Source organism: Zootoca vivipara, chromosome 12 (assembly GCF_965207765.1).
Source record: "Zootoca vivipara chromosome 12, rZooViv2.hap1.1, whole genome shotgun sequence".
Lineage (NCBI taxonomy): Eukaryota > Metazoa > Chordata > Lepidosauria > Squamata > Lacertidae > Zootoca > Zootoca vivipara.
In genome coordinates, this window is record NC_142595.1 from 28,025,181 (window position 1) to 28,096,777 (window position 71,597).

At 41.5% G+C, this 71,597-nt stretch overlaps 9 protein-coding genes and 1 pseudogene across 10 annotated transcripts; 7 read left to right on the top strand and 3 right to left on the bottom strand.

The window, feature by feature from the left end:
- Positions 1-2,161: 2,161 nt before the first annotated feature.
- On the top strand, positions 2,162-3,094 carry LOC118094157 (olfactory receptor 5V1-like). Its single transcript, XM_035134208.3, has one exon. The coding sequence runs from the start codon at positions 2,162-2,164 to the stop codon at positions 3,092-3,094; it is 933 nt and encodes a 310-aa protein (XP_034990099.1).
- Positions 3,095-10,344: 7,250 nt separating this feature from the next.
- LOC132593121 (olfactory receptor 6F1-like) lies at positions 10,345-11,328 on the top strand. The gene has a single exon (XM_060282135.2). It carries the CDS (start codon positions 10,345-10,347, stop codon positions 11,326-11,328), a length of 984 nt encoding a protein of 327 aa, XP_060138118.2.
- Positions 11,329-12,757: 1,429 nt separating this feature from the next.
- LOC132593122 (olfactory receptor 6F1-like) lies at positions 12,758-13,720 on the top strand. Its single transcript, XM_088655058.1, has one exon. The coding sequence runs from the start codon at positions 12,758-12,760 to the stop codon at positions 13,718-13,720; it is 963 nt and encodes a 320-aa protein (XP_088511184.1).
- Positions 13,721-19,028: 5,308 nt separating this feature from the next.
- LOC118094527 (olfactory receptor 6F1-like) lies at positions 19,029-24,029 on the top strand. 2 transcript variants are annotated; one of them, XM_088655067.1, is made up of 2 exons: positions 19,029-19,048; positions 23,063-24,029. In XM_088655067.1, the coding sequence occupies exons 1-2, from the start codon at positions 19,029-19,031 to the stop codon at positions 24,027-24,029; spliced, it is 987 nt and encodes a 328-aa protein (XP_088511193.1). The 2 variants fall into 2 exon arrangements, with proteins under 2 accessions (XP_088511193.1, XP_034990934.1); XM_035135043.3 differs by lacking the exon at positions 19,029-19,048 and having other exon boundaries at positions 23,040-24,029.
- A 3,082-nt stretch (positions 24,030-27,111) lies between these two features.
- On the top strand, positions 27,112-28,053 carry LOC118094528 (olfactory receptor 2F1-like). Its single transcript, XM_088655059.1, has one exon. The coding sequence runs from the start codon at positions 27,112-27,114 to the stop codon at positions 28,051-28,053; it is 942 nt and encodes a 313-aa protein (XP_088511185.1).
- Positions 28,054-30,484: 2,431 nt separating this feature from the next.
- On the bottom strand, positions 30,485-31,414 carry LOC132593123 (olfactory receptor 2D2-like). Its single transcript, XM_060282137.2, has one exon. The coding sequence runs from the start codon at positions 31,412-31,414 to the stop codon at positions 30,485-30,487; it is 930 nt and encodes a 309-aa protein (XP_060138120.2).
- A 9,489-nt stretch (positions 31,415-40,903) lies between these two features.
- Positions 40,904-41,833, top strand: LOC132593124 (olfactory receptor 2D2-like). The gene has a single exon (XM_060282138.2). It carries the CDS (start codon positions 40,904-40,906, stop codon positions 41,831-41,833), a length of 930 nt encoding a protein of 309 aa, XP_060138121.2.
- Positions 41,834-45,966: 4,133 nt separating this feature from the next.
- LOC118094529 (olfactory receptor 10A7-like) lies at positions 45,967-46,900 on the top strand (annotated as a pseudogene).
- A 4,237-nt stretch (positions 46,901-51,137) lies between these two features.
- On the bottom strand, positions 51,138-51,935 carry LOC118094530 (olfactory receptor 10A7). The gene has a single exon (XM_035135045.3). The coding sequence runs from the start codon at positions 51,933-51,935 to the stop codon at positions 51,138-51,140; it is 798 nt and encodes a 265-aa protein (XP_034990936.3).
- Positions 51,936-57,461: 5,526 nt separating this feature from the next.
- LOC118094531 (olfactory receptor 6N1-like) lies at positions 57,462-58,406 on the bottom strand. The gene has a single exon (XM_035135046.3). It carries the CDS (start codon positions 58,401-58,403, stop codon positions 57,462-57,464), a length of 942 nt encoding a protein of 313 aa, XP_034990937.3. The 5' UTR covers positions 58,404-58,406.
- Between the last annotated feature and the right edge of the window lie 13,191 nt (positions 58,407-71,597).

Here is a 71,597-nt window from a genome sequence, read left to right on the forward strand (position 1 = left end):
GGGGATGCCTGTTTTAAACTCACCATAGAAACACATCTAAATGCAAAATTGTAACTCCCTGTTTATAAGTTACAAACTCCCCATTTGTAACTTCTGTCATCATCTTTGCAACATGAACAGAGTACGCGTTAGGTTAGTCTTCATTTGCAATTAAGGGAAGTATGGGCTGCCTCTCAATATTGCATCAGAAATTAATGGGGGAATATGTCTCATGTGGTCACTGAACATATACATGTGCTTGTGTGAGATACTGGGGGACATGTTCGATGCCTGCAGCTATTTACCGTCCAAAATGCAACTGAGTTAGCTGTTTGAAGTGCCCAACTTTTCCTTTAATATATCAATGAATGGTACTGGTAAGTACAAAACAACACTGTCATTTTCTTGGAAATGTATCTAACAACTGTGGAACTCAGTGTGCCTGCTTATACCACTAGTTGCAGCTTTGCTGACTTCTAATGACTGCCGTTTTTATTTCAAATATGCATTTGTATTGCGAGATCCACCAGAAGGGAATCTGATCCAGGATTTTGCAGTGTGCTTGCTCCTTGACATTTGATGTTACCTCTAATCAACTGAATTGTGACAGCTGTGTGTTTTAATAAAATGTGATCCTAGGTATGTTCTTAGTATCTGAAGGGCAAATGAATGATGTTTTATGGTTTATATGTTTCATTGTTTGTTTTCTTTCCTTTTGTTATATTTGCTTATATTTTTTTGAATTGTTAACACAAAAGTGCAATTTTATTAAGAAGTTCAGTTTTAAAACTGTAACTTAAAATCAAGAAGGGGACTTAGGGTTTCTATTCCAATATACAGGGTAAAAGGTATATGGGTATGTTTGTATTAGGAGAAATTCATTTCATTTCATTTATTACATTTCTATGCCACTGTTCACTCACATGAGTCACCAAGCGGCTTACATACAATAAATAACACAGTAGGACATCACAATTGCAGCATAAATTATATAAAATAATTCACATGTACATGCAGATGAATTTTCATAAGGATTTTAAAGAATTAAAATATAACTGTGTGGAAACGCAGAGAACTGAACTGAATGTAGGAAAACTGAAAAAACTGACAGAAATGAAAATTGCCAGATTTACCCATTTCTACCTCCTGTACCTGTAATACAATATACCATCCTTTTCTCTGTATAAGATGCCCCCATGTATAAGATTTTTGGGGGACTCCAATTTAAGACAATGGGGGGGGGGAGATGGCACAGAGTTGTTGAGCTTTCTTTTTTTGCGGAGAATTGCCCAGTGTTGTTGAATTTTTTGAGGGGGGAATTAACCAGGGTTGTTGAGCTTTTTTAGGGGGCATTGCCAAAAATCGATCACCCACACGTGTCCAAAAATCCACCTCACATCTGTCCCCTCACTGGTAGAAGCTGCCAATCGCCTGCCGAATTGCTGCAGCACCAGCCAATCAACACCAGCCATTGACACAGCAACCAATTACATCCCCAATAGCCACTGAGAGCCACGGCAACAACAAATCAAATGTCCACCCTATCTACTATACATGTATAAGATGATCCCCACTTTTTATCATAATTTTTAAAGAAAAAAAACCTAGTCTTATACATGGAAAGTATGGTATATAGCTGCATACTACATATTAAGCTAACATTTAGTTTGACCCTGAGGATGAACATCTTCTAGACATTGCATTAAATGATTCTATTTTACTTTCCACCCTGTTGCTTAGGCCCTATGTTGGGTGCCACTCAGATCCCAGATTTTATTTAACACATACACAGGTTAGGGTTTTTAATATAGTAGCACTTATAGTTTGACTATGATTCCACTGGAAATGCGAATGGTACTAATAATCTCTTCTTTTTAATGCATATCATTAAGTCTGTTTATTCTAAAAGGCTTTTCTAGGTCAGCATTCCTAGGTATTTTTCATGCTGTCTTTATGGATGGAACTAGTGCATTTTTATAAGTATAATATTCTGTTTTTTCCTCGTTTTTTGCACACTGACACAATATTTTTAAATGATGTACTGTTTCTTAAAAGGAAAGAAAAAAGTTTTGTGCATTTGCAGAATTTCTGATCAGTCTCTGTGCTTGGCTTCTTCTTATGGTGGCAGGACACTTATCAGTTGTTGTTGTTTTCTTATTCCCAAACAGAGAACACTAAAACAATGATCAATGAAACAGCACTGACCGAATTTCTCATCTTGGGCTTCTCTGGTCTTCAGGAGCTGCAGCTGTTGCTCTTCTCATTCTTTCTTATCACATACATCTGCACTCTGGTGGGGAACATCTCCATCATTACCATTGCCTGCCTGGACCCTCAGCTTCACACACCCATGTACTTCTTCCTAGGGAACCTCTCTTTTCTGGATATCTGTTATACCAGCACCAATGTCCCTCAGATGCTGGTCCACCTTCTCTCAGAGAAAAAAAGCATCCCATATGCCAGTTGTGTAACTCAGCTTTATTTCTTTGTCTCATTTGTGGGTACCGAGTGCATCCTGCTGGCTGCCATGGCCTATGACCGCTTTGTAGCTATATGCCACCCTTTGCACTATACAACCACCATGAAGAAAGGGTTTTGTCTCCAGTTGTCCGGTGCCTGTTGGGCAAGTGGTTTTCTCAACTCAGCTGTGCACACCTACTTTACCTTCCAACTACCATTCTGTGGGGTAAATCAGCTCAATTATTTCTTTTGTGATATCCCTCCTCTTCTGAAGATTTCTTGTGGAGACACTTCCCTCAATGAGATCATTCTTCTTGTCATTGGGGTCTTCATAGGATGGACCCCATTTGTTTGCATTGTTCTCTCTTATGTCTACATCATCTCCACTATCTTGAAGATACGCTCCACTGAAGGAAGGCTCAAAGCCTTCTCTACCTGTGCCTCACACCTGACCATTGTCCTCTTGTATTATGGGAGTGCCATCTTCACCTACGTCCGTCCAATTTCTACCTACTCTTTAGACAAAGATAGAATAATTTCTGTCATTTACAGCATTGTCACACCCATGCTGAACCCTTTAATCTATACCTTGAGAAACAAAGTTATTAAGGGTGCAGTGAAAAGTATATTTATGGGGAAGCTGTATTTAAAATGAAAGAATAGTTGGATGTTATCTTAGGTGGTAGTGGTGGTGGTGATTAACTTGTTCAGTTGGTTAGGGCATGGTGCTGAAAACACCAAGGTTGAAGGTTTCATCCCCATATGGGACAGCTGCATATTCCTGCATTGAACGGGTTGGACTCAATTAACCTACGGCTCCCTTCCATCTCTACTGTTCCATGATTATTTGATTCTATGAACATTCAATCTTCACCTATTTATTGCTTGGGATTAACATAAACAAAAATAAGATGGACAATGACTGAATTACCACAGTGGCATTTTAGTATCATGAAATTAAACTTGCTTTCATTTGTCTTTCTCTTTTTCTATCTGGTTTATGTGTATATGTGTGAGAGAAGGAGACATTTCATGAGAGAAAGACCTGAGTTTTAATTCTAATATTCTTTTATTTTTGAAACTCAACTGTAAGATCTTTAATACTCAAACCTGAATTGGTGCAACTAATTTATTTTTTGCCATATTCATATTTCTTCTAGTGTACAGATCTGGTTGGATTGGCTCACAGCACATTCACAAGTCCTGTGGTGTATGGCTTTTGCTTCACAATCTGCTTTCCTACAGGATCTTCTTGCCTAATAGATTCTACACAGATATTCCACCTTTTCAAAGGGAAGGTTTAGAAATGCTTTTTAAGAATTAGCCCTCTCCAGATTGTTTTGGGGACAGATGCATAGCTCGATGTGTGGCCCTTGAGATGGCTTGAGGCAAATAATACTGATTGGGGCCCCAGAACAAATTGGTGGTGTGTCCTTGCACAGCTCTAGTAAAAATGTGAATAATAGACAAATTGCATACAAAAAATGTGGATATTAGGAGAGATGTGCAGCAGAATGATGGCCAATTTTCCCAAAGACTTTTTTAAAACAAGGTGGGTGGGGCAGAAAGCCAATGTGAAGAAAGATGGCTTCTTGAGACTGTTGTTCCTGAGAAGCACCAGAATCCTATCTCCCTGAACTGGTAGCTATGATTCACAGTTCCCCTACAGTGATGTGACATTGTACAGAGGGAATGTCAGTGAACCTAAACTTAAACTGAATGACCTCTCCTGTTTATTTTTTTTCAAGCCATGGGAGAAGGATAGGTCTAATGAGGGCTTGCAATGAGACCAGGCCACACCAAGCATGGCTCCTACCTTGACAAACTCTGGTGAAGCTTTAAGGAACAGAGATCTTAATCTCAGGGACTTGTTCACTTCCCATACAAGGCATTGTTAAAGAAACAAGGGAATATATTATATATATGGCCCCAACATCTGGTGGATATTTCACAGAGACAGCTGGAAATGAGCCTTGAATGCAGTAAGCAAATTCATCATTTACAATGTGACAACATGGAGATCAGGGACAAACTGAAAGAGACTGAGACCTCTGAGTGCAGGCAGAAGCTTTACTTGTGTAGATTTCAAAAAGTGGTGAGGCCAGATCTAACTTTCTTCATTGTCACTTGGTTCAAGACACTAATTCCTGGCATTCACTTTAATTGTTTTTAATATTGTTTTAATGCTGTAACCCACAATGAGACCTTAGGGTGAAGGGCAATTAATAAATATAACAACTCCACAACTAACAGGATAGTACACATGACAACCAGACAGCCATGGTTCTAAGAAACCCTTAGAAAATGTCGTGATCTGAAACCATTTATGGAAAGTCTCAAGATGTGGGAATCCAATACCAGTGGGTTTTTCCCTTTCAGCTAGTTGTAATGGGAGGCCTGATGCAACTCAATATCACTAACAGATGTGAGGCTACTGATCTATTGACAGCAATACATCTTGAATTATGTCCAGAGGCAGTGCACAATGACCCATAAGTAGACGGAGAAGAAGATGCAGGAGAAATCGTAGACACCAGATGGGAAGAAGTTTCTGCTTCAAACACACACGGAGAGAGATTTAGATCCTCACCCCGCTCCTGCAAAAATAAGCAAAATAAAAGAAACAGTTACATTTCGGGGCCCCGCAGCATAAGTGGGGAGCACCTTCTAAACACCCTTTAAACACCCTGTCTGCCAACCTCTCTTCAATCCATACAAAAATGATGTACCCCAAAATATCCATAACTACCATAGAACTGAAGCTCTAAGGCCAGCAGGGAGCTAGAGGACATGTGGGAGAGTGGCTGTTTATTATACAGCGGAAAGGAGCAACGAAGAATACTAAGACTTTGACAAGGTGCCCCATGATATTCTTGTAAAGAGGCTGGTAAAATGCGGGCTAGACAATGCTACCATTCAGTGGATTTGTAACTGGCTGACTGACCGAACCCAAAGGGTGCTCATCAATGGCTCCTCTTCATCCTGGAGAGTAGTGACTAGTGGGGTGCCACAGGGTTCTGTCTTGGGCCCAGTCTTATTCAACATCTTTACCAATGACTTAAATGATGGGCTTGAGGGCATCCTGAGCAAGTTTGCAGATGACACCAAACTGGGAGGGGTGGCTAATACCCCAGAGGACAGGATCACACTTCAAAATGACCTTAATAGATTAGACAACTGGGCCAAAGCAAACAAGATGAATTTTAACAAGGAGAAATGTAAAGTATTACACTTGGGCAAACAAAAATGAAAGGCACAAATACAGGATGGGAGACACCTGGCTTGAGAGCAGTACATGTGAAAAGGATCTAGGAGTCCTGGTAGACCACAAACTTGACATGAGTCAACAGTGTGATGCAGCAGCTAAAAAAGCCAGTGCAATTCTGGGCTGCATCAATAGGAGTATAGCATCTAGATCAAGGGAAGTAATCGTACCACTGTATTCTGCTCTGGTCAGACCTCACCTGGAATACTGTGTCCAGTTCTGGGCACCACAGTTCAAGAAGGATACTGACAAGCTAGAACGTGAAATGGTCAAAGGCCTGGAAACAATGCTTTATGAGGAACGGCTTAGGGAGCTGGGTATGTTTAGCCTGGAGAAGAGAAGGTTAAGGGGTGATATGATAGCCATGTTCAAATATATAAAAGGATGTCATATAGAGGAGGGTGAAAGGTTGTTTTCTGCTGCTCCAGAGAAGCAGACACGGAGCAATGGATTCAAACTACAAGAAAGAAGATTCCACCTAAACATTAGGAAGAGCTTCCTGACAGTAAGAGCTGTTCAACAGTGGAATTTGCTGCCAAGAAGTGTGGTGGAGTCTCCTTCTTTGGAGGTCTTTAAGCAGAGGCTTGACAGCCATATGTCAAGAATGCTTTGATGGTGTATCCTGCTTGGCTGAGGGTTGAACTGGATGGTCCTTGTGGTCTCTTCCAACTCTATGATTCTATGATTCTATTCTATGATTCTATTCCTTGTGATTAAAGTAAGCAAGAATAAGAAAAACAGTGACTATGAATTATCACAGTGACATTTCATTAACATTGTTTAAACAGCCAAAATTTCTAGTTCTGCTTTCATTTATTATATTTTGTTGCAATGGCCATATTTTAATTCTAATGTTGTTTTTACTTTTGAAACTCAACTCCCAGATCTCACATGATCACGTTGATCAACCTTTATTGGTGCAACTAATCTGTTTATCCATTCTGAAGGAAATCAGCCCTGAGTGCTCACTGGAAGGACAGATCCTGAAGCTGAGGCTCCAATACTTTGGCCACCTCATGAGAAGAGAAGACTCCCTGGAAAAGACCCTGATGTTGGGAAAGATTGAGGGCGCTAGGAGAAGGGGACAACAGAGGACGAGATGGTTGGACAGTGTTCTCGAAGCTACGAACATGAGTTTGACCAAACTGTGGGAGGCAATGTAAGACAGGAGTGCCTGGCGTGCTCTGGTCCATGGGGTCATGAAGTGTTGGACACTACTAAACAACAACAATCTGTTTATTTATGCCATATTTTCCTTTCCTCTACCAAGCTCTAGACAGAATTCATGGCTCTTCACGCACAGAAATACAGTGTCATATACAAACAGTGCAACTAGTAACCAACGCTTCATTTGTCAATGATCCATAAATATTGCAAAATATATTTCTTATGTTAAAAATTTGACATCTTTGCTCTCCCATAAGTTGGCACCCCTGGTTCCTATACCAGAAATAATGGAAGCAATCAGCTCATTATATGAATGTGTGCCTAACAAACCATTTCCTGGGAACACATTGTGTTTGGAAAGCAGGTCCTGTGTGCATAATTATGTCTGAATTAACAAGCATAAGATTGTGCTGCATGATTAGTGTTTTAAAGTGAGTAAATGCAAACATTATTACATTATTATTATTACATAGTTAGGATCCCCATTAGTATACAACACTTTGGTTTTCTGGAACCTTGTTCAGAAGACACATAATTAATCACAGGAGACGTTCAGTTCTAGGATATATTTTCTTAGCTAAGCAAAAACAAGATGAAATATTGGGGGTGGGGGGAGGGATTGAGTTAATAAACAAATGCCTCATTGCTGAGATGTATATCGTATATGTAGGAAGTGGATATAGAACTTCTGTTGTGTGCTGAAAATTAAAAAGCCATAGTACAATACTTTGCTTTATGGGAAAGAAAAATCACAGAGAGAGATACAGGAAGGTGCAATACATCAAGCATAAAGAACAACAACTTTAAAAAACAGCAGATCCAGGTAGGCAGCAGTGTTGGTCTGTCGTAGTCATAATAAATAACAAGATGAAAGATAATAAATAAATAAATTATTAAAAGATGATCAAAAAAGAACTCCCTTAGCTTTAGCATGTAATATGGGACATGAAAAAAGGGGGGGGAGGAAAAAAAGCAAGGTAATGTCTCTGCTTTTTAAGATGCTGTCTAGGTTTGTCATTGCTTTTCTCCCAAGAAGCAGGCGTCTTTTAATTTCATGACTGCTGTCACCATCTGCAGTGATCAAGGAGCCCAAGAAAGTAAAATCTCTCACTGCGTCCATTTCTTCCCCTTCTATTTGCCAGGAGGTGATGGGACCAGTGGCCATGATCTTGGTTTTTTTTATGTTGAGCTTCAGACCATATTTTGCGCTCTCCTCTTTCACCCTTGTTAAAAGGTTCTTTAATTCCTCCTCACTTTCTGCCATCAAGGTTTTGTCATCTGCATATCTGAGGTTGTTGATATTTCTTCCGGCAATCTTAATTCCGGTTTAGGAATCATCTAGTCCAGCCTTTCGCATGATGAAAAAAAGCAGAGACATTACCTTGCCGACAAAGGTCCGTATAGTTAAAGCTATGGTTTTCCCAGTAGTGATGTATGGAAGTGAGAGCTGGACCATAAAGAAGGCTGATCACCGAAGAATTGATGCTTTTGAATTATGGTGCAGGAGGAGACTCTTGAGAGTCCCATGCAACAAACCTATCCATTCTGAAGGAAATCAGCCCTGAGTGCTCACTGGAAGGACAGATCATGAAGCTGAGGCTCCAATACTTTGGCCACCTCATGAGAAGAGAAGACTCCCTGGAAATGACCCTGATGTTGGGAAAGATTGAGGGCACTAGGAGAAGGGGACGTCAGAGGACAAGATGGTTGGACAGTGTTCTCGAAGCTACGAACATGAGTTTGACCAAACTGCGGGAGGCAGTGGAAGACAGGAGTGCCTGGCGTGCTATGGTCCATGGGATCACGAAGAGTCGGACACGACTAAACGACTAAACAACAACAACAATGGGACATGAATCCAATATCTTTATTCAGACCAGGTCTCTCCATAGTTTTTAGTTTGGTAATTAGTTGTACTGCAACTTCTCTTTCAAGTATATTTCTATTTATTTATTTTTTGCAATAGGACAGCTACTTTAAGATCTTGTATAGAATGTCCTGGAAGATTGAAATGTTCTCCTATTGGTTTCTCTGTTTTATGATTCTACATTACCAAAGTAAAAAAAAATGGATAGATGTGGTCTGAATAGAGATATTGGATTGATGTCCCATTATACATGCTAGGGTTAATTTTGGTCATCTATCTCTTTAAAAATCCCTTGCCCTTCCCTGTGGAACCAACTGCCATCATTAACAGTCATCAACAGTTATAAGGTTGTAGCAACCTCTGCTTCAGAGTATCTGAAGAAGTGTGTATACACACGAAAGCTCATACCTAGAAAGTTTATACTTAGTTGGTCTTTAAGGTGCTACTGGAATTTAAAAAACAAAACAAAAAAAAAACATTTTTTGAAAGATTCTTTTAATGATTGTCTTAAAACCAAAAGACTTGATTATCTTAAGGGAGTTCTTTTTATATATATATATATATATATATATATATATATATATATATATATATCATCTTGTTCTTCATTTCAAAAAAGCAGTTGATACTCCATATTTACCTGGCCATTCAACAAAACAATATATTGCTAAACCAGTGAGAAATGATTCTTGACAGGAATACATTAAGCTTTCAAATGAAACTAATAATGACAAAATTTCAAAAAAATACAGGGGCATGTTATTAATGTTAGGTGCAACATTAAAATTACATATTCTCTGGACCCTCCTCCTCCATGCAACAATGTTCAGCAGCAGAAAATGATTGTCCTGGAGTCATGGGGAGCTCTGGGTAAGGGCTGTCCTAGAAGAGCTACAAATGTAACGTTTGAAACTGTGGAGGGCAAAGCCTTCTTGGTAAGGATGGAACTCACTCCCCTAATGATACAATTCTCTTCCTCCCTCTCTCCTTTTAGATAGGCCCTGAAGAAAGGCCCTTATCTGTGTTTAACTAGGGATAATTGTTGGTACTGTAAGTTTTTCAGTGACTGTGAATTATATTTTTGATTGGGTTGATATTAAATGAATATCTGACTTTTCTCTTATTTAGAAGGAGGCGGAGAAGAAGAGGAGGAGGAGTTTGGATTTGATATCCCGCTTTATCACTACCCGAAGGAGTCTCAAAAAGGCTAACATTCTCCTTTCCCTTCCTCCCCCACAACAAACACTCTGTGAGGTGAGTGGGGCTGAGACACTTCAGATAAGTGTGACTAACCCAGGTCACCCAGCAGCTGCATGTGGAGGAGTGGAGACGCGAACCCGGTTCCCCAGATTACGAGTCTACCGCTCTTAACCACTACACCACACTATTATAGATTATAATAGTGACTTTTCGCCCTTGTCTCTTGGTTTTGAAAAATACATTCTATGTCACTTTGGGAAGATATTTTTATTAGGAAAGTTAACATGGAAATATCTTCCATAAAAATTAAAATAAAATGACACCACTGACATGTGCAGTGCTTGATGATGTCTAATAATTCACTAATTTGCATTAGGGTCTTTCCCCCCTTCTTCAGACATACAGTATGGAAAAAAAAGAGGGAAATAAAACCATCATCACAGAATTAATTCTGCAGGGATTTGGGGATTTTCAAGATCTACGGATTGTCATCTTCCTCTTGTTTCTAGCCATCTACATCCTTACAATGACTGGGAACATTCTCATTGTTGGATTAGTTGTGACAAACCACAACCTCCACACTCCCATGTACTTTTTCCTGGCAAACCTGTCTTGTTTGGAGACCTTCTACAGTTCAACCATCTTGCCCAAGGTCCTTGTCAGTTCCCTGACTGCAGACAGAGCCATTTCCATCCCTGGCTGCATTGCACAATTCTATTTCTTTACTGCTCTGGTAGTCACTGAATGTGGTCTCCTAGCTATGATGTCTTATGACAGGTATGTAGCAATATGTAAACCACTGCATTATGGAACTCATATGACGGCTGAGCGATGTCTTGCCATGGCAGCTGGATGTTGGATTACTGGGTTTTTGGCAATGTCAGTAATGATGTTTCTGATGACAAGGTTAACATTTTGTGGTCCCAATGAAATAGAACATTTCTTCTGTGACTTTACCCCTGTGGCAAAAATTGCTTGCAGTGAATCTCAGAAATTTGAACTAATGGGTTTCATATTCTCAACCATTTTCACTGTGCCTACATTTTTGTTGACTCTGACCTCATACACATTTATTGTAACCACTATCCTGAGAATCCCCTCTGCTACTGGAAGGAAAAAGGCCTTCTCTACATGCTCATCTCACCTTTTTGTGGTGACAATTTATTATGGCACCTTAATCATAGTCTATGTGCTGCCCAATAATGAAAATATGAGAAAGCTAAACAAAGTCTTCTCTGTTTTTTACACCATTCTAACTCCTCTGGTCAATCCGCTGATATACAGTCTGAGGAATAGGGAAGTGAAAGAGTGCCTTATGAAATCTGTTGGTAAACTGACTAATGGCATATGGTCAAAGGAAATTCAAGGAACTGTTTTTAGTATGGGATAGAATCCTAAACAGATCACCCTAGATTCATTTCCTTCACTTCAAATTGACTCCAATTTCCCAGTATTGCAATATTCTCAGCTCAGTTATCATGTTCATTTTGAAGCATAAGTAACAGTGAGATATGATGAAAACATCCATGGCTGATAGATATCTATTGGCAAGCTGACTTGGGGCATAATGCCCCAGAATCTAAAGAACTGTTTAAGTTTAGAGTAGAAATTAATGCTTACTGGTGGAGGATAGTGAAGTCTTTAAATATTGTCTAAATCTTTTTCTGGGACATCAGGCAAATTGGATCAGCAGTCAACTTGGAAATATACCCTTTCACCTGGAGGGTTTTCATATTCTTTACCACACAGAGAGACCCATCTGTTTTCCCTACTGGGAAAAAAACCATGCAAAAGCTGACATGAATTCTCCAGAAGAGTAGATAGCATTGGGACAGGGCTATTTGAGGAAAACAGATTAAGCGAGTTTTAAGCAGCATGGACAGGTGCCCCCCTCTACACACAACTTTCTGAATGTCATCGACACGACAAGCCACTGAAAAGGTGTGAGCATGAGTCATCACACATGTCCAAGCACTATTATGTTTGAATCTGTTTTAGTATAGATATAAATAAACTTGCCTGACAAGTTTAGATAGTCCACTGTACTAATTACCACACACCTGATTTCATTAACCCTTTTCACTTTGTTACATTGAGCAACAAGCAAACTTTTCCAGTTCCCGTCTTAGTCCTCTGATGCCTTTTCTAAAGACTTAACATGCTTAACGATCAAACCCAACTCTTCTTTAATGAAGGGATATTGGGAGGTAAATGTGCCAGAATTTCCTAGCAGACTGGGACAATTTTGTCAAATTTTAATGACCTAATCATCAACTTTACTTTTTAATATGACCCCAGGTGGTTTAGTTACTCATTTAAATGAGACATAAGAGACACACACCTCTAGGGGACATTACTTTAGACATTACATACACAAAAACAAGTAGAAGGTGTAGTTGACATTGGTCCTCAGAATATAATGTCTTCTTAGCATGAAATTTCATCTGTATAAATGAAATGGATGCAGAAGACAAACTTCTACCATCTATGCAATGAAGGCAGGAGAGGAACAGTGCAATAATTTACAGGAAAGCGAAAGCAAAGTGTCAGAACAAGACAGATAGATTATCAGATACAAGAATCATGATGATGAAGAAAAGGCTCTCCATATTCTGCATTTGAAGTTTATCACTCAACATAATAATATATAATTAAACTAAGAAATTATTGTCATGAAGGTGAGGAAAAGGATAATGCACAACAAATGCATGACTGAAGAAAGAAAGTGCATGACAATATAAGTCACTGATATTAAATGAAGGAAAGCTTTCATTGACTACTGAAAGGGAAAAAAGATCCACTGCTGCTAGGCACAAAGGATGACAACCAGAGAAGAGAGGAATCAAACCATCATCACAGAATTTATTCTGCAGGGATTTGGGGATTTTCAAGACCTACAGATTGTCCTCTTCATCTTGTTTCTAACAATATACATCCTTACAATGACTGGGAACATCCTCATTGTTGGATTAGTTGTGACAAACCACAACCTCCACACTCCCATGTACTTTTTCCTTGCAAACCTGTCTTGCTTGGAGATCTTCTACACTTCAACCATCTTGCCCAAGGTCCTTGTCAGTTCCCTGACTGCAGACAGAGCTATTTCCATCCCTGGCTGCATTGCACAATTCTATTTCTTTACTACTCTGATAGTTACTGAATGTGGTCTCCTAGCTATGATGTCTTATGACAGGTACGTAGCAATATGTAAACCACTGCATTATGGAACCCATATGACTGAGAAGCGATGCGTTCTCATGGCAGCTGGCTGTTGGATTACTGGGTTTTTATCGATGTCAGTAATGACGTATCTGATCACAAGGTTGACATTTTGTGGTCCCAATGAAATAGAACATTTCTTCTGTGACTTTACCCCCATAACAAGTATTGCTTGCAGTGAAACTCAAACATTAGAGATGATGAGCTTCATATTCTCAACCATTTTCACCTTGCCACCCTTCTCATTGACTGTGACCTCATACACATTTATCATTACCACCATCCTGAGAATCCCATCTGCCACTGGAAGGCGAAAAGCCTTCTCCACTTGCTCATCTCACCTTGTTGTAGTTACAATTTATTATGGGACCCTAATCTTAGTTTATGTGTTGCCCAAGTCGGAAAATATGAGAAAGCTGAACAAAGTCTTCTCTGTTTTTTACACCATCCTAACACCTCTGGTCAATCCCCTGATATACAGTCTCAGGAACAAGGAAGTGAAAGGGTCTCTTAGGAAATCTATTGGAAAGCTGCATAAGACCATAGGGAATCAAAGGCACTAATTTTGGATTAGGGGAGAAATTGGTGACTTCATCTTACAGATACTGAAGCCTTTATATCAGGGGTAGGCAACCTAAGGCCCAGGGGCTGGATGCGGCCCAATCGCCTTCTCAATCCAGCCCACGGACGGTCCGGGAATCAGCATGTTTTTACATGAGTATAATGTGTGCTTTTATTTAAAATGCATCTCTGGGTTATTTGTGGGGCCTGCCTGGTGTTTTTACATGAGTATAATGTGTGCTTTTATTTAAAATGCATCTCTGGGTTATTTGTGGGGCATAGGAATTCATTCATATTATTTTCCAAACTATAGTCCGCCCCACCACATGGTCTGAGGGACTGTGGACTGGCCCATGACTGAAAAATATGCTGACCCCTGCTTTATATACTGTCTAAATCTCTTTCTTTCTCTTGTCATACATATAGTGATGGGACAGAAGAAATTATACTATTCTTCTTGTGTCATTCATTATCACCATTCATGATCTGCTGAATGCTACCTGCTGTAGCTTGGAGCTAGGTGTGTACACTGTAGTTTATTGAGTGCTGAAAGGGACACGACTAAGGACCACCTGAAGAAGCCCCATGAACCTTTTTGCCTGCCAATAAAAGCAACCCCAGAACGAGTGCAGAATTCAGCTGGTTCCAAGGCTCTTTTTTGTTATGAAATCTTGGAGGCGTTCTGTGAGGTTTTGCGGCTCTAGGTGAAAGCTGGAAGTCTGTGGGTTGTTGAGTGGGGTGGTGTACCACAGGAGAATGAATTGATATTTGTTTGTATTTATTTGTAACTTGTGCTACTGATTTTATTTTGTGTTTTGAAAACATTTTTGTTGTTTATCTTTGCTTTATAGAACTTGTATATACATTATTATATAAAGTGGTGTATGTGTATATATATATATATATATATATATATATATATATATATATATATATATATATATGGTCTAAACAACAAATAAATGATAATAAATTCCAGATCAACCCTATTGAGTGGTGTCCAATAGCACCTTTCTACTGACAGAATGCGTTTTTAAAAGCAGAATGGGGAGGGAGGAGGTTTTCAGAGATTTACCTTTCACTGCACATTTCACCTCCTCTAAATCTGCTGCAAAGGGACCGTGCAAAGGGGAGGATGGAGGGGTGAAAATTACCTCCCCATCCCGCTGATTGATTCCTCTTTCTCAGAAAATTGCTAGCATTGGTTTTGTTGTTGTTGTTGGTAGTACCGTGTTTCTCACATTATAAAACATCCCTACAAAATAAGGCATGGCAGGATTTTTCTGAGGTGGCAAAATATAAGGCATACCTCGAAAATAAGCCATACCGCAGGTCTGTGGCAAAGAAGAGGAAAAGGAAGGGGGCTGCTCGGAACCGGATGCTGCTGCTGCGTTAACCCCCGGAACCCGGCTGCAGCCTTTGCGCGCGGTGCGCGAAGCCCCGGGTCCCGGCAGGACCCTCAGCGCACAGTGCGCGAAGCCCCGGGACCCGGCTACAGCCTTTGTGCGCGGCGCGCGAAGCCCCGGGACCCGGCTGCAGCCTTTGTGCGCGGCGCGCGAAGCCCCGGGACCCGGCTGCAGCCTTTGTGCGCGGCGCGCGAAGCCCCGGGACCCGGATGCAGCCTTTGTGCGCGGCGCGTGAAGCCCCGGGACCCGGCTGCAGCCTTTGTGCGCGGCGCGCGAAGCCCCGGGACCTGGCTGCAGCCTTTGTGCGCGGCGCGCGAAGCCCCGGGACCCGGCTGCAGTCTTTGCGCGCGGCGCGCGAAGCCCCGGGACCCGGCTGCAGCCTTTGCGCGCGCCGCGCGAAGCCCCGACACCCGGATGCAGTCTTTGCGCGCGCCGCGCGAAGCCCCGACACCCGGATGCAGCCTTTCCACGCGCCGCGCGAAGCCCCCGCTTGCAGACAGGCAAGCGCACGAACGAACGAGGGAGGTGAGGAAATGGCCAGGAGAGGTTTCCCACCCACCCCTCCTCCTCCCTCGGCCTTCACATATGGTAGCTGGGCAGCCAGTCACCGGCTCTAACTAAGGTATGGACTTTTTACCTCAGGCGGGGAAATGGGGTGGGGGTCGGTTGGCGGCGAGGGAGGGGCGGAAGGAATCTGAGGGGTTGCATTCTGACGCGCATCTTGCCCCCCGCCGCACAAAGCGGGTTGAGGATGTGCGCCCGGCTGAGGTGCAGGCATGGGGGGGGGGGGAGAGAGCAGCAAACGTTTCCTCAGGCGATCCGAAATAGCAGGGTGACTCCCTTGCCTGCCTGCCTGACTCAATCAACTCAGCAAAACCACCTCCGCTCCCCAGCTCACTGCCCGGTGTGGGAGCGAGAGGACACACACTCGCAACAGGACACACAAAACACGATAGCGGGGGAAGCTACTGCACTACCCATGTACTGTAATAAAAATAAGACATCCCTTGAAAATAAGCCATGGTGGGTTTTTTTGAGGAAAAAATAAATATAAGACATGTCTTATAATATGAGAAACACGGTACTTAGCATTGCAACACTTGCAGGCTTGCTGTTGCTTGTTTGTATTGCATCTGTTTCACATTGTGACCACTCTGATGCCCTTCATTTTCATGAAGTCAAGGGTGAATATTGGATATATTTCCTTTGCATCAGGAAACATACAATTTATTCTTTGGGACTATCATCACCTTCCAAATTTTCATAGGAATATTTATTTTACTGAAAGAAATATTCATTTGCAAGTTCTTCCCTAGGCCGAATAATTTGAGAATTACTACTGCCTCAGTAGAATTTGCATCTTGAAAGGTGGGGTGTTGGTAATTGCCATCACACCAGAAGGAAATTTTGAGACACACAATATTTTGTGCAAACATGTTATCTATATATATAAAAATGTAAAAAAACTTGAAATTGTCGGCTGCTATGTTCTCCGTAACTGCTTGAACGATCATCCTGAAATTTTGACACAACAATCCAGGCCTCTCCCCGAGGGTTGCAGGGGACAAGAAAAACCTCAAATCACACACCTCGGCAGGTTTAGACCTGCTTTTCCAACAAGTCAAACAGCGCCCTCAAGTGGAATTCCTCCCACAGTACACCCCCTCCCTTCCTGTGAAATCTAAGCCACACCCACAAATCAAATGACATCATCAGCCAAGTAACTGAAAGCACCAAGTCGGCCATTATCAAACCCCTAGGCCCTGCCAGGCTGCTAGGCCTCCACTAGGCCCAGGGGGGGTGGATAACCCACAGCAACGCACTTGGGGCCACGGCAAGGGGTTTTTACTTTTCAATTTAGCACCACTACCCCCCCAAAAAATCCCCCACCAAAATACAAATACCATCCTTCAAAAATAAATATCATCCTTCAAAACATCATGAGATAGGTATCTGAAGAAGTGTGCATGCACACGAAAGCTCATACCAAAATAAAAACTTAGTTGGTCTTTAAGGTGCTACTGAAGGAATTTTTTTACTTTACTTCGATCCAGACCAACACGGCTACCTACCTGTAATCATGAGATACGCCAGTCATGGGGGGGGGGCAAACAGAATAGATCATGGATCGGGATATGTGGGGCCAATCACAGGGATTAGGCAAAACAACGAGCCACACACACAAACTCCGCCTCCGCCACGAGATCCTGTAAAACAGGAGGCCTTGGCTCCATTTTACAGACTAGGCCTTAGCTCTACAGCCATTTAAATACTATCCCGAATGGAGCCCTGGGTGGGAGGTGGGGGGAGGAGAAGCCCAAATAGGTCATGGGCTGATGTAGGGTGTTGGGGGGGTAGATAACCCACAGGGGTTTTTACTTTACAATTTAGCACCACTAACCCCCCCAATCCCCCACCAAAATACAAATACCATCCTTCAAAAATAAATACCATCCTTCAAAACGTCATGAGGGGGAGGGGGACAAACAGAATAGATCATGGATTGGGACACGTGGGAGCAGTCACAGGGATTGACTGTGGGGTTTTCACTTTATAATTTAGTGGGCGTTGTGTCACATGCGAGGCTCCGGTGGCCATTTTAAGTAAGGGCAGTCATGCCCATTTTAACCTAGGCGTTACCATGTTTCTCCAAAAATAAGACACTGTCAAATATTTATTTTTCCTATAAAAAAACCCCACATTGGCTTATTTTCAGGGGATGTCTAATTTTTTATTATGCGTCCAGCCTTGCCTCTTCCTTGGGGCCCTGCAGAACTGCGCCTATCACTATGTCTTATTTTCGGGGTATGGCTTATATTGTGCAAATGCTTAGAAATCCTGCTATGGCTTAATTTAGGGGTATGTCTTATTTTAGGAGAAACAACTGGTTGTAAGCCTCTGTGTCTTTTTTTTATTTAAAAAAACAACAACCATGCACTTTCTCTCCCCAGTTTAAGTCCTCATATATTTGCAGTGTCCACCCCCCACCCCATTTACAATTCCCTACCTTCCCCTTGCCACTTCCTGGGTTTTTTATGGAACTGAACAACTCGGGTGCTTCAGAACGTGCCTTCTGTTGCCAGGCCCTTGCAGGGCCAGACAGAAGCCCGGGCCAGGTAGATAAGATAATGTGGCCCTGTTTTTAACCCTTTTGTTACTTTTTTCATTTTACTGATTGTGAATATGCAGACCGAGGCCCCCTTTAGATTCAGAGGCCCGCGCCAAGTGGCCCATATGACCCCGCTCCTTCTGTCTGGGCCTGTCTGTTGCTATGGGGCTATGGGGCTTCACTATTTGACCCCCCCCCCTCGGGATTTTTTTAAGTAGTTCTCTGCATCCCAGGGCACATCATCACCCCCCATCCTTAATCTAAATATATAGAAATGTTCACAATGTGTGCGCAGGGGTCAATGTATGGAGATACAGGGGGGAGGGGACAACAGAGGGCTCAGACAAAAGTAAATACTGGGAAATGCAACCCAGAAACTGACATTTCCTTCTCCAAGGCTGGGGGCCAATGTAGGAAGATACCGGGGGTAGGGGCCAACACTCCCCAGGGACAACAGAGGGCTCAGACAGAAGTGCATGCTGGGAAATAAAACCCAGAACCGAACAGTTCCTTCTCCAAGGGTGGGGGCCAAGGTATGGAGATACATGGGGGAGGGGCCAACACTCCCCAAGGACAACAAAGGAAAGGGTATCCTACCGAAACACAGGGATGAGCTGGGGTGGAGATAGGAGGGGCAGGATATGTCATGGATCGGGACAGGGTGGGGTGGGGATCACAGGAAAGAACCACAGCAATGTGTGGCCGGGTCAGCTAGTACTTAATAAAATATAGCAAACCAGAGGACCTGCATAACAAACTAATTAAACCAAAATACAGTTGAACCTCGGTTTTTTAATGTCTCCGTTGATGAAGGAGTTTGCTGCCAAGGAGTGTGGTGGAGTCTCCTTCTTTGGAGATCTTTAAGCGGAGGCTTGACAGCCATCTGTCAGGAATGCTTTGATGGTGTTTCCTGCTTGGCAGGGGATTGGACTGGATGGCTCTTGTGGGCTCTTCCAACTCTAGGATTCTATGATTCTATGAACATTTTGGTTTATGAACTCTGTAAACCCAGAAGTAAATGCTTTGGTTTTTGAACACACCTGAGAAGTCGAACATGCCATGTGGCTTCCGCTGAGTGCAAGATCCTGAGGCCTAGCTGTTGGCTGTTGAGTTTTTGGTTTTTGAACATTTCAGAACTTGAACAGTCTTCCGGAATGGTTTATGTTCCAAAACCAAGGTACCACTGTAACCAAATAAAACACACCTGGGCCAGTGAATTCTAATAAATTGGGGGGGGGGGTTCTATCCCTCTCATCACCAGGGCTGCACTCTGTGTTCATGAAGCTAGGTTTGTTTAGGTGTCTCCCTCTATGCTGTGGGCATCCTGGGTGTATGAACCTTATCTGCACACCACAGCCCTGTTGGGCAACATTATCCCCAGTTGTTCTGCCAGGCTGAATGGCACCCTCCAGCAGCATAGGGTGAGGGGGACCATAGGGGAGGTTGCCCCAGGTGCAAAATTATTAGAGGTGCAAAAATTTGACACTCACTGCTGCCTCAATACAGCTGTGTACTTTTGACATTGGGCTCCATTGAAAATAGCTTCTCCAAGACTTACCAGGGGTGGAGGAGTGGCAAATTAAAATGGTGGAATACATGAATCTGGCCAAAATGACGGCAGCAATCAGAAATGTACCTAGACAAAGGATCCAAAACGAATGGCAATTAGTGGAAGACTATTTTAAAAAAGAAGGTATTGAAACTGAGTTGGTGATTTGCTTAACTTAAAGAATGCATGAAGAGAGGGAATTACTAAAAATAAGGATAAGAGATATTATTCTTAGGGAATTAGGTGGAAACAAGTAAAGGAGGAATAGTATGAATAAGCGTTAAGTCGACAATCGGAAGTTTTTTATGGTTTAATTTTAAACGTTTTTGATTGGCTCTTACATCGCCTCCTTTTTTCTTTTGCGTCTTTTTTTTCTTTTCCCTCTTCTTTTTCCTTTTTCTATTTCTTTCTCTTTTTCCTTTTTGCTTTGTGTTAGGTTATATTATGTGAATGAGAATATTGGGGTATAATCTTTACATTATATTTTGATTATTATTTCATTATATGATTTATCTTCAATATTATTTCATTATATATGATTTTGTGCGTTATGATTTTGTTATTATTTATATAATTTATATTATTGTTTCGTTCGAGTATGTATGAATTTAAGAAAATGTATTTTAATATGAATTTCAATAAAGCTTATTTTTAAAAAAGAAAAAAAGAAAGAAAATAGCTTCTCCATGAGAACCAGGAAGTGACCTCTCCAGGTAATGGAATGACTCTTCTTTTCTAACCTTTGTGGATGTACCTAATCAAAAACATTGCATTCTGTGAAGGTGAAAAAATGAATTTGAATGTGACCCCAGGAGACTTAGTTCTTCCTTTAAATGAGACATAGGAGACACTTATCTCTAAGGGACATTAATTTAGATGGATACATGGAAACCAGTGGAAGTGGTATGGGGGTTGGTCCTCAGAACATAAGGTCTCCTTACTGTAAGGGCGGCTCATATGTACAGATGAAATCTATGCAGAACTCAAAGATGCAAATATCAGAACCAGAAAGAGAGATGAAGCATGAAAAAGAGACTGGGAGCATGAAGAAGAGCAGAAGGTCAATCTATGCTCCATATTCTGCACTTCAAGCATATCACTGAACAGAATGAGATAAAGGACTATACAGGTAAGAAACACTGCTCATGGGGGAGGGAAAACAAAACCAATGAGGAAAAGAGGCCAAGACTTCTGTATCTGAGTGATAGTCTTTCCCTAGAAGGTGGGAAGCCAGCAGTGTGACTAGCCTCCACATTCCTGGGGCTAATGGGGGCTATTTTCTATACAATTGCATGACAAGCTGATAAGTAACAGAACATGCTTATGGCTTAATGAGGGATTTGAACCGTGGTCTCCTAGTCTGACACTCTGACCACTACATCACCACCAGTTCTCACTGCAGGACCTTGTAAGGTTCCAAGGATACATGTCTGGCTTCCAGAGAATCTGTTTCTTGTTTTCAGGGGAGTAAGCTGATGGATCAAATGTTATCCCACATGTTTTCCTTTCACTTTCCTTATCTGATCTTTTGGTGATGTCGGTTTCTTGCACAATAACTCCCAATCAACTTTAATTGCCCAAACTAAATTTATCAGTATGCAACTAAACATCACCCAAAAACAGAGACCCAAAGCTTCTTCACCTGAGGATCCCAGAGGGTCATTAGTTGAATGGACATCAGTCAGGGATTCCCTAGCTGTGATTGCAGGGTGATCAATGCAATATGATCCTTGGAATGCTTTCCAACTCTATGATATTATGGTTCTATGGGTTGCCTCTGGCTCTCTTTAGATACGTTGGTTCACTTTTTATTGCCTACTTGTATTTACTCATTTATCTGGGCCATCTGATATCTGTCACAAGGGCATAACTAAAGAAAGATGAGATGTGGGAGATCAAATAATGGTGAGACTATAAACTAATACACTCACCACGTATATCCAATTAAGGACAGCTATCATTGACTGCTAGAAAGAAAAACAACTAAGATTAGTTTAACTCCTTGAATTAATACAGGTAGCTAGCCATGTTGATCTGGCATAGTCGAAACAAAATAAAAAAAATCTTTCCAGCAGCACCTTAGAGACCAACTAAGTTTGTCATAGGTATGAGCTTTTGTGTGCATGCACACTTCTTCAGATACACTGAAGCATAAGTCCCCAAACCCTTATATATAGTCAGATGGTGGGAGGGGGAGGCATTACTCAGAAGGGTGGAGGGAGTGGGTGATTGACAGACTGATAGCTGTTGATGACCGTTAACGACTGCAACTGTTAACGACTGGATTCTTATCTCATTATACATGATAAGCTGGAAGGAATTCTCACCCCTTGCTTTTTCCTGTAGACCATTTGCAGTCGTTAATGGTCATCAACAGCTATCAGTCTGTCAATCACCCACTCCATCCACCCTTCTGAGTAATACCTCCCCTCCCCACCATCTGACTATATACAGTATAAGCATCTGGGGACTTCTGCTTCAGTGTATCTGAAGAAGTGTGCATGCACACGAAAGCTCATACCTATGACAAACTTAGTTGGTCTCTAAGGTGCTGCTGCAAGGAATTTTTTTATTTCCTTGAATTAAATTTCTGAACTTCACCAGAACTACCGGTACATCAACTACAATGCAATCCTCTAAACACCTACTAAGAAGTAAGATCTATTGAGTTCAAAAAGGCTTACTCTTAGATAAATGCATGTAGGATTGTGGCCTTAAGCTGAAGAGACTGCACATGCAGTTGTACAGATATCTTCCTTTCTATCCCCTTCCCACTCTTCTATTTTTGTATCAACGTTTTTATTGATTCATTCAAGTTGGAATACAAAACTAAGGTACTTGTTCTTTGCATTTATTAACACTGACAACAAACAATGTTCCTACTCAATAATCATGGAATGATGTGGGATGTAGAAATGCAAGTTATTCTCATACACTTGTTTTTTGCATTGGTCCATATAGGAAAACCACCATTAATGGAAGTTAACCTTGCACTTTAATAATGAACACATGTATATCCATTACAAAAGCATACACTGACTTTTGACTTAAGAGTAATGCTATTGTGAAATGTGTAACACTAAACCTTCAGATCAATGTGTCTCAAAAAATACACATAAGATATGGAAAGATCTGGCAAAAGAGAATCACCTATGTACTCCCTAGCAAAGCCGTACTTAATAGTGATTGTACTGTATGCAGCAGTTAACAATGGTTAATAATTCAGTGAATTTTATTACATTTCCCCCTAGATTCAAAGGATGACAATGGCAGAATGGAGAAATCAAACCATCATCACAGAATTGATTCTGCAGGGATTTGGGGATTTTCAAGACCTACAGATTGTCCTCTTCATCTTGTTTCTAACTATATACATCCTTACAATGACAGGGAACATCCTCATTGTTGGATTAGTTGTGACAAACCACAACCTCCATACTCCTATGTACTTTTTCCTGGCAAACCTGTCTTGCTTGGAGACCTTCTACACTTCAACCATCTTGCCCAAGGTCCTTGTCAGTTCCCTGACTGCAGATAGAGCTATTTCCATCCCTGGCTGCATCACACAATTCTATTTCTTTAGTTCTCTGATAGTTACTGAATGCAGTCTCCTAGCTATGATGTCTTACGACAGATACATAGCAATATGTAAGCCCCTGCATTATGCAACCCTAATGAACAACAGGCTCTGCCTTCTCATGGCAGCTGGGTCTTGGATTAATGGGTTTCTAGCAATGTCAATAATGATGTACCCAATGACAAGGTTGACGTTCTGTGGCCCCAATGAAATTGAACATTTCTTTTGTGACTTTACCCCAGTAGCAAGAATTGCTTGCACTGAAGCACAAAAATTTGAATTGATGGGTTTCATATTTTCAGTCATTTACATCCTTCCTCCTTTTCTATTGACTTTGACATCATATATGTTCATCATCACCACTATTTTGAGAATCCCATCTGCGACTGGAAGGAAAAAGGCCTTCTCCACATGCTCATCTCACCTAGCCGTGGTTACAATTTATTATGGCACCCTAATCATAGTCTACGTGCTGCCCAATACAGAAAATATGAGAAAGCTAAACAAAGTCTTCTCTGCTTTTTATACCATTCTGACCCCTCTGGTCAATCCACTGATATACAGTCTCAGGAACAGAGAAGTGAAGGAGTCTTTTAGGAAGTCTGTTGGCAGACTGACTCGTAGCTTAATGCCCCAGAAAATCCAAAACAATGTTTTTAAAATAGGGTGAAAACTTGAGCATCCTTCTGGAGGATTCTGATGTGTGTGTTTTTCTCTTGCTTTTCTAAATCCTTTCTCTTGTCATATGTACTGTGGTGCATTATATATTTCTTATATAATTTAAATCTATTTCAGTATTGTAACTTCTATATGTTTTAAAGTATAGCTGTAATTTTTCTCTTTTTTCCTTTTGTAGAATGTTTTGAGGGTTAGTTTGTTTGTTTTTACAATCAAGCAGTCTATAAATTTTATGAAATGAATAAATAAATATTATTACCTGAATCACAACTATCACTGCTTCGGGTGCTTGCAGGACCTTCCATGAGGGAGACTGGATAACTGAAAAGTCATATCCAGTCTGCACACACACACACACAATAAAATCCAAGCTCTTTTATAGAAACATAATTAAAGCAATACGTCAAAAAGTATAGAAAAAGTATATAATGCAATACTTATGATCCTCATACAACACAATTATCTCTATCTATCTATCTATCTATCTATCTATCTATCTATCTATCTATCTATCTATCTTCACCTCAATCTTCCATACACATACCAAGAGTTTAATTCCCCCATTTCCTACCTGGAAGGTTTTCCCTGTTCCTCAGGTTCACACCCTAAGAAACCCACTCTGATCTGCCTCTCTCCCTCCCCTCCCCAAGCCCCTTCCTTTTCTAGCCCTCAATTCTTTCTTTATTTTGAATTGAACCAAAATAGTATTCTTGAGTCCATTGATGTCAATGGGTTTACTTTGAGCCTGACTTAGTTGAGGATCACCTGGTTACATCATATATTGCAAGTGATCCTATGAACTGATGGACTGGTACAGCCTCAAATTATTTTCAAAGGCTTTGGATGCTGAAAGCTCTAACCTCAAAACTTTAAAAAAGTGTTGTCTTGATTAATTGCCCAATGGGGATTTGGAACTGTAGGCTGAACCTGAACTCAATAATTGTCTACAGTGTCTTCTTGGAAAATCCATGTTTCTTATAAGACTTCCATTTGCTGGAGCAATACACACCAGATGAGGTAAGCAGTGGGGGCAGAGATGGGGGTTATCCAATGAAACTTTATTCTTAATAATTAATAACAATAGTTCCTGTTCCACATCTAGGTTTATGTGCACCTATATGCTTAGTAGTTCCTCAACCCTCTTTTATTGTCCATTCCGGGTCACCCAACCACTGCCCCAGTGTCCTTTCTCCTGGCAGATCAAGATGAGCAGGTGACAGCAAAGGTTGCAAGATTTTTAGATGGGGCAATCAGAATAAGATCCACTATTTGTCTATTGATTCAAAACCCTAAAATGTATTTTATATGATTGACTTTTTATTTTTATTCTTTGTATATCATATTGTTGTTTTATTGCTATAGCCAATGGCTGATGCAAATAAAGATTCATTTATTCATTCATAGTTCCTGTTCCACACCTAGGTTTGTGTGCACCTATATGCTTAGTAGTTCCTCACAGGAGCAATTGCAGGAATAAAGGTTTTTTCCTCCTTTATTGCTCTTTTTGCCAATTCAGAAGGAGGTAACCTGAGGTGTCTGACAGCATTGGCAAGTAAAGAACATTATTCCTAAAATGGCCACACACAGTAATGCTCCTCCACACACTCACACACACTTCATTTAGCTTGGCTGAATCATCTGTTGGCATTGGTTTAGTTTTCATGGATGTATCCATTATTGGTTGAACCAATCTCCTATGTCATAAGCCTTTGTGGACTACAGTTAATTTCGTTTGTGTGTTTGTTTTTGCTGAATTGATCCTTTGATATTTACACCCACCTTCCCTCATCCTTGTCCATTCTACTGTTACACTCAACCCCAGGCTCTGATAGGTGAGAGACTCCAAGGGTCCACATTCTTTGGAATGAGGAACAGCAAAGGCTGTGATGTTTTAATAATAATAATAATAATAATAATAATAATAATAATAATAATGCCCTGCCCATCTGGCCGGGTTTCCCCAGCCACTCTGGGTGGCTTACTGCACATACAAAAATGTAAAAATTGGTGATTCACAACCATTGTCTAGACTCATTGCTGATGAATCAGGTGGTTAAATGGCAAGCTATGACCATTACCTTACAATTGCCAAGTTAGTAATGGAATCTCCCATCAGCTTTTAACCCGTACTGGGAACAGGACCCAGCAAATGGGAAAGGACTCAGGAATCACATCCCCCCCCCCTTGTCATATAACACTAATCATTATATAGATGCATCATTCTCTCTCTCTTTCTTGTTACTTTTTAAAGAATCCTTACTGTGTTGCTTATAGCTATTTCATCTGTATTTTGTATTTGTATTTTGATTATTGGTCTAAAATTTGCATGTTTGTAAACACCCTAATAAGACTGGAGAAACTTGCTGGGCTGTCCGTTTAGCAGCATATGAAAGCACATGGTCCCTCCTACAATTTGTAACTCTTCGCCAGGCTTGATCAAATCTATTGATCTGAATGTCTAATTTTCTCAATATGAAATTAAACTCACTACATTTCCATAATAGTTTCCATTTCTTTTGGGGGGGTTGAGGGTGGGAAGTTCCCACAAAACATAACATTTATGTACAAATTTCTCCTAAAATTGGCATTTTGTCTAATATAAACATTTCAGAAGCACTTTTCTCTGTTATGGTCTTTTGTGTTATTTGCTTTAAATTATGCATGGTTTTCCCTGACATATACACTATTTTTTGTTTTGTTTTTAAAGTAGAATGTAGAACTACATTACAAAATTCAGGGATGTGATTGAAGGATAGTTGTGTTTCTTTTTACAAGTTGTCTTGGGAACTGTAAATTAGATGAGTTCAACTGTTTTCATTAAGATGTGCACTAAATTGAACCAAAATGAATTTCTCCCCCATTCCTACACTCTCCTGGTACTGTTGCAAGCATTTCATCACAGTGACAATACTTTCCAAATACCTAGACTGCTCCTAAAATGTTATGTCTGTGTCCATCATTAATGTTTAGAAGAGGAGCAAAGGGGCTGTGACACCTCAAACCACAAAGTGTAAGTCATGCTTCCCACTTCCTCTGATTTTTTTCCCCTTCAGCAGAGATACATTGTCTGCATAATGGAACAACGCAACCGGACCAGTATCAAAGAGTTCATATTTGTGGGATTCTCCAGTGATCGAGGCACCAATTTGTGCCTCTTTGCAGTGGTTCTCTCCATGTACTTCATCACCCTGACAGGTAACACACTCATCATTGTGGCCATCCGTATCGACTCACGGCTCAGCACACCAATGTACTTCTTCCTGACCAATCTCTCTTTCCTGGACATCTGCTACACAACGAGTGTGGTGCCTCAACTACTGATTCATTTCCTGACTAGTCCAAAGACCATCTCCTTCAACAGATGCATGGCCCAGCTCTGTATCTCTTTGACCTTGGGCAGCATTGAGTTTATCCTGTTGGCAGCCATGGCTTATGACAGATATGTGGCTGTTTGCTATCCCTTGCATTATAAAGTCATCATGAATAGGAGAGTGTGTATTCAGTTGGCAATAGCTTCCTGGATTGGTGGCTTCCTCAATGCTCTAGTGCAAACTGGGTTCACCATGCGCCTTCACTTCTGCACTTTCAACATCATCAACCACTTTGCTTGTGAAGTCCTGGGTGTTATCAAGTTAGCTTGCTCAGATACCTTTATCAATGAGATCATGCTTATGGTGGCAGGGGTCATTGTGCTACTCATCCCCTGCATCTTGATAATGCTTTCTTATGTGTATATAATCCGTGCTATCCTACGCATCCACTCTTCAGAAGGTCGGCACAGAGCTTTCTCCACATGTTCCTCTCACCTGACTGTCGTCACCTTCTGCTATGGAACAGCTGCATTTGCCTATATGAACCCCAAAACAAACACTTCACCCAACCAAGACAAGATGTTGGCTTTCGTCTATGCCGTGGTCACTCCAATGCTTAACCCTATCATCTATAGTTTAAGGAACAAGGAAGTCAAAGGAGCCTTGGCTAAAGCAGTAAGGAAAAACATCCCCATAGATAGCTAAAGAACCATTTGTAAGAATTTATATAGCAGCATTAAAAGATGTTTAATGGTAATCAGATATTTAACTGATGCAAGTTCAAAGTCAAATATAAGCTCTATCTGCTCTTGCCTTTGGGAGGCTGGAGGCTGATTAACATATCATGCACAACTCTTAATGAGTCCACACAATGACTGGCAATTCAATGTTAACATCTGAACCCATTGGAAAGCATGATGTTGATATAATGCAGTCATAGAATTGTATAGTTGCAAGGAAGCACAAGGGTCATGTAGTCCAACTCCCTGAAATACAGGCAGGAATCTTTCACCCAAAATGGGACTTGATATAAGCAATGTGTGGTGTGAGATTCCAGGGATTCCAGGGACATACCCAGGGTTCATGTTTCCTTCAGGAATGAGGCACAGTGGAGAATGTATTTAATATATGCGGTTTATTTACACATATATACATTCTGAGCCTATGGCAGAGGGGTTCACAGCATCACCACTCCGAAAGGGGTGTTGTTTCTCCCATAGCCACAGCCTTGGTTTCAAACAGACATCAGGCATTGCTCTTGCCTCTGTCTTCTCCCAACTTGCTGCTTTATATTTGGTTCAAATCACTGCAACTTTCAACTGACTCTTTCTTTCTAACTATTCATGTGTTGCCATTTCCCACAGAGGCATTGCTGGTGGGAAAAGATGGGAGTTGTAGTTCAATCAAAACAATGTATCTCTGCCGGCAGGTGACAACATAGTATCCTAAGTACTCAGTAGCCATCAATATTAAGGGGAAGATGGTTGGATTGCACTGTGGATTACACACTGCCTTGTTCTAATTATCTTGACTTTCCTGAAATATTGTGCAAACTGTATTTTAGTGAAGTGCTGAGAATTATGTTACAGGTCCAAATAACCCATAATTTCCTAGCCAGATCTAAAGTTAGCAGAGTTACCAAGGAGAGAGTGACTAATTTTATATAAAATATTTTTTTATTAATCTTCAATTAATAACATTCCAATTGATAACAACTCAAATCAAATCTTGCCACATCATAATACAAACAATAAAGCAGTTATGCATTCCAAATTAAATTTTTAAAGAGGGCTCCCCATGTTCTGGCTGTTGGGAGAAAGTTTCTTTCACTTGTTCCTCCTTCCTTCTCTGTCTCTCCCCCCCCCCCCCGGTTTCATAATTTGGATCTTAACCCATTGTCTTATCATCACAATCACTGGTGTATGACTTTCCATCTGTTTAATGAATCTATATGTCTAAGAGGCATTTTATTTTGTGTTGTTATCCGTCAATTGATTTTCAGTACAGCCCCCCCCCCCCGAGGCCCCCTCTTTCATTCCACAGTCTCATCTCCAAGGGTCTGGGCTCTCTTCCAGCTCTCCTTCATTTAATAAGATTTATGGCGCAGCAATTTTCAGGTCTTTTAACAAGCTGATGTTCCAAATATGAGTCTTCTGTAGAAAAACAGTGCCATATGGTATATTTCACAATCAGTAATTATTGGGTTCCTCTAGAAGTCAAGCTTGTCCCCCCCCCCCTCCCCAGGCTCTAGGGGAAGCTCGCAAAGATAAAAAATTCACCCCCCTTTCACATTAATCCATATATAACAATAATCTATGCAGGAAAATGCAGTTTCGTGTGTGAAATATTCCCCAATTATAATCCATCAATTGTCTTCAGCCCCCCGTGAGGGGAGGTTGTTTCTTTTTCTCCTGCACCACAGCCTGTGCCATTTTCTCAACCCGAGCCACATACATACGGTATCTGATCTTGTTTTTGCCAGTTCTAATTGGGGCTCTCCACAGAGGACCGCGCGGCCAAGCATTAAATTCTCTAGTTTTACTGTTTCTCCTGCATTCCATTTAGATAATGGATTCTTTCTTAGTGAGGTTTGCCAAATCATGAAGTAGCAAATGTAGAAATGTAGAAAAAGAAACAGCCGCTCACCGCACTTAAATTGAAGTACAACAATGAAAGTCCCTTTCAGATCAAAGCCTTGGCACCCAGTGATTGGTTTATTTAGCAGGTCTTTTTTTATCCCCTTCTTTCCAGAACACACCTGTTTCTTAGTCCAAATTTTAATAATTTTTTGAAGAAGAGGGATCCTCCTGCTCATTATTATGACTCTGGAGTGTTTCCAATTCGTGCAGTGCTCATCACCCAGCGTCCCTGCCCCTGCATTCTGTAGCGAGTGGCAGTTATTGGACGATCCATGACTGACAAAGGAGAGGGTGACTAATAATCACTATAATAAGTATGCAGTATAGACCTGCAGACTAAAACAGAGTTTGAAGAAATAAGCACAGATGATACCTGTTAAAGATTTTGTGGTTTACTGGGAGAGGATCAAATGGACTAAATTCCAGGAGTATTTGGATTAAGGGGTTTTGTACACGGAATGCACAATCTCTCTTCCAAGTTGCAATATGGGAGACACTCAGCTGACTTTCCCCATTGCTTTGGCCAAAGCTCCCTTAACGTCCTTATTTCTCAGACTATAAATGATAGGGTTCAGCATGGGAGAGACCAGAGCGTAGAAAACTGAGGCTCTCTTTTCTTGGTCAGCCACACGGTTGGACCGGGGCTGCAAGTAAGTGAAGCCAATGGTGCTGTAGAACAATGTGACAACAGTGAGGTGGGTAGCACAGGTGGAGAAAGCTCGTTGCCGTCCCTTTGCTGAATGCATGCTGATCACCACCCTGGCAATGTGGATGTAGGAGATCACTATGAAGGTGAAAGGCAACATGAGCACAATTACACTGAGGGCAAATATTACGACCTCTGCCAAATAGGTGTCCATGCAGGCCAACTGAAGCATGGCCGGCAACTCACAATAGAAATGATTGATCTGGTTGGGTCCACAGAAAGGAAAGCTTACTGTGATGGCTGTCAGTGCTGCAGCATTGATGAAGGCACTGACCCAGCAGATCCCTGCCATCTTCATGCACATTTGCATTCTCATGATAGTGAGGTATCTCAAAGGGCGACATATGGCTACATAGCGGTCATATGCCATGAAAGCCAGGATGAAGCACTCAGTCATCCCACAGGACAGAGTCAGGTTGAGTTGGGCCATGCATCTGTTGAAGGTAATGATATTTATCCCAGAGACCAGGTGGACAAGCATCTGAGGGACAGTAATCACTGTGAAGAGCATGTCCAGAAAAGAGAGGTTACCAATGAAAAAGTACATGGCTGTGTGTAGGCGTGAGTCAACCCACACCAAATAGATGATGAGGCTGTTTCCAAACATGGTAGCCAGAGCTACAGCCAAGCAGAGCACCAAGAGGACTTGCTGCAATGTGGGGTGAGTGGTGAAGCCAAGAAGAATGAATTCATTCACTGATGTCCAATTCTGTCTCCGCATCTTTCTCATCAGATACCACCTGCAATGATAAAAGTAACTGTGATGACAGGAAATGCTATTTTCAATGCAACACACCTAACTAAGTTGATATCACACAACACATATTTCTTGAGAGGTTGTGGTCCGACTGGCCCAAGTCATTTCTTTTTCACTGCTTCTGGTTCCTACTCTATATTTCGAAACAATTTGTGGTGGCTTCTAATGGTCCTGGCTGTCATCTTTACTCATCATACTACAAGCTCATGTATAACTTAGTCAGCTCTATACTTTATCAATCTATGGGTATTGAATAGAATTTTGTTTTTTTAATAGATCACAGTTCCAAATAGCTCAGGACGACCTCTCCCCACTCCTAAGACTCTGCGATCATAACCAGAGGCCCTTCCTCATGTGCCTCTTCCATGAGAAGAACATGAGACTGGGCCTCTTCTGTGGTGGCTCCCCATTTGTAGAAAGTTCTCCCCTGGGATGCTTGCCTGGCACCATCATTATATATCTTAGACATCACACAAAAACTTTCCACTCTAAAAAGGCCTTTAGCCTTTAACTATCTGTGTCCTTTTAGAAGTGGGTTGGATGTATGTCTTTTTTCTCTTGTTTGTTTTTAAAAATATACCTATGTGGACCTATTTCTCTGTCTGTTTGTTTGCTTGGTTGGATATAAGTCACTTTGGATTGCCCTAAACAAAATAAAACAACTAATCAATTCAATTAACAATAACAAGAATATGTTTCTATTTAATAATATAATTTAATAAGTACAATTTATAGCAGCAGCAGCAACAACAACTCTCTCTAATGCACTTTTGCAACAGTAACATTTAGTAACCTTGTGTTTTCCAATCTCTCTCCCCCCCCCCTTTTTGGGCAAGTTTATACCTGCTAAAATGTCTTATTTAAAATAAAGTAGGGACAGGACTTCCTGCAGGGACTGTAGCTCTATTTGGGTATTCAATCTCCTCACACGTAAACAAGAAAATGAGGAAGATTAGGGATATGCTACCAAGTCTACACAGTTTAAAGACTTTCACAAATATGAGGGTAAAGCCTCATCAAAGCTTCCCATGATTTTGCTTGGTATTTTGCAGATGTATTTTAAAGCTATCATCTATTTCACTAAAATATCTGACTGCTTCTTTTCCTCTTTGGTGCAGCAGAAAGGTTCATCAGTGCACCAACATTTACATCCTTAGAAAAGCCAGTTGGTGCTTGGTGCCCATAGAAATGAAATGTATTAGCTACAACAATCAGCATCTTACTTCTAGTCCTATTTTTGATCCTATTGGTCCTATTTTTGGTCCTTTTGGTCCTATTTCAGCTACAAATCCTTGTATAATATTAGTAGCATTGACTCAAAATTGTCTGGTGACTTACAGTCATTGTGCTGCACTAGTGTGAGGCAGCTCCCTGGTCCCATAGGAAAATATTTGGGCTGCAATGGTGCTTAATTTTACTGCAAGCCCAATCATTCCCTAAACACACCCAACTCTTCTCACATCTGACCTGCCTAGTAAATTGTGTTTTATTGCTCTTAAGCCACAGAAGGATATAAAGATAGATCTATTCAACAGACTTTTCAAAATTCATCTTCACATTTCTAAATATTCACAATTCTCCTAACAAATGAGTAGTTATGATTCAAACTCACAATACAATCTCTGTATAATCTCTATAAAACTTGTTTTGTATTAGTTTTTCTTTGTGGAACTCTTCTTTTTGCCCCTGCTCAGCAGAGAAAATAAGGGTTGCCACCGGGGTTAGTTCTATACAAAGTAAACCCATTGGAATAATGGACATGAATTTCTAAACCCTCTGTTTAGAAATAGGTGTCTTTAAAAAGAGAAAATACATTTAAATAACATGGAAATGCATTTGTGTATATGTATTTTTAAATATCTCAGATGAAATAGATAATTATGCAGAATTAACATTGGCGAACACATAAACATGCCATACAGTGTAGATATCCCTAAGCCAAATCATATTAAGGGCTTTTATATATTGGCATGGTGACAAAAGGCATTTGAGAAGTGTCTTATACAAACAAATAAATGCTTGGTAGTCGGTCACGACTGGACCTAATGGTCAGGGGTCCCTTTACCTTTACCTTTACCTTACACATTGCCTACATGAGTTCAATGTCATTGGGGAAAAACATACAGTATTCGAGTATGAGAAAGATATACCTTTCCACAATTGCACCAACCTGCCTTTTGGGTGATCAGTATGGAACTCAACAGAATTAAGTAGCACAAATGCTGGTCCCTATCCAATAATCTGTGGAAGCTCTGACATATTTGTACTTGTGTAGCCTTCCCCATCTCTTTTAGTGTTGAGGCTGAATATCCATATGTAACAGGGGTGCAGCAGATACCCTACAGAGACAAAGAAGCCATTTCTATCAGACCACTGTGAACATATTCCATGCTGATGCTGCTGTCTCTACCACCACTACCAGTATTAGTAATAATGCATTTTTAAAATAAGAGCAGAGCAAATAGAAGTAGATATATTCACAAGATTAAAGCTGGATTCCTACCTAGGGTTAAGTTTCATAGACATCAGTAGGATTCATGACATGTATAAGATTGTGATGTTAGACATCGTACTGACTAATGGTTACTAATAAATTTTGGGGATTTTCGTTTCTATTGTGGGGAAGATTTTATTATTATTTTAATTATTGGCAATTTAATACACCAATCTGCACACTGGCATGGCTTTATCATAGTCATTGCAACGCCAAAGGGATTGTCCAACATTAATCTGCCATCAATGTTTGAGATGACTCAAGGAAGGTAGAGCATCTGTTTTGCAGAAAGAAGGTACCGGCTTCAGTCTCCAGAATCTGCACGTTGGTCTGGGAACATCCCCTGTCTGAAACTCCAGGAAACCATTGCCTGTCACTGCATGCAATACTGAGCTAGATGGAACAATCCTATACAGTATTCCTAAGAGCCACAGGATATAAGTGAGGGTTTTTTTGCCTTTGAAAACCTACCCTGGAACAATTAAACTACCCAGTAGACACAATAGTGCTCTGCATGGTTTCTTCTTTAATCCATTTATCAATCCATCACATGTTGAATACCCATTTTTAATAATAATAATAATAATAATTTATTTATACCCCACCCATCTGGCTGGGTTTCCCCAGCCACTCTGGGCAGCTTCCAACAAAATATCAAATGCAACAGTCTATTAACATATTAAATGCTTCCCTATATAAGGGGAGTTATAAGAAGAATGACCGCTTCCCCAACATAAAGGGGAGGCGCATTTTGCGCAGTCGCGCGCAGCCCCCCTTGGGAACCCTAGGACAGATCTGGAAGTTTGGAGGCTGGCACAGCCTACCTGAGGCTGGAGGCTGGAGTCACCGCCCACTCCATCAACCGACCAATCCGGCCGAAGGGGGCGTGCCAGGGGGATAGGCCAGGTAGGATCAGGTAGGCTTACCTGCACACAAAGAAGAGGGGCCATTCCTGGGAAGCAGCCAACGGATTCAGAGCTTTCCCACCCTCCACTCCCTAAACTTTTGCTTGCTTTACAGGTCCATAGAAGAATAAAATAAATAAATAAATAAATAAATAAATGAAAAATATTTACTTCCACAGGTTTCTTCCACAGGCTTCTTGCTTTTCAGGTTTTTCTCCCACAGGCGTACACGCACGCAGGCGCTGCTACGACCGGTCGCTGTTAAAGGGCTGGAAAGGACTTTCCCTGCATTGGCAGGTTTCGCCTTTCCCGTAGCAATTCGTCACAACTTTGTCGGATGCAGGCCTTGGGCGGAATCCTTTAGTCATTTACACAAAGGGGAGGGGCGTGGGGGCGGTGACCCCCCGCCCTATTGCGGCGGCGATAGCAGGGTTCCCGTAAACGGGCATCAAGGGGGGGCATTTGGCGATGCCACTTGGCTGGTTATTGCCCTCCCCCTCCAGCGGCGGCGATCCGGGGGGCGGGCTATCTGCTTGAACATATGTTCTCCAGAGTTAGCCCAACCCCCACTCATGCTGGACAACCCTGAAGATCACCCCACCCCCTGCGGGGGGCTGGGAGGGATATACGCCCAATGCCTGCGCCAAGGTCTTCCTACATCTGAATTTTAATAAAGTTGTGGCCAATTTTTAATCCCATAAATACGTAGTCCTGTGTCATTATTCCACTCGGGGCTGCCCTGGGGGGCTGGGGGGACTCCGCCTGACTGCGCAAAAAGTTCATTCAAATGCCTTAGGAAAGGAGATTGAGGTCCTAGCTTTACATCAACAATAAGACAAAATAAGATGATGAGTAACATTTAGCAATATTTACATGCCTCTAACATTTATATTCTTTCTGCTTCTTAGATATTTGTCAGCACCCTGCTTTCAGTCTCATTATGAAAGGGCTATTTTTAGTGATTTTTCCCTAGAAATACAAGCCTAAATTATGACAAAGAACTCAATAGAAGAGATGAAGCTCATTTTCAAATTATACCACTTCAGACAACAGGTGGGGCCCCATACAGTGGAATTTATTCATTCAACAGTTTTCGAAGCTGATTTTTAAGAAAAAAGTTCTCCGCAAAACAGTTTATTAAAGTACACCAAACAAAATCAACAAAGCAGACTTTTAAAAACACTTAAATATTCCCTTTCATAATCCACAATACTTTCTTTAAAGTAAGCACAGAACCAACAGGAATGTTTTTCTGGGACGGAACATTTACATGTTGGGATGAAGCCTAAGCTTCAATTGACATCTTCCCCTGACATCTAGTTCTGTCCATTGAAAAATGGAAACATGTTCAGGCTACCATGCTACACACGGTTACCTAGGGGTGGACCCTGTTGAACCTTCTGGGTAGTAGCACCCACTCTGTGGAATGCCCTCCCATCAGATGTCAAGGAGATAAGTAACTATACAACTTTTAGAAGACATCTGAAGGCAGCACTGTATAGGGGAGTTTAAAACACTTAATGTTTGATTATGATTTGGATACGCCGGGAGCTGCTCAGAGTGGTTGGGGCAGCCCAATCTGATGGGTGGGGCACTACTACTACTGCTAAATTATTTCAGAATCATCGGTTTTAAAAGTACACCCCTGAAATCTGTAGTTATATATTAAGAAGCAACGTCCTTTGGGAAGATGAAATTCTTCAATGCCTATTCAAATTGTTCACTGCAAAGAAAGCCCAATTATGAATTCCTTGAATGCATTGTATATGGGATCCTCCTTAATGAGGGTCCTGGTTGCATGCAGGCCCCTAAGGCACCCACACTAGGAGAGTTGTTGCCGAGTATGGCCCAAGCCTTAACCGTTGGGCCCCAGGATCGTGCCAGGCTGTATGGGCCAATTGGGGCAGTTGGCATGATTCCTGGGGCCTACAAAAGCAGCAGTGCACCATAACTGGGGGCACTTGCTTCGCGCTGCCGAATGCCCACCCTTCCTCCCTAATTTTAGGACATGCTACTTTGGCCTTGCTTTGGATTGGGTCACCGGCTTTGGAACAGGGGCCAGGTAGGAATTTTTCCGTTTGACAAATTGGGAGTGGCCACTTGGTCTTCGCCTACCCCCTTAGCAATCATCACAACTTGGTAAGGTTTGGCAGTTAGGCATTGGCTTAATGAAGTGTGTGGGAGGGGAGGTGTGGCATCACCTGCCCCTCCATGAATAAGGGTATTCTGGTAAAGGAATCTGGGGGCCTGGATTTCACCCAAAGTCCACTTGAGGGGTTTTCCAGTGCGACGGGCGGGCGGGCTGAGCGCGCAGTGCGGCTCAGGCCCGTCCTAGCCATAGAGGTTAGTGGCGCGGAGAACCACGGCGCTGGGCACTGGAGGGCGCTGGAAGGGCGCCAAGTGAGCGCAGGGTTCCGGCGATGTGGCCAGGACTGCGCTCCACGAGCTGAGAGGCGGCGCCGCGTCTCTCTCCTTCTCTGAGGACTCCGCGCTGCGCCTCCTTCTCGTTTCCCCAGCGCTGGGTTCCGCTCAGTCGAGCTTCGCCACCAGTGCGCGCACAGTGCCCTAGCAGCTCTTGCTGGTCCCGTGGTGCGCGCACTGGTGGCGACGCTTGACTGAGCGGAACCCAGCGCTGGGGAAACGAGAAGGAGGCGCAGCGTGGAGTCCTTGGAGGTGACCTCCCACTGCTGCCGCGGTCCGCTTGGCACTCCCGGGTCCTTGGAGAGGCTCTGGAGGGGGGCACTGGAGGGACGTTAGCGCCAGGGTGCTGGATGGGCTTAAGGAGGTGCAGCTGCCGAGGGCTTAGCACGCAGCGCTGTTGCCGAGGGCGCTGCTGCGCAGCAGAGCAGCCGGCGCCCCCCCCCTGACGGGCCGGCGTCGTGGCGTCCTGCGCCACCCAGCCTGGCCATAGGGCCGGCCTTGCCTAAAGTGAGAAGTTCCATTATGGGTGGAGGTGGACAACTAGTGTTTTTTCAGCTTCAGTGAATTGAACTACCTGATGGCTCATCACAGGAGACCTGAGTGAGAGCAGGAGAGGAAACTTGAGAAGTCAGAGATGGCTAGTAGTAGCAGCAGTTGCAGTGAGATGCTGGAATGATAAACAAGCTTCAGATCTTTATCAGTTTACAGTGGTACCTCTGGTTAAGAACTTAATTTGTTCCGGAGTTCCGTTCTTAACCTGAAACTGTTCTTAACCTGAAGCACCACTTTAGCTAATGGGAACCTCCTGCTGCTGCCGCGCCGCAAGAATATGATTTCTGTTCTCATTCTGAAGCAAATTTCTTAACCTGAGGTACTATTTCTGGGTTAGCGGAGTTTGTAACCTGAAGCGTTTGTAACCTGAAGCGTTTGTAACCCGAGGTACCACTGTACAAAACTGCCTAACTGCTTGTTTACAATGCTTGTTTACAATGTATTGCTTTGTTAACTTTGTTCATGTCATGTTTACATTTAACTTGTATTTAAGACAATTCTGCAGTAAAGTTTTAGAACTCATTCTTGGGGTAGAAAGGCCCAGATCAGGGATTCTGCTGAACAACTCTATCACCATGTACCACAACCATGAACGATGTACACAATTTTCCAATTTGCATTTTATGACTTCTCTTTTTAAGCTGTCCAGTTTGCACAAAAACAGATGCCACATAGAGGCATGCTGATCCATCAACATTTGCCCTCTTCAGCAAAGTTTATATTTTGAAAACTTAACTTCATTTCCCTGCTGCTTATCCCTAAGGAACATATATATCAACAAGGTGAGAACTCCACAGAGAGTTTAGCCTCTCTTGATTGTACTACAGAAGATACTGTATTGTCTGTGCTATTGAGCTATAAAGATGCATTTTAAGTCGTATATGTTTCTCTGCAGAAAGTTTTTATTTCAGATTGTGCAAAGGATAGTAGATCACCTAATATTTCCTAACCATCCTGCATTCAGTTTTCTTGCAGGATTTTTTGTGACTTTTCGTTGCTCTTCATAAAGGTATTGTGCTATTTTTACTTTTGATATTTTTTAGTGGAACAACTATTTTCTTTTTTCAGAATTTTTGTGTGGATTTTTTTATATGTACCAAGAAAAGACTAGGGATATTATTTGTGCTTTATATGTGACTGTGGATACTAAGTTCTGCACAGAGGAGCAGCAGTTGAAGAAACAGACAGTGGCTGGAATGGATCTTACATAAATGGCAGGTAAATCCCATAGGTGGCTTTGCATGGTCAAATTTTCACCATATTTACAAATGGACAATGTCTAAAAGTAGACGGTGTCCATTTGGCCAAGGTCTCACAATGGGCAGATAAAATGGTTAATTAAACCATATAACAGCAGTATAACTACAGATTTCAGGGGTGTACTTTTAAAACCGATGACTCTGAAATAATTTAGCAGTAGTAGTAGTGCCCCACCCATCAGATTGGGCTGCCCCAACCACTCTGAGCAGCTCCCGGCGTATCCAAATCATAATCAAACATTAAGTGTTTTAACCCCCCCCCCCTATGCAGTGCTGCCTTCAGATGTCTTCTAAAAGTTGTATAGTTACTTATCTCCTTGACATCTGATGGGAGGGCATTCCACAGAGTGGGTGCTACTACCCAGAAGGTTCAATAGGACGCACTCCTAGGTAACTGTGTATAGCATGGTAGCCTGAAACGTGTTTCCATTTTTCTATGGACAGAATTAGATGTCAGGGGAAGATGTCAATTGAAGCTTAGGCTTCACCCCAACATGTAAATGTTCCGTCCCAGAAAAACATTCCTGTTGGTTCTGTGCTTACTTTAAAGAAAGTATTGTGGATTATGAAAGGGAATATTTAAGTGTTTTTAAAAGTCTGCTTTGTTGATTTTGTTTGGTGTACTTTAATAAACTGTTTTGCGGAGAACTTTTTTCTTAAAAATCAGCTTTGAAAACTGTTGAATAAATAAATTCCACTGTATGGGGCCCCACCTGTTGTCTGAAGTGGTATAATTTGAAAATGAGCTTCATCTCTTCTATTGAGTTCTTTGTCATAATTTAGGCTTGTATTTCTAGGGGAAAATCACTAAAAATAGCCCTTTCATAATGAGACTGAAAGCAGGGTGCTGACAAATATCTAAGAAGCAGAAAGAATATAAATGTTAGAGGCATGTAAATATTGCTAAATGTTACTCATAATCTTATTTCGTCCAGTGAAAGGAAATCATTGAGTTGATCTATAGCTAGGACCTCAATCTCTTTTCCTAAGGCAATTGAATGAACTTCTGCTCCTTATAATTCCCCTTATTTACCCAAAATGGGTATGCAATAATAAATGGATGAAAGAAGAAACCATACAGAGCACTATTGTTTCTACTGGATATATTAATTGTTCCAGGGTAGGTTTTCAACGGCAAAAAAACCTCACTTATATCCTGTGGATCCTAGGAATACTGTATAGGATTGTTCTATCTAGCTCAGTATTGTATGTTTTCCTGGAGTTTCAAACAGGAGATGTTTCCAGACCAACATACAGATCCTGAGGACTGAAGCCAGTACCTTCTTTGTGCAAAACAGATGCTCTACCTTCCTTGAGTCATCTTAAACATTGATGGCAGATTAATGTTCAGCAATCTCTTTAGCGTTGCAATGAATATGATAAAGCCATACCAGTGAGCAGATTGGTGTATTAAATTGCCAATAATTAAAATAATAATAAAATAGTGTGAGTTTTGAATCATAACTACTCATTTTTCAGGGGTATTGTGAATATTTAGAAATGTGAAGATTAATTTTAAAAGTTTGTTGAATATATTTGTCTTTATATCCTTCTGTGGCTTAAGAACAATAAAACACAACTTACTAGACAGGTCAGATATGAGAAAAGTTGGGTGTGTTTAGGGATTGATTGGGATAGCAGTAAAACTAAGCACTATTGCAATTGCAGCCCAATATTTTCCTATGGGACCAAGGAGCTGCCTCACACTAGTGCAGCACAATGTGTTGTGTGATATCAGCCTTGTTAGGTGTATTGCATTGAAATCAGCATTTGCTGTAATCACAGTTACTTTTATCATTGCAGATGGTATCTGATGAGAAAGATGTGGAGACAGAATTGGACATCAGTGAATGAATTCATTCTTCTTGGCTTCACCACTCACCCCACATTGCAGCAAGTCCTCTTAGTGCTCTGCCTGGCTGTAACTCTAGCTACCATTTTTGGGAACAGCCTAATCATCTACTTGGTGTGGGTTGACTCACGACTCCACACAGCCATGTACTTTTTCATTGGTAACCTCTCTTTTCTGGACATGCTCTTCACAGTGATTACTGTCCCTCAGATGCTTGTCCACCTGGCCTCTGGTATAAATATCATTACCTTCAACAGATGCATGGCCCAACTCAACCTGACTCTGTCCTGTGGGATGACTGAGTGCTTCATCCTGGCTCTCATGGCATATGACCGCTATGTGGCCATATGTCAACCACTGCGGTACCCAACCATCATGCGGATGCAAGTGTGTGTCCAGATGGCAGGAGCATGTTGGCTAGGAGGCTTCTTCAATGCTGCAACACTGACAGTTGTCACCATAAATTTCCCCTTCTGTGGACCCAACCAAATCAACCATTTCTTTTGCGAGGAGCCTGCCGTGTTGCAGCTGGCTTGCATGGACACCTATATAGTAAAAGTTCTTATATTTGCCTTGAGTGTCATTGTGCTCATGTTGCCTTTCACTTTTATAGTGATCTCCTACATCCACATTGCCAGGGTGGTGCTCAACATGCACTCAGCAAAGGGACGGCAACGAGCTTTCTCCACCTGTGCTACCCACCTCACTGTTGTCACATTGTTCTACAGCACCATTGGCTTCACTTACTTGCAGCCCCAGTCCAGCCGTGTGGCTGACCAGGAAAAGAGAGCCTCAGTTTTCTATGCTCTGGTCTCCCCCATGCTGAACCCGATCATTTATAGTCTGAGGAATAAGGACGTTAAGGGAGCTTTGGCCAAAGCAATGGGGAAAGTCAGCTGAGTCTCTTCCATATTGCAACTTGGAAGAGAGATTGTGCATTCCGTGTACAAAACCCCTTAATCCAAATACTCCTGGAATTTATTCCATTTGATTCTCTCCCAGTAAACCACAAAATCTTTAAAAAATGTCTTCTATGCTCACTTCTTCAGACTTGGTTTTAGCATGCAGTTCTATACTACATACTTATTACAGTGATTATTAGTCACTCTCTCCTTGGTAACTCTGCTAACTTTAGCTCTGGTAGGGGAATTTTTGGGTCATTTGGATCTGTAACATAATTCTCAGGACTTCAGTAATCTACAGCTTATACAATATTTCGGGAAAGTAAAGACAATTAGAACAAGGTGAAAAAAGGTAAAGGACCCTTGAAAGTTAAGTCCAGTCGCAGATGACTCTGGGGTTGCGGCGTTCATCTCGCTTTGCAGGCCGAACTCACTCACCCACTGTGCAATCCAACCATCTTCCCCTTAATATTGATGCCTACTGTGCACTTAGGATACTATGTTGCCCCCTGTCAGCAGAGAGGCATTCTTCTGATTGAACTACACCTCCCATCCACTGCCACCAGCAATACCTCTGTGGGAAATGGCAACGTGAATAGTTAGAAAGACAGAGTCAATGTTTACAGTTGAAAGTTGCAGTCATATGAACCAAATATAAAGCATCAAGTAGGGAGAAGACAGAGGCAAGAACACTGCCTGATGTCTGTTTGAAACCAAGGCTGTGGCTATGGGAGAAACATCACCTTTTTGGAGTGGTGATGCTGTGAACCCCTCTGCCATAGACTCAGAATGTATATATGTGTAAATAAACCACATATATTAAAGACATTCTCCACTGTGCCTCATTCCTGAAGGAAACATGAACCCTGGGTATGTCCCTGGAATCCCTGGAATCTCACACCACACATTGCTTATATCAAGTCCCATTTTGGGTGAAAGATTCCTGCCTGTATTTCAGGTGGTTGGACTACATGGCCCTTGTGCTTCCTTCCAACTATACAATTCTATGATTGTATTATATCGACATCATGCTTTCCAATGGGTTCAGATGTTAACATTCAATTGCCAGTCATTGTGTGGACTCATTAAGAGTTGTGCATGTATATGATCAGTCCCCAACCTCCCAAAGGCAAGACCAGATAGAGCTTATATCCTTCAACCACATCCCTGAATTTTGTAATGTAGTTCGACATTCTACTTTTTAAAAAATAAGATGTATATTTTAAAGCAAATAACAAAAAAGACCATGACAGAGAAAAGTGCTTCTGAAATGTTTATATTAGACAAAATACCAATTTTAGAAGAATTTTGTAAAAAAAAAAAAGGTTATGTTTTGTGGGAACTTCCCACCCTCACCCCCCCCCTAAAAAAGGCAACTATTATGGAAATGTGGTGAATTAAATTTAATATTGAGAAAATTAGACATTCAGATTGATAGATTTGGTCCTGCCTGGTGAAGAGTTACTAATTGTAGGAGGGACCATATGCACTATTTTCTCCTCCCTCTGTGATAAATTATTATTATTGACAGTCCAAAAGTGTCCACCTCATATTGTGACCGCTTCAATTCTGCTCGAAACAATTTGTTCAAAGGTTCTTGCATCATCAAACACATTGCTTCAAATTCTGCCCCTTCCCCCAACACACACCCCTTTTCTGATCTCTAATGGTGTGAATGAACAAATGAGATAATATAGATTTGGAACTGGTACATACCAGTTTGTTCTGTTTATTCTACTAGGACACAAACGTATCCCCAAATGATACACTTACCTTTGGGGACCAAGGTGATATAGCATTCTGCTCCTCTAAAAATATATAGCACATTTCTAATTAAAAATCAAGGTGAGGACAGCGTCCATCCTTAACTCCTGCTGAGAAATGTGAAGTATAGCTACCATAAGAAATAATTTCCGAAGTTTATATGTCAGTAAGGGATCAATTATCCTATTCACTAGCAGTTAAAAGGAACCATGGAAATTCAAAAGTATGAACAAGACTTATAACTCTAAAAATAATGCAAATCAAGGCCAGCAGGGACTTTTTAATAGTGTTGTCTTTATATTCTCAAGTGAAAAATGGCTTGGAAATTATGCTCCAAATAATCACAGTAGCTGAGGTGACCAAGCAAGCTTGCTTTGCTAGAATAGAACTTTCTTCCACATTTAAGAGGTAGCTGTGGAATTTCTTGACTCTGATAGGTATCATAAACCTTACTGTATTAAGTATGAAACAGAAGTGCCAACTTGAAGAAGATATTGTGGGGCTCTGGTAAGTCCTGCCCCACATAATTGATGGCATGACGCAGTGCTCACACACCATATGAATGGGAATGCCTATCAGCTTTGTGGGGGTCTGGCCACCTCCAATCTTTTATTGTGGGGACCAAAGCCCCCACGGCCCCTAGGACCTGGCTCCTATGGTATTAAAGGAGAAGTATAGGTGGACAAACAATTTAGATCCTCTTATTGCATATTTTCAGGTTTTAGTTCTCTCACTTGGGACTGTATTGTCTTCACTTACAAATGTGTAGCAGCCCCGTTTCCACTGGATGCAAAGTTTGTAAGTCCCCTTCAGCACAACAATTGGTCTTATCTCTGAGTACAGGTAGGTGGCCGTGTAGGTCTGGCATAGTTGAGATAAAAATTAAAATTAAAAAATTGTCTAGTAGCACCTTATAGACCAACTAAGTTTGTTGTGGCATAAGCTGTGCATGCACACTTCTTCAGATATACTTCTTCAGATTCGTCTCCAGATTATTATTATTATTATTATTATTATTATTATTATTATTATTATCATCATCATCATCATCATCATCATCTTTGAGTAAACATGGATTGAATTGTAATGTTAATAGAATTATCACAAGGATGGGGAACCTGTGGCTCACCACATATTGGTCTTTGACACATATCGGATCGGCCTTGACCAATGGCCATGCTGTCTTGTGCTGAAGGCAGTTGAAGTCACACCTGAAGGGGTGCCTGTTCATCATCCAGAAATGATCTTATAGCAACGTGGCTGATTTGTGATTGGGTGTACTGATGAATATAAACACTCTGAAAGAGTAGTTAGGGTGACCAGATGCAAAACAATACAGCAATACTGATCTTATCTTATTCTAGCAAAAAAAATGCATGACTATGAAAGATACAGGAACTCTACCCTCCTTTGCAATAAGTTGAACTATTAATTTAAGCAATACTTTAGTTGGTCCTAGAGAAGATGATGATGGAAGCCTCTGTGTCTCATCTCTCACTTTGAAGCATCCAGATGGGATGACTGCTGCTAGAGGCTGATGGAGAGGCAGACAGATGAGCAGTATCACCTCTTCCTTGGCTGGAACCACATGAAATAGGGCCATGATTTGGGACATGTACTTTAGAAACCAGTAGTAGTAGTAGTAGTAGTAGTAGTAGTACTAGTTGTAGTAGTAGTAATATACTCAAATGTGCTAAAATTTGTCTTTTTACAGGAGGGTGTGTATATTCTGTCCTTTCAGTTAAGACATTTTGTTGTACAAAAGTAAATACACCTAAGGATTAATGGAAAATGATTTGTTTTTGTACAAAAGTAAATACACCTAAGGATTAATGGAAATTGATTTGTTTTTTAAACTATTTGCCTAAAATAAAAATCAACTTAAAGGTATTTATCTTCTTCTTTTTAATAGAAATGTTCAATGAAATTCAGTCTTGCTAAAAATGAAAAGGTAAAAGAAGCGATATAACATGTAGAATATTAAACATTTTTGGAAAAGCCAGCTCCCTGCTAGTGCTGTATAAATGTTAGGCTTTAGAATAAACTTTGAATTGTAACTTTAAATTAAGACAAGCAAATGTAAAATACTAAGGCAACATGATGTAAATTAAAGCATACGGATGAAGTTTGAAGTTTGTATAATGAAAATTTGAAGAAAGATTTGACTGAGGGAAGTGGGACATTGAAAAGTTGTTATCTGGTCACCTCCACATTATGCTAATCCACTCCAGCAAAACAGATCACAGGGTTGGGGTTGCACTGTAAATCAATTTAATAGATCCAGTGCAAAATGTATTAAATAGCTGTTAATCTCTTTGTTTGTTGCTTTACCTTCAGTATATAATCCAATCCAATAATCTTGGAGAAATGAAGTGGGAAAACCAAACTGTGACAGAATTTATCCTCATTGGTTTTTCAACCATGCCAAATATAGAGCTGTTTTTTGTTTCCCCTAGTCTTGATGATATACATTGTGACAGTAACTGGGAATGTCCTCATCATTGTGATTGTCATGATAGATCCAGCTCTTCAATCGCCAATGTACTTCTTCCTGAGGAACTTTTCCTTCCTTGAGATCTGCTACACTTTGGTCACAATCCCTAAAATGCTAGTCAACCTTCTGCTGAAGCATAAAAGTATTTCTTATGTGGGCTGTGCCATTCAGATGTCTTGATTCTTCTAATTGGGAAGTGCAGAGTGTTTCCTTTTAGCTGTCATGTCCTATGACCGCTATGTTGCTATTTGTAACCCCTTGCACTATGCCACTGTCATGAACAGGAATTTCTGCCACAAGTTGGTGGGTGGGGTGTGGGTCATTGGCATTCCTGTATCACTATTGCAGGCAGCCTGGATCTTTAGTCTCCCCTTTTGTGGACCCAAAGAGGTCAATCACTTTTTCTGTGATACACCACCAGTACTGAAGTTAGTTTGTGCTGATACTTACTTATTTGAAATGCAAGCCCTTGCCTCTACGCTCTTGTTCATCATGTTTCCTTTTGTACTCATCCTGATCTCCTACATACGCATCATTACCACCATCCTCAGAATATCTTCAGCAGAGGGCAGTCACAAAGCCTTCTCTACTTGCTCGTCTCATCTCATTGTGGTGACATTGTTCTATGGAAGTGGGAGCATTGTCTATCTGAGACCCAACTCCAACTATTCCCCAGAAGTAAAAAAAATGCTTGCTCTATTTTATGCAGTCCTCACACCAATGCTAAACACCATTATCTACACTCTGAGGAACCATGAAGTGAAGGAAGCCATGAAGAGAATTCTTGGGCAGAAAATCTTCTCATAGATTACAAAGATGTATTACATGGAGATTTCCTAATGTCAGTTTAGGGACACGCACACAAAAAAAATCCTTCCAGCAGCACCTTAGAGACAAACTCAATTTGTCATTGTATGAGCTTTCGTGTGCATGCCCTCTGAAGAAGTGTAGATGCACACGAAAGTTCATACCAATGACAAACTTAGTTGGTCTCTAATGTGCTGCTGGAGGGAATTTTTTTATTTTGTTTGGACTATGTCAGACCAACCTAGCTACCTGCTTGTTAGTTGAGGAACAGATATTGATATACAGGGTCGTCTTAAGCGCCCCTGGCGTCGTGGTGCGCCGGATCCTTCTGGCGCCCTCCCGCCCCGTTTCCCAGCGCGGTGGGCGGGTGGGCGCCGTGGGGTGGGCGGGCAGGCAGGCACAGCATGGTTGCCGTGCACGGTGGACCGGCTGGCCAGTGGGTGGGCGCAGCTTGCGGCGCCCTCCTGGCAGGCCGGCACCATGGTGCCCTGCGCCACCCAGCCTGGCTGTAGGGCTGGCCCTGTTGATATAGCTCTGGCTGTTAGACAAAGAAATATCCAGGCAGTTCCTTTAGACAACAGACAGGAACAGTTCTGGAAGCAGTTGCAGCTTCTACTGTCTAGCACCATCAAAACTGTTTCTGACATCACTAAGTGTCACAAAGGGTTGTGCACCATCAGATACAATGACTCTGTTAACTTCTTTTTCTTTTTCTCTTTAATGCTGCTTTCTTTTTAACAAATATGCCATGGTGGCAACTGGTCTGAGGCCACAGAGCCAGAGCGCCAGAGCTGGCAGTGAGGGGATGAAGACTGGACAGCAGTGGGCGGCATGTCACAATGGCGGTGAAGGGGGATGGCAATGGCAGGGGGGGCCGGTCACCCAGAGCAACATTTTGTGGGTGCCCTGCCCCCCAGGGCCCACTGGAGTTGGCACAAGTGCCAGGCTCTGATGAGGGAGCCTGTTGCAGGGGCATCTGGTGATGCCCCCTCAAAAATGTGTGCAGAGTCACAGCCCCCACAACCTTCATGGGGAGGTTCCACTCAGCATGACCTGCTGCTCCCTGCCACCCTTTTCCTGAGCTTCCAGTATCTCCTAGCAACCAGGGAGTGCCCTGCCTTGGCACGACTACCCATCTCCATGGTGACTGGGATGCATGAGCCTGGCAGGGTTCTAGCACTGATGGTCCATACAGTACTTCATGGTTGTGGAAGCATTTCACAACCTAAAGAGCCACTAGCAGCAGGGCACAGCTTCTCCTCCTCCCTGCTGGCTTCCTTTGGGGAACATATAATGCTCTATATGTGACTTCATTTTTCTCCTCTCATGTTCCCCACACAATTCTCCACCACCCATGACCAACTACTTTATGGACAGCCCCTGCAGGTGAGGAAGGCTCCTCGCTGCCCTGAAGGATACACATTACTCTCATGTAAGTCATGTGACTTGCATGGGGAGTGAAGCCCCAAAAGACGTGCATTCCAATTTCCCTCTGCATGATGTTAGAGGGCATGTCAGAGAGCAGTGGTGTGGGTACATGTGCCGTCGCCCCACCAGGGCTGTAGCTTCTGTGCCAGGGGTGGGGGAGGAGGAGGAGAGGAGGGCTCGCACGCGCTGTCCAAAGCCTGCGGCACCAGGGCCTGGTGAGCAAGAGAGTGAGGGGCTGAGCAGGCATTGACTTTTGATGCACCAGGGCCTCCCACCAGTCTGTTTTTCCTACTCAGGAGTAAGGCACCTTGAGTTCAGCAGGGTTTAACTCCCAGGTCAGTAAGCATTTAAAGACGGCAGCCTAAGCAGGGGCTGCTGGGTTTACATGTTTGCTGGGCTTTCCCACAGAAACCAACAGAGAAATTCATTCCATGGAGGTTGCAATCAAACTGCAGCCAAAGGAACAGGAAATAATAATAATAATAATAATAATAATAATAATAATAATAATAATAATAATAATAATATTTATACCCCACCCACCTGGCTGAGTTTATTTCTTTATTTATATTTATTTGCATGTGTGCACACAGACAATCATTATTATATCATATTAAAAATTGGGAGAGGGTGGCTCTTAGTACAGCCCTCCAGTGTACACTAGTGGCCAAAATAGTGGAACCTTCTGGAAAAAATGTATTTCCGAGGTTTGATGGCTCATAACACCACTTTGTTTTGGAGTAATATCAGTGCTTTTTTTCTGTGGGGACACAGGGGGATGCATACCCCTAAACATTTTGTGAATGTAACAGGAGAAGAAATTCACTGTATTTATTCTTCCTGATTTGAACTATATTTATTTTTACCCAGTGGTGATTTTCTTGAGTCAAAATGTGAGCACCCCTAAACATTTTTATGAAAAAAAGCATTAAGTTATATCATAAAATTATATATCAATGGAAACAACAATCTTTATTACGGTTCATAGACCCATCAATTCATTACAAAGCGATACCCAATAAGGACATCCTGCCTTCAGGTTTCAAAAACATTTTGTTCAAACTTAAGAGTTGGGATCATTGATTCTTGCAACCATTGATAGAAACTTCGCCACTGCTAATGTTCTAGCATTTGACCAGTCTTCCAATAGGAACTTGATATATCAATGGAAATATAATTTAATGAAGAATATAATGCAATAACTTTTATGAAGGATTATTTATTACAACAGCAGACACAAAGAAGAACTGTGAAGCACACAGAAAAAATGGGATGTTGACACTTTGCGATATATAAGTGAGTTTGGAGTTGCAGTTTGGGCACTCAGTCTCTAAAAGTTTTGCCATCACTGTAGTAGAGGGTCTCCTAACAACTCTCAAAACTCTTAATAAACTACAGATGAAATTATTCTTTGGGGTAAATCAGGACTGTTTTAAATTTATAGTGCATACCGTGTTTCTCCGAAAATAAGACACTGTCTTATATTTATTTTTCCTTAAAAAAAACTAAAAAAAACCACACCACTATGGCTTATTTTCAGGGGATGTCTTATTTTTTTATCAAGTATGGTACAGTTTAACCTACAAAGTTAAACTGCCTATCACTATGTCTTATTTTCGGGGTATGGCTTTTATTCCTTGAATGCTTAAAAATCCTGCTATGGCTTATTTTATGGCTACGTTTTATTTTTGGAGAAACAGGGTACTTACTAGTCACTGAATATAATTTATGTTAGTCCGATACAACTCCATGATTAAAGCTATTTTAATTGTATTGCAATTACAGCTAAGAATAACGCTTGCCGATCAGAAGGTCGGCGGTTCGAATCATCGCGGCGGGATGAGCTCCTGTTGCTCGGTCCCTGCTCTTGCCAACCTAGCAGTTCGAAAGCACGTTAAAGTGCAAGTAGATAAATAGGTACTGCTCTGGCAGACGGCGTTTCCGTGCGCTGCTCTTGTATGCCAGAAGCAGCTTCGTCATGCTGGTTACATGACCCGGAAGCTGTACGCCGGCTCCCTCAGCCAGTAAAGTGAGATGAGCGCCGCAACCCCAGAGTTGACTGTGACTGGACCTAACGGTCAGGGGTCCCTTTACCTTTACCTTACTAGTCACTGAATATGATTTATGTTAGTCTGCTACAACTCCTTGCTTAAAGCTATTTGAATTGTATTGCAATTACAGCTAAGAATACTATGTGGTTATTTTTATTACCTATTCCGGCATACAGTATAAGACGACTGGGCGTGTAAGACGACCCCCCCCCCAACTTTTCCAGTTAAAATATAGAGTTTGGGATATACTCGCCATATAAGAAATACAACCCGACTTTTGAGAAGATTTTCCTGGGTTAAAAAGTAGTCTTATACGCAGGAATATACAGTACATCTTTCTATGATTTCAAGGAATTTTTACATGTTTTTGTGTAACTCCACCCCCTCTCATATATCCCCATTTTTGTAAGGGAAAACTGAACAGAAGGGACGGGTTTCCATGATATACTCTGTACCTAGTTGTTATTCAATAAGGTATTTGCTGTCTGGGTCTGTGCTTTGAATGGCTAAGAATAAGTTATGCATGAATAACAACAACAAAATCCAGTATTCTCCTACTTGGGGCTGTTCTTTAAATGGGGAACAATTAGCTAGCTGTCTGTATGACAAAATCTAATTTCAGCATGTTGTTTACTAGGAGCGGGAACTGTCTTTTGTGCTTCTTTTACACACCACTTTATACATTCTGGTCATGCTCAATCTGTGGAAATTATATAGTGCCGGCAATTGAAAGTATACTAATTCATTGCTTCCAAACATTATAATGAATGAATGATCATCTGTGGAAAAAATAATTTTCTGTTCCTGATCTTGGTCACCATCCTCTTAATGGCACCATTTACTTCCTTATTCCTTAGGGTGTAGATAATAGGGTTCAGCATGGGTGTGATAGTGGTGTACACCAAAGCCAAGAATTTCTCACTATCCTGAGCATTAAGTGATTTGGGCCTCAGATAAATCAAGCTGCCACTCCCATAGTACAGGGTCACCACCAAGACATGAGAAGAGCAGGTGGAGAAAGCTCTCTGACGCCCTTCCAAGGATGTCATCTTCAGGACGTTGGAAATAATCAGAAAGTAGGACACAATGATAAGGGAAAAGGGGGTGAAAATAACTAGAACGGCAGCTGTAAAGAGCTGCATTTCATACAAAGAAGTGCCAGTGCATGAAAGCTTGATGAGTGGTGGGATATCACAGAAAAAATAATTAATTTGGTTTGTTCCACAGAATGGCAGAGTGAAGACCCAAGCTGTCTGAAGCAGAGACACCAAGTTGCCCATGAACCATGAGAGGACAGTCAGTGAAAGGCAAACATTCTGGTTCATGATGATCATGTATCTCAGTGGTTTGCATATGGCCACATAACGGTCATAGGCCATAACAGCCAGGAGGAAGCATTCTGATGCCCCTAAGAAAAGCAAGAAGAACATTTGTGTGGCACATCCAGTGTAGGAAATTCTCTTGTTCTCTGATAGAAAATTAACCAGCATTTGGGGGAGGGTCACTGAAGAGTAGCAAATGTCTAGGAAAGACAAGACCTTCAGAAAGAAATACATTGGTGTGTGAAGTGATGGATCTGCTATGACCATGATGAAAATGAGCATGTTCCCCAACACTATTATTATGTAAACCAATAGAAAGACAATGAACAAAAACAGCTGCAGGTCAGGGTGATTCATTAAACCCAAGAGGACAAATCCATTCTCTCTTGTAGCATTCATTGCTCTTGCTTGAAGAAAAAAAAGAATGCAAAATCTGTTAAAGAAAGCTTAAAATAACATCGGAAGAAATAATTGTAATCAATGAAGCAGTAATAAAGTATTTGCATATTTACTGCTGGCAGTAAAAGCAGCAAGAAAGCACTGTGAGATTGCATTTTATTTAGTTAGTATTGTATGTAGTCATCAGACTGTCACAAAGCGTAAGTTTCACAATCTTAGTCAACATGATGTTTCAGACAAAATTCCTATTAGCCCCAGCCAACATTGGCATGGTTAGAGATTATAAGATTTGCTGTCCAACGCCATGTGGAAATGTTAAGGTTTGGGAAGGCTGCTCTGGAGAACACAGGACAGAAGCCATTCAGAGATGGCTTCTGCTAAAGAGATGGCAGAAAACCACTGGAGCTTTGGGCAGCCACATATTAACAAGTCATTTCTCTGAATAGCCACATCCAAAGATTTCATGGAAAAATTGTCAAGATTTTAAAACAACATCAGGGCTGTTTTAAATAGCTCTGTGTAGCCTCAGTGATCACAGTGCAATTTGTTCACATGGAGTGACTTATTGCACAGTGGGGTATTCTTTTCTTATTAGCACAAAACTGCTGGAAAAAAATAACATTTCTGCTATTGTGATAAAAATAACTTCAAGTGATCTAAATTAAGTGAACAACTACAACAACAACAACAACAACAACAACAACCAGACAACACAGCACTGAATTTTGGTGAAGAATATGAATTGTGGAATGTAATCACTGTTATTTTTAATGTTGCATAATCTGGCTGAAGTGATTTTTTTTAAAAAAGAGCTATTGTATTCCAATGGAAAAGATGTGTTCCCTTTGAAAACCCTTCCAAATAAATAAATTTGGGGAAGTAGTTTTTTTAAAAAAAAAGTATGAACATGGTCCACCCAAAATTAAAGGCTTTTCAGTCACATTTATTTCAACAAGGGAGGTTTAAAGACCATGGTGATTCTCTCTTTGAAGTTACTGGCATATGGTGGTGCTTATTTCCTTATACATTTTATCACTGAGAAGCCAACATGATAGCAATAAATTAAAAAATCTCACTCTTACATAGAAGGCTTATTCATGCAGCGTTAATTATCGTATAAACATTTCAATCTTATGCACACATACTTGAGAGTAGGTCCCTTTGAACGAAGTGGAACTTACTTCTGAGTAGACAGTAAAGAGCACTGCATTGTAGATCAAGTTGAAGTCAAAATACAGTGGATCTTGGAGCCCATCGCTCGGGGTGCCCCGCCCCCACCGCCCCTATCTTCCTACGCCCCTGCTTGCCAGTTCACTTGGATCTTTCTCTTGTTAATTTTTTTTGTAGTAAAGAGTCTCACTTACCAGCATAATGAATGCAAATACACACCAGTGCAGGAAATGCCAGCTGAAATTTCTTAATGAAGCAAAATGAAATCTTGAAAGAGATGGAAACGTAGATGGGCCAGGTGGTTCTTCCACACCCAACTGTTGAAATGAAGAAGAAAATAAGAATATAAAATAATTTTTCTAAAACAGGGAAATTTCCTTTCATTTCCCAATACATTTCTGATTAAAAAATACTGAAGAGTGAACAATATTCAGTCTCTCTTACTCTCACTACTTTCCGCTCATAGATATCATCTGCCTATAGAATGGGCAGACTGATTTCAGAGGCATGTCTCAGACTTCTGTTTGCCCCTAAAGGACAGGATCGTGTAGGGACCTAGGGGGTTTCTAATAAAGTTTACATTCTGTTCTCCATTACACAAACTTTTGTTTCATTTCCCAGCAATAAAAGTTATTTGAATAAGTTATAAAAGTTGTTCAATGACTTCCTCCCACTTTGAAATACCATTTTCAATTCCATTTGCCTTATTTGCCTTATAAGATCATTTCCTTATCATTTGTTTCACAATTGTCATCTGCTATAAGAAACTACGGTCAGTAGCCCATTTTGGCTCACCAATCAGTATCATTCTGGGGAGGGTGAAACTGAATTGTGTGACTTCAATTGGAGGCCTACAATGAGTCTGCAAATGTGCAACTATATGTGCATAGGGGTCCCTTCACATGATTAGGAATCCCAACTGCATAAATTTTAGGATTCCTAAAAGTCTAAACTCCATGCAGACTTTCAAATGAATACAGATACATTGCAGTAGATCCTGTTTTTGTGATCCTGCTTCTAACCCCTGCCCACTCCTTGACATGCAAATCAATGAACTCAACAAGGTAGAGTATTTTTGTCATTTCATAGCACAAAAGTATTCTCACAGTCCCTTAGCTCCTATTATACTGCATTAAGTCCAACTGAGCATAGCTCAGTGCTACAACACCATAGCTGCCAAGTTATCCCTTTTTTTAAGGGATTTTCCCTTATGCTGAATAGGCTTCCTCGTGAGAAAAGGGAAAACTTGGCAGCTATGTACAACACACACATTGCTTGCATAAGATCTAAATCTGTGGCATCAACCATTTAGAAAGCTCGGGCAGCAAGTGATCACATATATCAGTTATCTGGAAAATTCCATCCACTAAAGGTAGGGAGGTAGCGATTTAAAGCCATACCTCTCTGATCTCATTGAGGTCATCATCAATGCCACCTTTCCCATTGAATTATATTGATTTCCTCAATGATGCCAGAATGTGACTGAGAGAGAAAAGGACACCAGATATCCAGGCTATCTTGCTTTTATTTTTATTTTATTTTAAAACTAGGGGATGCCTGCTCACTCTGGTCACCAATCCCACCTATGCACCAAACTCTTTTACAACCTATGTCCCTCCCTACCTGGCCAACGCTTGAGACTTTTACACCTGACTAAATCTCATTCCCTTTACAAATCACCCACCCCCTCACCTATCCCCTCACAGCTCACCACCCACACAGCTCGCCCCAAGCGTCTCCTCCCCTCACAATTCAGCCCAACTTCTTTTATAAAAGGGTAGATGTTGCTCCCTTCCTGGGCTCCAGGAAGGTCATGGGAGGAGCGCTCCACCTTATAGAGGTATGGTTCTGGATAGCAGTAGAGAAGCAAGGTGGGGGCAGTGGGGGTGGTCCACCCCGGGTGTCATCCTGAGGGGGAGGGTGACATTTGATGTGCCGCCTGCCCGTGACTCCCAAGCCTCCCCTGACTCCCAAGCTGTCAAAACGAAGGGGGAAGGCCGTCAGCAAAGTGGCACAGCTTCCCCCCTTCCCCCAACGGCTTGGGGGAGAGCCGTGGGCATGCGGCTAGCCCCCCTGTGATGCGCGAGGCTAGCCCCCCTGGAGCGCATGAGGCTAGCCCCACCCCGTGTAGCAACCCCTGGGTGCAGTGCGCCTCTCCAGGTGCACCTAGCTCTGCCTCTGCTGGGTGATTCTTTACTGTGCATGATTTTGTACCCCCAGAATGGAGTCCTTAGATAAGTGCCAGGCCAACTGCACTTTAGGCCCAAATAAGCTGTGTATAGATGGTTCCAGCATCCACAGTGAAAAGGATCAAGGTTACAGATTAATTGGTTACAAATTAATAACCAGCAGTAAAGCTCAGTTATTCATTTTCCCACAACCTCTTGGTTATACTACTACTGCAATGCATTTAAAGGTGAGCCTACGTAATTTACACTTCCCAAAACAATATGTGTAATGGCTTGCAGCCAGCCTTTGACATTGCTCCTTCTCTAAATTTTGCAGTTCTTTAGTGAGGCAATGTGCACAAAAACGCTAGGGTGAAGTGTGCATAAAAATGCATTGAGCTAGTCAAAATAACATTGAATCGCATTTTATTTGGGGGAATTACTTTTCAAAATATTTCAGGAGAAATAATCACAAAAACGCTGGTGAGTTTTCACAAAGGCTTTTTCAATATAAAATAAAATGGCAAGCTGATGTGGAAATCTAGAAAACTGAAGAGTGGAAAAATGAGAAACAAGAGAAACTGAAATTTACATATTCACCCACTCCTGCCTTTAGGGCCCTGTGCTCACACTTTTCTCCATATCCCAACATGAATTTGGGCAAGACTGGCTGAGACAGGACCTTTCTGCTCTGTGCCTCTGCATTAGTTATGGAACTGGAGTTCAACAATGTCTGGAGGCCACTACATTGAGTAAATAAAGTATTTTTCAGCCACTATGCACACACAAATAATCACTGTGGAGTATTTGGCTGGAGGAGGGACCTACTCAGGGCAGTCTCGAGCAGGTCGGCCGCCCTGGTGCTGAGGGGCGGAGATCACTCTGGCGCCCCCGCCCTCGCAGGGCGCCGCATGGTTTCCGTGCGGCGCCCTGCCTACTGGCCCGGCACACCACGCCACCGGGGGTCTACCTAGAGCCGGCCCTGGACCTACTACATTGTGCATAACTTTCCTTGTATGGCTATTTCATGGGGTGTTAGATGTGGAGGAACTGGTGTGCACCTGAAATGCTCTATACATGTGAAATGGAAGTGAAGATGATAGATAGATGATGACAGACAGATGGATAGATAGATAGATAGATAGATAGATAGATAGATAGATAGATAGATAGATAGATAACTTGCAATGTCTTAGGAACTACTACAGTGCAAATATAACTATTGTAGCCTTATTGATCTGTAGCCTTGTCCTCTCTATGACTGGGAATCGTGCGTTGCTCACGGAGAAGGAGGAAGGAAGTCAAAATGGACACCGAGGTTGTTTTCAGAGAGTTTATTTCTGCTAGCAGAAGGCACTGCATGATCAGTTCACAGCAAGAGCAGAGAAAGACAGTTTGCATGAGGCTTATGTTCTCCACCCCCTCCCCAGGAATCCCCAGAAATAATAATGATACAGCTAATGGACATAAAGGGTCAGGGGTTACAGCTTGAGTATATCTTAAAGGTTCCTGTCCTGCACCTTATCATATGCACTTTGTCAATGTAAAGCTTCTGGGTGACCCTGGTACCAGCCTCAAGCAGCCTTGAGTGGGCTTAAGTGTGGGGCCTGAATTCCTGTCTTGCCTGGTTTGTGCGTCAAACTGGTAGTGCGTCATCCTCTTGATAAGCCTCGCTCTGTCTTCCTGACAAGGCCAGCCATTGGCCTTGATAGCTAGCAGGGCATCCTGTCTAAAGTTTACATTACACTTTGGCATGAAGGCACTAATGGATTTTCAAAAGGAACAGAGAGATAGAGAGAAAACATCTTAGGAATTTGCAGGGCCCCAGCTTGGGGTTTAGCTGTGCAATCAGAATTCCCTGATCAGGATTGCCTGATCAGAATTGGCAAGCTATACATATGATCAAGCAATCTATACATATGATCAGAATTGGGTTACATCTTCCTTCACTATTACATCTCTACAGCAGCAATGGATACAATTCTGAAGAAACCAAATATTCATTGACACACACTGTTTTATCTTAGAAATGAATTATTTTTGCTTGAATTTTCCTTAAGGCTTCTTTCACCTCTTTATTTCGCAGGCTATAGATCAGGGGATTGACCATTGGAGTCAAGACAGTGTAAAAGGCAGAGAAAACTTTGTTCAAATCTCCCAGCAACTGAGTGTCAGGCAGCATGTACACAATCATCAGGGTCCCATAGAAAATGGTGACCACAATGAGATGGGATGAGCAGGTAGAGAAAGCCTTTTTCCTTCCTGCGGAAGAAGGGATTCTCAAGACGGTGGCTATGATGCAAGCATAAGATGTCACCGTCAGAAAAAAGGGGGGCAGTGTGAAAATGCAAGCAATCATGAAAGCAACAATTATAATTTTGTGAGTATCACTGCAAGCCAATTTTAGCAAGGGGTTGAAGTCACAAAAGAAATGATCTATTTTGTTTGCCCCACAGAATGTCAACTGCAACAAAGGAAATAATATAGTATTTCCTAGAAAGCCACTTATCCAGGACCCAAGCATTAAACAGAGGCAATCCCTGTTGCTTATAAGGGTTGTGTAGTGCAAAGGTTTGCATATAGCCAAATATCGATCATAAGACATGGCAGATAAGAGGAAACATTCTGTTGCAGCTAGTGAACCAAAGAAGTACATCTGTAAAAAACAGCCATTGAAAGAAATTGATCTGTTTCCAGTCACAAAACTGGCCAGCATCCTGGGCAAGATTGTTGAGCTGTAGCAAGTCTCCAAGCATGATAGATTCCCTAGGAAGTAGTACATTGGTGTGTGCAGATGCTGATCAGCCACAACAAGTGTGACAATGAGGATGTTTCCAACCATGGTGATAATGTAGATTATCAGGACCATCAGAAAGAGAAAGACCTGGACACCTGGGATATCTCCAAACCCCAAAAGGATAAATTCTGCAACCACTGTTTGGTTTTCCAATACCTTCTTTTCCATATAATGAATCTAGAAATAAGTAAAATTGTTATTAAATAAACTTTTTCTATGTACAAATGGGGCTTTCCCCCGGCTAGTTTAGGTTAAAAGACTTATTCACAATATATATATTTCTCTCAAATCTCAAAACACAAATTTCACAATGATTCCCCCATCCCTGAAAATAGACATAATTAAATGTGGGACTTTCATGCAGTGTGAAATCCAGTGGATTTCTGATCCACACATGAATCTTCCACCCGGTCGGTTCACAATGGAATTCTCAATGATCAATTTAATCCAGCAACACACAAACATTCTAAAAGCTAAATGTAAGAGAGTATTAGCATACCATGCAACAAAAGGCATTCAAAAATACTTATGTTGACAAGCAAAGAATTATTAGACAAACCTCATTCATTAAAGGGGCCAGCAACCTTTCATGTTATTTCTCAAGTTGCAGAGAGATAACATTCCTACTTCTGAAATATCTTAATTTAAATCACTTTTTAATTGGAGGAATAAGGGGGAAAGATTATTTACACACCTTTATCACCTGATAGAAAACTATTATGTTTACCATGTTAAATGAAGTTGCTTTCTCCTTACCTAGATAATGGATATTGATTGGAGAAGAAACAGAGAAATCACACCTCATGGAAATGAAACTCTCAATTATGGTGTGGTTGGCACTCCAACTCCTAACAGAACAAAGAGATATGTTGCAGTTTTCTAATTTACCAGTGATGAATATTTAGTGCATCCTTGCTGTATACTGCAGGGGGGGGGACATTTCCCACATGCACACACATACAGGAGTGGATTTAATGGTTTATGAAGACATTGAGTTCCTTGTTCTCATTTAGAATAAGAGAATCATAGAGTTGGAAGAGACCACAAGGGCCATCCAGTCCAACCCCCTGCCAAGCAGGAAACACCATCAAAGCATTCCTGACATATGCCTGTCAAGCCTCCGCTTAAAGACCTCCAAAGAAGGAGACTCCACCACACTCCTTGGCAGCAAATTCCACTGCCAAACAGCTCTTACTGTCAGGAAGTTCTTCCTAATGTTTAGGTGGAATCTTCTTTCTTGTAGTTTGAATCCATTGCTCCGTGTCCGCTTCTCTGGAGCAGCAGAAAACAACCTTTCTCCCTCCTCTATATGACATCCTTTTATATAATTTGAACATGGCTATCATATCATCTCTTAACCTTCTCTTCTCCAGGCTAAACATACCCAGCTCCCTAAGCCATTCCTCATAAGGCATCATTTCCAGGCATTTGACCATTTTGGTTGCCCTCCTCTGGACACGTTCCAGCTTGTCAATATCCTTCTTGAACTGTGGTGCCCAGAACTGGACACAGTACTCCTGGTGAGGTCTGACCAAAGCAGAATACAGTGGTACTATTACTTCCCTTGATCTAGATGCTATACTCCTATTGATGCAGCCCAGAGTTGCATTGGCTTTTTTAGCTGCTGCATCACACTCTTGACTCATGTCAAGTTTGTGGTCTACCAAGACTCCTAGATCCTTTTCACATGTACTGCTCTGAAGCCAGGTGTCACCCATCCTGTATCTGTGCCTTTCATCCCCCCCCCCCAGTGTAGTACTTTACATTTCTCCCTGTTAAAATTAATCTTGTTTGCTTTGGCCCAGTTGTCTAATCTGTTAAGGTCATTCTGAAGTGTGATTCTGTCCTCTGGGGTATTAGCCACCCCTCCCAATTTGGTGTCATCTGCAAACTTGATCAGGATGCCCTCAAGCCCATCATCAAAGTCAGTGCCTATGCACCATTAAAAAGAAAAACAAAATGAAACAAACTCCCAAAATCTTTTATGTACCTGAATGAGGTACATGAAATCATCATCACAATACTCTCATGCTTCTATGCTGAAGTGATTTATAGATATATATGTTTCCACCTGAGGGACCACCTCCCCAAAGTGAGCCATGTTTTGTTTACTTGGCAGTTTTACAACATTTCCCAAACAAGGAGCAAGTAATGAAGGCAAGCCATTTTAAATATTACAATACCCAATGCTAGGATAACCAACCCAGTGGCTCACATAACAAATCTAGTCCCCAAGGCAATCTTACCTGGCCTTTTGGGGCCGTACTAATTACCTGAGTTGGTTGAAATGCTAGAGTTTCAGTCATGAGGACAAAGGAAGTTACTTTTCTTGTTGTTTAAACAATATAAATATTTTACATATTAGTGTTACATCTCTCAGTCTTCTATGATCAAATCAAGGCCTTTGACATTATAATAGCAATAAAGATAATTTTATTATTTATACCCACCCATCTGGCTGTGAGTCCCCAGTCACTCCGGGCAGCTTAGAGCACGTATAATAATAATAATAAATAATAATAATAATAATAATAATAATAATAATAATAATAATTTATTTGTACCCCGCCCATCTGGCTGAGTCTTCCCAGCCACTCTGGGCGGCTTCTAGTCGAATATCAAAACAATACAGCAATAGTACAATTACAAAATGTAATTGTAAAAAATGGTAAAACATTAGGCATAAAAATTTCCCAATACAGGGTTGCCTTCAGTTGTCTTCTAAAAGTCAGATAGTTTTTAATTTCCTTGACATCTGGTGGAACGGTGTTCCACAGGGCGGGCGGCACTGCCGAGAAGGCGCTCTGCCTGGTCCTCACACCTTGCAGTGAGGGAACCGCCAGAAGGCCCTCAGAGCTGGACCTCAGTGTAGGGCTGAACGATGGGGCTGGAGAAGCTCCTTCAGGTATACTGACCTGAGGCCATTTAGGGCTTCAAAGGTCAGAGCCAACACTTTGAATTGTGTTTGGAAACGTACTGGGAGCCAATGTAAATCTTTCAGGACTGGTATTATATGGTCTAGGCACCCCTTTGTTCCATGCGCAGAGCTCCCTGCCATTGAACTGTTGAATGGGGGGGGGGGTATTGGCCGCTCAGAGGAATCAAGAGGGCCCGAGAAGCTGCCGGTGACCCCCTTTCAAAGGTGGAGGAAAAACCTTCCGCTGCTAAGTTAGGAACTGAAAGTTTGAGTGGCCTTTTGGCCGCACTCCCTGTTGGCTTGGGGGGTAGAGGTGGGCTCTCCTGGGTGCAGGGGAGTCAAAAAGGGGCAGCCTCTGGGCAAGAAGGTGCTCTACCTGCTGGCTGTGCTGGAGGGTCCTTCACGGCGCTCGGAAACGGTTTATTAAGAAATAATAAATTAAATATTGGATTTTTTGTAAAATAATTCATTACAAGGTGAAGTGCATGAGGAGGTGGAGGGGGGGTGGAGGAGAAAGAAAAGCTACCGTAATTTGTCAATGTCTAGGGGGCGCAATCTGGACAGTTCTTCCAGGGGCTCAAGATCACCTAGTTACGGCTCTGTATATGAGTAATAAATAGATTATTAAAGGAAATGGATGTTCCCATATATAAAATCTGCTCATCTTCCATAACATAATACTTAATGCATCAAGGATCACATTTATTATACAGAGGAAAGAAAGAAATAGCTTGAGGGTCTTCTGAAGGATCTCTAAAGTATACAATACTCTTATATATATGTTTCATACTGGATAACCATTATACAGTATTGACATGTGGTTCAGATACCAAATAAATTAGCTAGGGCATTTTTCTCATATTTTGTCAGGGTAATGACTCTGCTGTGACTGGTGTTTATTTTTGAATGGCACCTTTCTAAGCCCAGCTCCTGAGGAAGCTGTTTCGATTTCAAAGCTCACATTCAGGGCCGGCCCTACGTGCAGGCTGGGTGGCGCAGGGCACCACGGCGCCGGCCCGCCAGGAGGGCGCCGTGAGCTGCGCCCACCCACTGGCCGGCCGGTCCGCCGCACAGCTGCGCCCATGACAACCGCGCTGAGCCTGCCCGCCCGCTGCGCTGCAGCCCTTGTGGCAGCCACGCAGCGCGCGACGCCCACCACACTGGAAAACGGGGCGGGAGGGCGCCGGAGGGATCCGGCGCACCACGGCACCAGGGGCGCTTAAGACGGACCTACTCACATTCACAAATTTCAGAAATTATGGGGAGAATCTGACACCCAGGAATTTTAGGAGATCATTACCACTTGCAAACACATGATATTATAAGACACCCTTCCTGTGTGTGTGTGTGTGTGTGTGTGTGTGTGTTTCACCTGAAAGAAATCAGTGTAGAAAGATTAGGACGATGCAGAGCAGTGGAGAAAAGGTAAGGGCACATGATTGCCCCCTGCCCCCCCCAAAGGTACTTCAATACATGCCACCCAAGGCCAACTCACACAAAGTAACACCAATTCCACTCAAATTCTTACTTTTTAAGTGACCAAATCAACAGCATATTGTATTCATGCTTTTCTTATAACTCCACAAGTAAAAGAGCTAGAGCTTTATTTACCTTTATAAAATCTGAACCATTAAAGAACATTTCTAAGAAAAAGTAAAGGGACCCCTCACCATTAGGTCCAGTCGTGACTGACTCTTGGGTTGCGGCACTCATTTCACGTTATTGGCCGAGGGAGCCGGTGTACAGCTTCCAGGTCATGTGGCCAGCATGACAAAGCTGCTCCTCGCGAATCAGAGCAGCACACGGAAACGCCGTTTACCTTCCCGCTGTAGCGGTACCCATTTATCTACTTGCACTTTGACATGCTTTCGAACTGCTAGGTTGGCAGGAGCTGGGACAGGGCAACAGGATCTCACCCTGTCGCGGGGATTCGAGCCGCCGACCTTCTGATTGGCAAGCCCTAGGCTCTGTGGTTTAACCCACAGTGCAACCCACGTTCTGCTTCTTTCTAAGAAAGTATTCTGCTCTGGTCAGACCTCACCTGGAGTACTATGTCCACTTCTGGGCACCACAGTTCAAGAAGGATACTGACAAGCTGGAATGTGTCCAGAAGAGGGCAACCAAAATGGTTAAAGGCCTGGAAACGATGCCTTATGAGGAACGGCTTAGGGAGCTGGGTATGTTTAGCCTGGAGAAGAGAAGGTTAAGGAGTGATATGATAGCCATGTTCAAATATATAAAAGGATGACATATTGAGGAGGGAGAAAGGTTGTTTTCTGCAGCTACAGAGAAGCAGACACGGAGCAATGGATTCAAACTACAAGAAAGAAGATTCCACCTAAACATAAGGAAGAGCTTCCTGACAGTAAGAGCTGTTCGGCAGTGGAATTTGCTACCAAGGAGTGTGGTGGAGTCTCCTTCTTTGGAGGTCTTTAAGCAGAGGTTTGACAGGCATATGTCAAGAATGCATTGATGGTGTTTCCTGCTTGGCAGGGGGTTGGACTGGATGGCCCTTGTGGTCTCTTCCAACTCTATGATTCTATGATTCTAAGTCCCCAAATTGTCCCACATCTGTGACTGGGGATTCATGATCCCCATGTGAGTTTGGTCTAGATTTCAAGCTAATGTTCCCTCTCTGACAATTAGTCCCTATATGTTTACCTTTCATTTCTAATAATATATAACAACCAGCTAGAGACCTCTTCTTTCTAATGAATGCTGAGAGGAGAAAGATGTCATGGGATGCTAAAATACATAAAGCAGCTATGGAGAAAGAAACTTCTAATCAAGTCTGTGAAGATGGACATAGAAGAAAACTTGCTCCTAAGACCAGCATCTCAGAAGATGTACTCAATACAAACTTCAGCTCCTCATTCATTCATGATAAAGGTATTTGCATTCAGTGCTAATTATTTGCAGGAACTAAAGCTTTGTAATAATTCCTCATTTATTCAGTAGTAAGAAGCATCTGGTCGCACTGAATGCTTTCTATTTCTTTGATTGAAAGATCTCTGAAGACTAGATTATATTGGTCTCCCTTCTATTTCTTCACTTAGTGATACTTAACTATTTTATAATGGCTATTATTTTCATATTCCTTTCCAATTATCTTTCAGAATACAGCATTTGATGACAACCACAATGCAGAGAAACCTGAGTGAAATCACAGAGTTCATCCTTCTGGGGTTTGGGGATCTCCCTCATCTGCACATCTTTCTGTTCCTTGTGTTTCTGGGGATCTACATTTTGACAATTGCTTTCAATATCCTCATGGTCTTTCTCATAGTGACTGATCATCACCTGCACACACCCATGTACTTTTTCCTGGGGAATTTGTCTTTTTTGGAAGCAGGCTATAGCTCAACCACCCTGCCCAGGATGCTGACCAGTCTCCTGACAGGGGACAAAACCATCTCTGTTAAAGGATGCCACATACAATATTTTGTTGTTTCTTTCTTGGTTGGTACAGAATGCTATCTGCTATCTGTGATGTCTTATGACCGTTTCTTAGCCATATGCAGACCCCTATATTATGCAACTCTTATGAATGGTAAACTCTGTATCCAGCTGGCCAGTTGCTCTTGGATCAACAGCATTGTGTCAACCACCATATGCTTGGTCTTGATATGGCAACTACATTACTGTGGTTCCAATGAAATTGATAATATATGGTGTGAAGCTCTTTCCTTGGTTAAAATCTCATGCAGTGACACCAGTCTTGTGAAATATGTCATTCTGATCCTGGCTTTTGTGTTCAGTTTTCCCCCTTTTCTTTTGACTCTGATCTCCTACATATATATTGTTGCTGCTATTTTGAAAATCCCATCTGCCACTGGGAAGCAGAAGGCCTTTTCCACCTGTTCTTCTCACATCATTGTTGTTTCTATCTTCTATGGGTCAATATTCATTGCATATTTCACACCCAAAAATGGAAAAATGAGAGAGCTTAACAAAATCTTTCCACTACTTTACATGGTCCTCCCCCCTTTAATTAACCCCCTCATATATAGCCTGAGAAATAAAGATGTCAAAGATGCTTTGAGAAAGGCTGCTGGAAAATTTTGGAAGGGAAATTTTTGCCTCTTGGTTCCAAATACTGACGGCTCCTTTCTTCTAAGAAATAAAGCTGTATGGGTGTGGAGGATAAATGTCTGATTGTTCAGGCTCTGATTTTTAATCATGTCTATACAAAAGTCCATTGTATTTATTTCAATGGGGCTTACTTCCAAAATAAGCAGATTTTAGATTACTGCCATAGCTATACAGTATAAACCCTCACCCATATCATTATCATAACAAGAAATTATAGAAATTAGTTGGGAGGGGAATGTATGGAAGTTGAAAACATTATAATATGTTTTTGCTTGAAAGTTAGTTTCAAGCATCTGTTTCTGTTTCAGTGTAATTGTTACCAATGGCCATATATATATATATATATATATATATATATATATATATATATATGAAATTAACATAGAGGGTTAATCAGGGAAGTAGGACTTTGCTTGTTCTTCTTGGTGTCTCTTCAGATGTTGAAACCAGTAATTGTAATCTTGAGAGTCCCATGGACTGCAAGAAGATCAAACCTATCCATTCTGAATGAAATCAGCCCTGAGTGCTCACCGGAAGGACAGATCATGAAGCTGAGGCTCCAATACTTTGGCCACCCCATGAGAAGAGAAGACTCCCTGGGAAAGACCCTGATGTTGGGAAAGATGGAGGACACTAGGAGAAGGGGACGACAGAGATGGTTGGACAGTGTTCTCGAAGCTACCAACATGAGTTTGTCCAAACTGCGGGAGGCAGTGGAAGACAGGAGTGCCTGGTGTGCTATGGTCCATGGGGTCATGAAGAGTCGGACACGACTAAACGACTAAACAACAATAACAATTGTAATTGGAGCTACTGTGTTACAGTGGTTTCAATGCTGCATCTGAAGACTAGCATTGACATGGTGTTTTTCCAGAGGTTCTCTGCAATGCAACTGAATATCTCACCTATCAGCATTTATCACCTCTGCTCAGAACCTGCACTGCTTGCCAATTTGCTTCCAGGTCTACTTCAAGGTACATAAAGCTTGGGATAAATTGAACTGTGAGATCACCTTACTCCATCTATGAGCAGTTTACTGCATCAGTCTGTGGAACTGGGATTGCTAAAGGTGCCTCAAAAGACTCATGCACACTTTTGCTTATGTACTTAAGGCAGGTGCCTTCACTGTACTTTTTTTTTTGGCACGTGCCAGAAACATTTTATTTTAGGCAAGTGTATCCAGGCATGTGGAATATTGACATGTATTTTAATTTGGATTTTAGCATACGGCTCCTCTTATTTTTTTTAAAAAAGCTTTAAATCGTTTTCTGTTTTTACTGATAATTTTAGTTTTCATTCTTGCTGAAAACACTCTGAGATTTTAATGCAATCCAGGAATATGTACATCTTATGAAATAAATGAATAAAGTAAAATAAATCCTAGGGATGTCTAGGGATGAACGGATCTGCCAATTTTACTTCTCTCAGATCCTTATCCCCTCCTCATGGTTTAATTGTAGATAGAGATAGATGAATCTGCCAGTTTTGGTTTCTCTTATTTTCTCATTCCCCCCCCCCCCAATCTTAAATTCAGTTCTTCACACCTGCAGCATTGGGAGGGGCCGGGAAATAAATCCCAATGGCAGCATTTTGATGCACATTTCTCCAGAGATGCACACTTCTGTTTGCGAACATACAGATTTTTTTCCTAATATAATGCATTCTGTATTTTATTTTCCCCAATATGCACCTTATCTTGGTGTATGCAGTTTTGGCTGGAGAACTGCATTGCAAAATTCAGAGAAGATTGAATTTAAAAGGATGGCTGTGTGTTGGTGCTCTCCTTCTTTACTTGCTCCTTGTTTGGGAACTGTTGTAAAACTGCCAAGTAAGATGGGGCTGCTCAGAGCTGGTGACAATTTCAATCCAATTTTCTTTCTTTTTCTATATCAATCTAAGCACCTAAAGCTGTGTAATGAAGGTGCCAGGTGAGCAGGAAAGATAACTGAGTTGGCTTGATTTCAAATGCCACATTCACAAATTTCAGAAATTATGGGGAGAACCTGAAACCCAGGAATTTTAGGTGATCATTGCCACTTGCAAACACATGATAATATAATATACCCTTCACATAGGCTTGTGTGTGTGTGTGTAGATATATAGATAGAGATATCACATTTAAAGAAGTCACAGCAGAAAAATGATTTTTGAAGGCAAAAAAGAGGAAGCAGAGCAGTGGAGAAAAGGTAAGTGGAAAGAAAAATACATGCCACCCAAGGCCAAATCACACAAATAAAGTAATACCAGTAGCAACTTAGAGCCCAACTAAGCATGTTCTAGGTATAAGCTTTCGTGTGCATGCACATGAAATCTTATACCCAGAACATGCTTAGTTGGTCTCTAAGGTGCTACTGGACAATTTTTTATATATATTTCAACTTGGCTATCTACCTGAAAGTAATACCAATTACACTCATATAGTCTTACATTTTAAGTCACCAAATCAACAGAGCTACGGCTTTGTTTCCATTAATAACATCTGAATATTCATTAAAGAGCATTTCTAAGGAAGGAAGTCCCCAAAGTGCCCCACATCTGTGACTAGGGATTCATGATCCCCATGTGAGTTTGGTCTAGATTTCAAGCTACTGTTCCCTCTCTGACAATTAGTCCGTATCTCTCAATATTTTTACCTTCGATTTCTAATAATATATAATAATCAGCTAGAGGCTTCCTGAGATGAGAAACATCCCATGGGATGCCAAAATAAATAAATCAGCTATGGAGAAATAAAGTTCCAATCAAGTCTCTGAAGATGGACATTTTGAAGAAAGCTTGCTCCTAATACCAGCATCTCAGAAATTGCACTAAATACAAAATTCAGCTCCTCATCCATTCACGATAAAGGTATTTACATTCAGTGCTCATTATTTGCAGGAACTAAAGCTTTGTAATAAATGTGTGGTTGTCAATTCCTCACTTTAAGTAAGAAGCATGTCACTGCACTGAATGCTTTCAGTTTCTTTGGTTGAGAGACCACTGAAGACTTCTGGGGTTGGCTCTTAGGTCCCACTGAAATCCGTAGGTTAATTTAGGCATGGGAACGAAATGCAATTCACTTCATCTGGAACCAGTCCATGGCCAATTGCCGGGTCTGTTTAGTTGTACATATACAAGCAAAACATCCAAGACAGGAACAAGAGCTATTCCTAAAATAGGTTCCCAAGTAGAAAAACTAAATCCATCAGCCATCTCAGAACTCAAGTCTCTCAGTCTTTTTACTTTTACCAAGATAGAAGCTGCGTATTCCACCTCTCTGCTTATCTGCCATTTCTCAATATATAAAGCTCTATATCCGAATTGACTGAAGTGTATTCAAACTGTGTGATTTCTCTATTAAATGTTCCAGATGAAACCAATATCAAACATCAAGGCAGCCAAACTTATAATACTGCCAAATTATATGTGCGTTAATGATACTTGTGAATATATTTTTTTCTCATCTGATTTTCTCTTCGGATTTTGGAGTTCCTTATGGTATTGTCTTATTTTCAAAGTTGAACTCATTAGGAATAACACTTTGCAACATTGCTTTATTTCTGATTTGTATGTGCATTCCTTCATAGTTCTTATCTTCTTTTACAATAAAAACAAAATATTTTTAAATACATATCACAATGTATGCTTTTTTAAATATATGATATCTGGAAATAACAATTTTAATGCCATCAGGTACTTTTATGATATAATTTTCATAGCTGAAAATGATATTGTACAATTCAGAAAAATATGAAATCAAAGGATTATGTATGTCCTGATCCATGTATTAATTCAGGAAGTGTGGATTAGGATGATCGCCCAATATTCCTAGATTGCACTTATTTTTACTCAATTGTGCAAAGCAGTGCATCAAAATTAAATCAAGATTGTATCAAGTGGCCAGCTAGCCTCTAGTTGCTCTGTTTTACCACTGAGTACCCCTACTAAATTCAGCATGCTGCCTTCTTGTTGAAAGTGCTGTCATTCAGATAAAAGCAAAAATTTAAAATTATGATATAATGAGAGGATACTTGTGATGCTGTGTCCCATTTACTGGTCAGGCAGCAGTGTTACTTGTGTTTTCTCAGTAAAGCATGTGGCCCGTTTTAAAAAATCAACTAGGTATCATTGGTCTCTCTTCCTTCTTCTTCCTCGTCTTCTTCTTCTTCTTCGATCACTCGTAGTTGAGTAAGATTGTCTTCCATAGGCACGGTCTTAACAGTGAGTCCGTAAGTGACTGTGGAGGCCAATTCTCGATCCACATGTCCTTCCACAGTGGGGACATAGATTTCCGGGCAGGAGCTGGTAATGGTGAGAGTTTGTCAAGCATGCCTTCCTCTCCCTTTCGTCTTGAGTTCAAGCGTCTTCAGAAAGACGAAACTTTTGGTAATGGTCGTTGTGTGGCAAGGCCCCCAAACCAGCCCCTCGTTAGAATAAAATTCACACTGACACAAAATTTTGGTTTAAGGTTATTGGGCAAAATTTTAGGCCACAACTTTATTGATTACAGAAATGTGAGTAAGGACTATATCGGACTCCTGCCCCATTTGCAGGAAGTCAGTAAGAGCAGACCACCCAAAGAGGGAGCGACATCGGGGGAACCCACCTGTAGCTCTCCTCAGTGTCCCCAGAGGCCTGGCACAGCCCTGTCCCCTCAAGTGGTCTTCGGACAATATCCAGGCCCTGGATTCCTTTAATGAAATACCCTTGGTCAATGGAGGGGCAGACAATGGCTGGCCTCCCCTCCCCCACAAATCAATGAGCCGATGCCTAACTGCCTAACCTTACAAAGTTGTGGCGATTACTAAGAGGTAGGTGAAAACCAAGTGGCCAGTGCCAATCTGCCAAATGGAAAAAAAATTCTACCTGGCCCCCGTCCCAAGACAGGCAACCAAATAAAGTCCTAAGCAAGGCCAGAGGACATCTAAAATAAAGGGTGGGCGGGTGGGCCTGCCCACAACCAGGACCATCCTTAAAGATGATCCCACTTCTCCAATTGGAGCGTTCTCAAGCCGGTGTATCTCAGTGTTGATGTATATACTACATTTTTATCCTGAGAGTCTTTTGTGGACAACCAGAATTACTCTGTCCCTTTTAAAGTTAATAGTAGAGTAGTTGTTTTGGAAGACGATAATCAGGCATCCACACAACATAAACAGTCCAACAAGGTGGATGTTGAAGAATCATCGTTTCTTCACTGGTGATCTTTGCTTCTTCCAGTACACCAGCATTATTTCGCCTGTCTTTCCTGTTGATGTGTATTTTTCTTCCAGAGACACAATTGATGGAATCTTTCTCCCTCCCTTTACATCACTCAGCGGTACTTAACTCTTGTAAAATGGCTATCACATTCATATTCCTTTCCAATTATCTTTCAGAATGTAGCATTTGATGAGAACCACAATGCAGAGAAACCTGAGTGAAATCACAGAGTTCATCCTTCTGGGGTTTGGGAATCTCCCTCATCTGCACATCTTTCTGTTCCTTGTGTTTCTGGTGATCTACATTTTGACAATTGCTTTCAATATCCTCATGGTCTTTCTCATAGTGACTGATCATCACCTGCACACACCCATGTACTTTTTCCTGGGGAATTTGTCTTTTTTGGAAGCAGTCTACAGCTCAACCACCCTGCCCAGGATGCTGACCAGTCTCCTGACAGGGGACAAAACCATCTCTGTTAAAGGATGTCACACACAATTTTTTGTTGTTTCTTTCCTGATTGCTACAGAATGCTATCTGCTCTCTGTGATGTCTTATGACCGTTTCTTAGCCATATGCAGACCCCTATATTATGCAACTCTTATGAATGGTAAACTCTGTATCCAGCTGGCCAGTTGCTCTTGGATCAACAGCATTGTGTTGGTCACCATATGCTTGGTCTTGATATGGCAACTACATTACTGTGGTTCCAATGAAATTGATAATATATGGTGTGAAGCTCTTTCCTTGGTTAAAATCTCATGCAGTGACACCAGTCTTGTGAAATATTTCATTCTAATCCTGGCTTTTGTGTTCAGTTTTCCTCCTTTTCTTTTGACGCTGATCTCCTACATATATATCGTTGCTGCTATTTTAAAAATCCCATCCACCACTGGGAAGCAAAAGGCCTTTTCCACCTGTTCTTCTCACATCATTGTTGTTTCTATCTTTTATGGGTCAATATTGATTGCATATTTCACACCAAAAAATGAAACAATGAGAGACCTTAGCAAAATCTTTCCACTACTTTACATGGTCTTCCCCCCTTTAATTAACCCCCTCATATATAGCCTGAGAAATAAAGATGTCAAAGATGCTTTGAGAAAGGCTGCTGGAAAAATTTGGAAGGGAAGTTTGTGCCTCTTGGTTTCAAATACTGATGGCTCCTTTCT

Bases quoted from the DNA above. Each gene is read 5' to 3' on its own strand.
- LOC118094157 (XM_035134208.3), top strand. From the start codon at position 2,162: ATGATCAATGAAACAGCACTGACCGAATTTCTCATCTTGGGCTTCTCT.
- LOC132593121 (XM_060282135.2), top strand. From the start codon at position 10,345: ATGGAAAAAAAAGAGGGAAATAAAACCATCATCACAGAATTAATTCTG.
- LOC132593122 (XM_088655058.1), top strand. From the start codon at position 12,758: ATGACAACCAGAGAAGAGAGGAATCAAACCATCATCACAGAATTTATT.
- LOC118094527 (XM_088655067.1), top strand. From the start codon at position 19,029: ATGTCTCCGTTGATGAAGGA. The intron at 19,049-23,062 runs GTTTGCTGCCAA...GGCAGAATGGAG, and splicing joins ATGTCTCCGTTGATGAAGGA to AAATCAAACCATCATCACAG.
- LOC118094528 (XM_088655059.1), top strand. From the start codon at position 27,112: ATGGAACAACGCAACCGGACCAGTATCAAAGAGTTCATATTTGTGGGA.
- LOC132593123 (XM_060282137.2), bottom strand. From the start codon at position 31,414: ATGCGGAGACAGAATTGGACATCAGTGAATGAATTCATTCTTCTTGGC.
- LOC132593124 (XM_060282138.2), top strand. From the start codon at position 40,904: ATGTGGAGACAGAATTGGACATCAGTGAATGAATTCATTCTTCTTGGC.
- LOC118094530 (XM_035135045.3), bottom strand. From the start codon at position 51,935: ATGTATTTCTTTCTGAAGGTCTTGTCTTTCCTAGACATTTGCTACTCT.
- LOC118094531 (XM_035135046.3), bottom strand. From the start codon at position 58,403: ATGGAAAAGAAGGTATTGGAAAACCAAACAGTGGTTGCAGAATTTATC.